Below are 72,089 nucleotides of genomic sequence, written 5' to 3'. Positions count from 1 at the left end.
CTGTGTTCGTCTTTCAAGTCCTCTTCTGTGTCTCCAAGTGCCCCACCTTTCCTTCCTCCACTGCTGAAACATCTGGGCGGCACCTTCTCTTCTCACAGTGCAGTATAAAAAGACAACAAAGGCTCTAAGTAACCACATAATATAAGCTCTAATTAAAATGCAGTGGAAAACAGAGCGAGAAACCACGGTATAATCTAAAGTGTTAAGATCCTTTAGGTCTAGACCAGAGCATATTCTCTGTTGCTCAACATGGGAACACTGAGCTAGTGCCTATCTGAAAGGGCAGAAGGCAGCTGGAACAGTGCAGTGTTGGAGAGCTGCATTCACTCCCCTCCCTTTCTTAGGAAGGCTGGGGAAATTAAACTAGATCCAAGAACTCTTTCTTCTCCATTAACACTCATGTGTCACCAGCTTTTTTGCAAGGCAGTCCCTCCCATCCTCCTTTCTGCCATCACTTGAGCCAGCAGTCAGGCTCTTCCAGGAAATCAGACAAGACAGGAGCAGAATCACTCATCTGCCAACCATCCGATCATACAGCAGGGGAAAGAGATTGTAAAAGGAAACTCATTTTTTAAAAAGAAGCTTTCTTCAGTTTCTTAGGATCTGGCTTCTGTGTAGAATGACACACAAAGAAACTCTTACAACACATACGCAGTGAGGAATTCAGATTAGGGAAGTACAAAGAGAAGCGGAGACCGCTATGAACCAAGCTTGAAAACTTGCAGCTCCTCAAATGCATGTTGTAAGATGAGAGCAACAGGCCTGTACTAGGAACTAGAAAAAAACAACCCACCTCTTTTAAAGGTTCCTATCTGAGGAGCTGCTGAACATTCAGTTTAAACTCTTTTTTTTGACATAGATAATCTCCATGATTTTAACACCTGAATTTGAGGTGGGAGAAGGAAGCAAATGACCACCAACATAGCAAAGCAACTCAGAACCACCAGGGACAATCTTGAGTAACTATCCAAGAATGAAAAAAAATGAACTCGTGTATTTTAAAGGGGTGAATTTAACTCAAAAATCTCAAAACCAAAAAGAGCCATAAATTTTTATGCCATTAATATCTCATAGACTTATTGTCAATACTTCTCATTCATATCGCACGCGTACGTAAAAAGAGCGGCAATGCACTTTTGTGATCTTAAATCTCAGAAGGGTTCAACAAGAACTGGTGGAAAAGTCTGTAACTATAACAGTCTGAGAAGCAGTATTGCTTTGTGGAGTGTTGGGAATGCTTATTCACAGGTTGCTCCCTGCAGCCAACCTAAAGAACTACTGATCAGGGATTACAACTCATAGGACTCAGAGAAAAACTTGCATTTGATTTACTGAGTGAAGCTTTTCAAAGCTGGTCATAAAGTTCCCCTTCATCTCCTCCTGGATCATACACAGCCAAATACAGCTACACCTGAGAGTGCCTTTGCCATCCTGTCCAGAGGCTTGGATTCAGCTCTTGAACTTTCAAAGGCTGCACAGTGTTCGTAAGTGCACAGGGGGCAAATATGCACTGACCTGAACTGCAGAGCTAGGAAGGATGAATAAAACAGAAAACACGGGACAGTTTACTAAAGGTTTGGTCCATGACTCAACAGTTTGTAAAGCCTGCCCAGGAAAGGCTGGCAACCTGAAACTGATGTAAAAATAGTGTCTTTTTTAACAAATCCGGGAGCCAATCAAAACCATGTAACAAATCCACTGAACTTCAGGTTGTTACCGCCTTGCGTTGCAACATTTTGGAACTTCCCAGAACAAAGCTTTCGTCCACAGGACAGAGCCATTTGCGCAAACCAGAAATATCTGTTGCTGTTAACACAGTGAATTCTACGTACATATACACAGCCGCAGAGATGAGACCCTTCCTCCTTCGCAGGCAGCAATGGTACTTACTCGAACATCTACACGTATGTGTGCAGCCACACACAAGCATAGCAAACTGCATGGGTATGTGTTTATTAAACTGTACCAGCAAAAGCTTCAGTAAGAGAAAGTTGTGGTCATGAAATCATAAAAGTAAAGAAACAAAACAAATATGCAGTGTAGTGCTTTGGGAAAGAGGCTATGGAGAACGGTGAGTCTGCAAGATTAGATTTTTCTGGGCTCTGATGACTTTATGGTAGAGACAGGTGAAGTGAAACCTGACTAGGGTAACTTTAGCCAGAGAGAGTGAGATAGAAATAAACAATATTATTCCTGGAAAGAAGGGGTAGTAGCTGTCCCTCTGCCAAAGTGCACTCCAGTCCAAAGCCTATTAGCTGCGGATTCCTTTCTGTGCTCCACCTCCCAGTGTCAGGGCAACGGTCCCAGGTCTTGACGTCAAAGCTGCCTTTTGTTTGCTGCACAGACTTTCCCCTTTTGCAGGTTTAGCAGACAGAGGCATGGAAGCAGCTGGGCAAAGGGCTCTATTCTGACCAGATCTGCAAACTTGACGCAAGCCTCCAAGGAAAGTCCTCTCCCCACATTACTAATTTCAACCTTTCCAGTGGGAAAAAAAAAAATTAGTTCAGTACGTCTAAATTGTCCTCTTGCTAACCTTTCCTTCGATTCATGCCCTGTGTTTTATCTGTTGCGGTTTTAACTTGCATTATTTAGATTGCAAGAGCTGCCAAGAAAGGACTCTTTCCATAAGCATAAGACAAGACTGTAAAACTACTCCTTTAACTATCAGACATATTCGGAGAAACTCCTGACAGAGATGGGGGATAAACTCTCAGTGTTCCAGGACAGAACTACTCAGGGACATCAGAGGGGGAAGGAAGAATGAAACCAGGTGCTATTATGAAACCCTTCCACCTCTCTGAACTTGGGATAGCTAGAGCCAAACTGGTTGTTTTCCAAAGTTAGCAGAGGAGCCTCTCCTCCACTAGTCACCATGGCTTGGGCACATACAAGCCATTCCTTGCCCATCATATCCACACAAGCCACCCTGTGGGAGTATAGGAGAAGAGGGGCCTGCAGTAGAACTAGCTGTGTTAGGTCAGGCTTCTCCTGCTAAAGAAGCCCTTTATGATACAGTTATAGCAGTCACAGTAGGATTGCATCACTCCTAATATAAATTCAACACTTTGTTATATCCTATGGCTTTTTTGTTTAAAGGCCAAAGATTGTAGGTCAATAAACAGAGAGCAAAAAGAAATGGAAAAATGCAGTCACACAACACACACAAAAATGGGCACAGTAATCAGCTCCTACATATTTCTGAGAGGAGATGCCAGTCTTCTCGCATGCTCAGAGGTAAGATCTGACTGCATTTGTAATCCCTCCTTTCGACAGCAATAAACCTGACACCCACTGGGATATTCCACAACAGGGTCCTCCTATTCCCCTGCTACTGAGACTCCCAAAACCACTTCCCTCTGCCCAAAGCAGAGGCCAATGCTCTTAGTCCTGTTCTCCAAACATAGCTGTGCTGCAGGCTCTCCTTTTTTCCCCTTCTGAAAGCTTAAAGCTGGGAAACCTTTGGTATCTTTCCTTCTTGTAAGACTCTCAAACTAGTACTTGACTTCGTGATTCTTGCATGAACTGTTGCTGGCTTTGTATACCTGTAACGGAGTGGAAAAACACGATTATTATATCCTGGCTAAGGCACAGGGCCATCACTGCTGGGATGCAGCATTCCTAGGCTATTAGCAGCTAACAAGAGGTATGCTCCTGCTAGTGAAAAGGAAAAAAAAAAAAAAAAAAAAAAAAAAAAAAGAAAAAAAGGAAAGAAAGAAAGAAGAAAAAAAGACCTTTCTCTCATCTCTGCTGTCAGAGTAACAGAAAACTATATGCTCAACCCAGGCCAAAATGTTTAATCCCTTGTACAGTGTTAATTTGCACAGCAGAATGCAAGTTGCCTGCATCTCAACGGAGCCTGGTCATCCCATGCCACCCTACTGACCTGTACAGAAAGCCAAACTTCCCAAAGAACTAACCCACGCCCAGTTCCCTGGGACAACTTATTCACTAACTAGTGTGAGTAAATCTTCATTCAACAACACACATCCTGGGTAGGAGGAAGGAGTCCCAAGTGGAGTCTCGTACAGTCACACTTCCCTCTCCTGTCTTTCAGCCAAACTATAAGCACACAAATAAACACAGGAACAAGGTGTCACATTTACTCTCTTTTAAGCTACTTCTAGTATTTTCAGAGAAGTGGTACTAAACAAAATGGAAAGGCCTGTTCATTTTTGCTTATTCTCTAACAGCAGGGAGACACAACCTAGCAAGTCAGTAGGATGACTTTATATTACTGACTTAAAAGCACACATGGGTGGTATTGGGGGCAGATGTCAAGTTCATCAGCCCCTACAGTCTGATCTAGAGCTCTGCATGGGAGTGCTGCACCAAACCAGGCTCTGACGTTCTATCAACGTGTCCTGGAAATGCACACTGCCAGCCGGGTCACTGTGGAGATAAGCAGGACTTTTTAGGCCTCAGTACAGATCCTTTCTCTAATATAAAGGCTTGATAAAATTAAGCCCTGGGGATGACTAGCAACTTGAACATAATTTATGTCACACAGCATGCTCTAAAACTAGGCCGTGATGCAGAGAGAAAGAAAGAATATTTCCAGGTATTGAAGAGACAGCTATTCCAGTAACTCAGCACTCCCCTCCCACTCCAGCGAAGGAGGTGAGCAAGTGACATGAGGCTTATTCCAAGCACTCTGAACCCAGGAGTCAGGTCTCAAGAAATCAATAGACTGTAATGCTAGTAGTAAGGGTGTCAGGGCGGAACGGTTGCATGTGGCTGGTTATTGGTCTTCAGATTGTTGACCCTTTAGAGAGTCATATTTTCCAAGTTCTCCCTGTCACTACAAGGGCTGAGAATCATCTTCTTTTTTTTTTTTTTTTAAAAAAAAAAAAGAAAAAAAATCATACACTATCTCATTATGAGAGAGAATCCAGAGCCAGAGGCTTGAAGAAAAACAGTAAGTATGCAGAAAGTGAACAACTACCAGAGCATGCCCCTGATGCTGAAGATAGTTTAGGCTGCTGCCCGCTCTCAAAGAGCCAGCAGCAAGGCAAGCCCACCATCAGTGCCTAGAAGATCTGCTTTTAGCAAGCAGCTGGCTCTGGGGGCAGGATTTGTGCCACAGCAGTTCTGCCCCCTCCCAGCTCCTACTCCTTCTCTCCATTCCAGACTCTCATGCTACAGGAACAAGCTGCCTATCACAGGAGGGTGATCACTGGTGTGCATTTAATTTGTAGATATACGATGGGATGTTTCTGAGTTAAAAATTACAAACCAGCTGCATAATTGAAAATGTTCAGCTAGGTCTTAGCTGTCTCAGCAAGCCAACTAAACTTTTACTGCCTCCCCAGCACCGAGCAGTGAGTGGCTCTTCTGTGCACTGCCTGCTGAGCAGCACTGGCTTCCCACCCAAAGTCAGAACAGACAAGGAGCACCGGGCAGGTGCTACCATGGCTTGGAAGCTATGGCTGCCTTGACTTCCCTGTCTCTGTCACATTGTTTTTTTGCTTGTGATGTTGGTGCAGAGACCTAAGGAAACAGAAGTCCTGGGAGGAAGTGAGTCAGGAAACCTGTACCGCATTGCAGGGGGAAGTGTGACTCGGAGCACACGGTGCTCGTCGCTCCCCAGCATCCTGGAGGAGGTGATAAGATTGCGTAATCCCCCAGATAACTTGCTGCACATCCTAATTCTGCTGATCCTCCCAGGGGAGGGGTGCCTCTGCTGAGTACTGTACATTAGCTGATTTCTTAGAATAAACTGTGACAGCTCCCTGTGAGCTCATCGTGTGGGAGGGGGGATGCTGGGCTCCCTGCCTGCACTGTCAGAACGAGAAGCTACAGAAGCACTGAATTTATCAAGAGCACAGCAAAGACCTGGCAAACTTCTTGTTTAGTCTATTTGTTCTTCTTTCACAGACAAAGAGTGTAGGGACACAAGTACTTGAAAGCCACAGAGGAACTAGCTATAAAGCAGAGGGAAAGATTTAAGAAAGAGAGAATTTGAGAAAGAAGAAGAGGACAAATGTGGTGGCAGTAAGAGGGGAAGAGACGGTCTGTGTGGTAAGGACTGGTGAGGGGACAGTCAGGGAGAGAGGTACATGAGATAGTGGGAGGAAAGAAGCCAAGAATGTAGGCGAAGCAAGGAAGGCAGAAAGGATGGAGAAAAGATTGCAGGGAGAGTCACTTAAGAGTGATGAGGAACATATAGTGAAAACAAAATACCCCTGGGATTGAGACAGCAAAGAAACATTACAGTTGAGGCCGCCATCCATTTCGAGTTCTCAATACATACCAGAGCCAGAGTTTGCATTTCTGAATCTCTGTTCGTCTGTGTAAGGGTCATTCCTGAAAAACAACCAGAGCCCTAATGCAGGGGGGTCGAACAAGACACAAAAAATCACCCTTTTTCAGCCATACAGGATTGTCCTTGTTTCCACACCATGAATGCGGGCACAAACAGCGTTAGTACTCACAAGCTCAGCCCTTTGCCTGTGTCAGTACGGCACCTGGTGCAAAAGGGTCTTGGGACACAAGTAGGCTTCTGGAAATTTCTGCTATACAAGTACAGCTCCCAAGCACCTCGGGGAGCTTGAAACGATTTGAAATTCCAAACTCCAACCCTGTGCTCCCCCGAGACAAACCCATGCCTACAAAATTGCTTTTGCAAACAAACTACTGAATATGAACAAAGAGAGAAGGAAGCACTCGCTGTCCCAGCGCAGACATGGCTGGTGTGCATGCACAGTGGAGCACACGATGCTGCTACGTGTGGGCCTTCACAAGAACTTGTCACAGAGCCAGAGAAGGCCTCGTCCTGTCCCAACTCACCAGTGTCAAGATCCACTAAACAATCATGAACACAGCACAAGTTAGGGAAATCCAGGGCTGGTTATACAGAAAATTCACTCTCAAGAAGTATCATTTTCAGAAGGGACTGTTCTGTGCTTCCCAGGAGAGCTTCATGCTCCAACATGCAGGTATGCTCTGAGGCTGCAGCTGCACAGATGCTCTGTCCATCTGAAGAAGATCTCAGTTGTACTTCAGACACTGTTTCAGAGTCCTAACCATGCACAACATGGCACTAAAAAGATACCACACGGTATTTCAACCGCAAATTTGTTTTGTCAATCCACACTGCTGGACAGTGTATGCCCGTAACATTAAATGCATCCCAGACTGCAAAATGCTGAATGGTTCTATAATGGAAATAATAATGAATACTTTAAGTTTCAAGCCTGGTATTTCTAGGACAAATGTCACAGCTCATATGACCTATGCCATTTATGTTTCAGTCAGGAGCCAGAAGTGATCAAACCATCAGTTTCAGAGACTTTCACCCCCAACTGAGGGGCAGCGAAGATGCTGGCTGAGACTCAGAAGACCTAAAGCCTATTTCCATTTCTGTCCTGACCTGTCAGCTATCCTGAGACAAACCACCATGCATTCTTGGGCTCCAGATCCCTTCTCTCCCTTTGTTTTCCCTGCTGATATCGAATGCAAGCTTCCTGGGCGTTGGCTGCTGGACAGTGTATGCCTGTAACATTAAATGCATCCCAGACTGCAAAATGCTGAATGGTTCTGTAATGGAAATAATAATGAGTACTTTAAGTTTCAAGCCTGGTATTTCTAGGACAAATGTCACAGCTCATATGACCTTACGTCCCAGGGCTAGCGAGCCTGGGAAAAAGAGCTGTGTATAGGAACTGTCCGCAGGGGAGCAGGCAACTGACCCTACCTCTTCTGGTAACAAAAAAGTAACAGTTTTTATCATAAAACCCAAATCAAAGGAAATTCTTATTCCTCACCCATGAAAATTCAAGGCTGCTGGAAAACCAATTTGTTGGAAATTTGCGATTGTTATCATGGGTTCAGTAAGATCCTATACTATAAATCCTTATTTCACTGTGATCAGTCTGTTACTCAGAAATAGGACAACTATATTTTGTTCCTCTAGGCGGTATCTGTGAGGCCACAGTGCAAGGACCAAAACTATTGGTAGCATGTTTTATAAGCATATGTTAGCTATTCTGGCCCCGGCAAACACTCACCCACCTTGTGGGCACAGTACAGGAATGAAGCTGTCTCCAGCTGAGCAGGTACTCATGGATTTTTGTTTAAATGATGTTTTGTGAGCCTGACTTAGTCGCTGACACCTCACCACCACACAGCATACCTGCATTCTTTTGCAACGGCTCTGTTTTTCCCTTTGAATCTGTGCTAATAGGAAAGCATCAGGTGGAAGAATTTATTTTTCTAGTTACTGTTTTTCAAGATGCTGCCTGGCCTAGATCAATTCCAAGAACTGAGGTAGTCAAACAAAGAAACTTTTGGAGGCTCAGCAGCAGCACGAACATCACTGCTCTGGCAACTTCCCACGCTGTAGCAAGAATCTGCACAAACCAAACTGAGACCACACACAACAGGAGGGCTAAGCGACGCGTGCAGGAACTGCCAGCAACAGCACCTTCAGCACCTCTGCAGAAAGCAGAGATGGTGGGCAGCCTGCAGCACCGTGCTGTTACACTTCCCCAGAATACGTGCTCGAGTAGAAAAATCTCCCCACCGCTGTTTATCCAGGCAACCAACCAAACCGCAGTGCTTCCATGGCAGTGGCGGGGGGAGGCAGGAGATAGGGTTGTTCATTCAGTTCCTTCCCAAGAGGCCATACTCTCAGACAGGATTCACACACCACAGCCTCTTCTCTGCCGTGCAATACTACAGGTTGCTGACTGAAGCCTGAAACTTGAACAGCCATAAATTTCTTTAGGGGACAGGATGGGACAAAGCAGAAACTCATAAGATCCCAGTGCTTCAGCCCTTCTTCCTTCACCGCCCATGCCAAAAAAAATAATCTGTAACTTCCATGAAGTGCACAGGCACAAAAATCATCTCAAAAAGTCATCTCATTACATGCAGCTACCAGTGCCAGCTTAGAAAGAGTGAATTTGACGTCGCAGGTTACCCCAACTCCTTCTCATTCTCTCCTTCTTTGCGTGTACTTCAACAGATGCCTACGCTAGCATTCATGGTGAGTTTTTCTTTGCTGGATTAATGCACTGAGGAGCTGAAATCAGGGGCCAGCCTTCATCACAGCTCGACTAAGAAAGTAAAGCCCCCAGGCTGCTCAAAATCAACCTGTGTCAAGTGAGAAGTCTAAGCCGGTTGTAGGCACAGAGGGAATGGAAGGGATTTTCTTTCTCCCCTGAATAAAGAAAGCCAAAAACATTGAAAGAGAAAAACCATTGGACTACTCGTCTTCGGCTAACTGCATCCAAGGAAATAGCAATAGAAATGCCTACATCTGCTACATTCTGATCACCTTAAGCTGTTTTCTAGACCTCATCAGATTCATCACAGCCATGAGACTCAGATAAATTTGGCATTGAGGCTATGGCTGTGACAGTCACAGCTGTGGAATAACAAGCTTTGAGTTAGCCTGAAGAAAGAAGCAAATGAGTCAGTGCATTTCCAGTGATCTCTCTGCCCGGTGGTTCCCACAGGCATTAGTAAACCCTCACGATCCCCAGCTGAACCACAGTATCAGTACATCCTATACCACACAGGGGTAACTGAGGCACTGGAGAACAGTGCTTGACTTCAATCATGTAGCAAGAAACAGCATCCAAATTATAAGATTACAAAGCACAAACTCCTCTTCCCTATCTGTAACACAAACACAGACCCTCATATAAGTAATTTCATTTAACTGACTGGAATTTACCCTTAGGATTGTATATTCTTTATATGGCTCTAAAAGCACATTATCAAACATTTTGTGCATCAGTATACAGCACCATGCTGTAATTACTCTCAAGGTGCACCTTAACCAGGAATATTTTGAGGGAATCTGTGGTTGAGAAGCTCTTTGCACTCCAAAAGGCATTTTCCTTACTGAAGTGCAGAGCCCAGTGAGGACACGGCCACTGGACCAATCTGCCTGGCTGAATAGCTGCTCGTGCTTCAAATCTGACAGGCAAGATAAAAAAATAAAAGGTGGTCCTAGCATAAATCTAGTGAACTTGAGTTACATCAAGGATACATTTGGCCGATGATGTGACATGGTATTTCAGAGTGACTTCTGGATATGTGGCCCCAGTGAATGAAGAAAGCCTTTGTCCCTTTCTAAAAGAACACATTTTGTAGCCTCTGTAGCTGCTCTTGGTGCAGTGAGAGTTAATCCAAGCTAGTGAACAAGAGGGATGAAGATCAGCTCATCTTTTCCATTCAAGCAGAGCCTGCTACAGAAAATACTGGTCTTTCAATGCTCAATGTCTCAGGGACTTCCAGGAACAGTGAGCTAAACTCAGCTGCTCTTCCCAGCATCAGCTGAGGGGGCAGCAGGGGATGGAACACAGCCCTGTTCTTGGAAGGCAGGAAAAAATAAGGTTCTGGCAGAGCTGTGCAAATTCTTCTCCCTCCCTCCTCCCCTCCCCAAAAGCCTCTTTCAGCATCTCCAGTTCCTCACAGTACAGCTGGGTTGGTTTTTCCTTTTATCAAATAAATATAAGAGCAATGCAAGAGAACTGCAGGCAATTCTCAAGCAGAGAGAGGTTAAGCTAATCAAATAAATAAATGATAAGCTCATCTCTGTGAGCTCCCACATGCCCCAAGATTTTGCTCAGTTTAGTGCATGACCTACTGTACTTCTTAACATTTTCCTGTTAGATAAACACAGAAAGCTATAGAATCATCCAGCTCATGGAAACTATTTTTGGCTGCTTTATCTTCATGCAATACGAATTCCAAGGGATGATTGGATATTTGGACTTCTCTCAGCGTGGCTGACTGTGAAGGGAGCAGACAGTAACCTCATTGCTATTCTTCTGTGGAAACAAACATCTTTTAGAGATGACAAGTATTTGGCTTGTAGGTACGGTAGAATGAGATTCAGAGAAACAGAGCAGTCACCAGCTGCGAGGAATGTGAGGATAGCCTCGAGGAACACAAAAAAGGAAAACAGGAATCAGACCGAGTCTGTTTCACAGTTCCCCACAAGCTGCCCTTGAAATACAGGGCGGCAGCCCTGAGCTGTGAATAGAGGGAGAAATGCCGCTGCTAAGTCTGCAGTCAGCAGCACAGCTGGATGAGAATTTGCACCGTCTTTTATACAGACTCAGGTCAGGCCCTGCAGAAAAATAAAAGAAAGCCTGTGACATCTGTGTTGGTAGGCCTCAACTGAGCACCCAGCAAACTGGCTCCCTTGTCAGAAGTCTTGGCCAACGGGCCTGAGAATGAATGAGCCATGCAGTGGCTCAGACTAACACCTGGTCACCCCAGGACAGGGCCATGGCATGCTGCCACAGAAGTGTTGCAGGAGAAGCTGTTCCCCGAGATATACAGTCTACAGGAGCTGTTCAGCAGATAAGACGTTTGCCTCCAGCGCAATCAGCCTCTCAGCTATCACAAGTGTTCCATGCACTGAAAATGCTGTGGTTTTCTGTTTATTGGGTGTTTTTTTCACCTGCTGGACAGAAGAAAAATGCAAATCTGCATAGATACACAGGACTCTGAAGTTCCCTGCAATGCCAAGGCCATACGCACATGTTTAGAAGACAAGCAGACTTCATCGTTATCTTCCATAGATTTCAGCGCTAAGTAAAAAAAACCCAACAAAACAGCAGGGAATAGCATAGAAAGCATCGGAGAGTCAGCAGCAAACTACAAGACCAGGTTGTTGAATGTTTTCCACTTGCTGATTTCTAGGTTTTCAGACACCAGCTAAGAGATTGAAGCACTCTGCTGTCCCTCTGGGACTTCTAAACTCCACCAGCATGATACATCATTTATCTCTGCTACCTTCAGTTAGAAAGAGTTGGGCACTAGGCTCATTTTTAGCTGTGTGAAATGGTGATGACCCAGCTACTTGCCTATAAATCAATGTAGATGTGCTGATTTACACTCTGTGAGAAATTGGTTCATTAGCTAGAATTAAACAGAGGCCCAAGTCACACCATTTCAATTTGAGCAGTGCTCTTGAACAGTCTGTTCAGTCCAGGAACTGGGATTTGCTTGGTGCCTTCCTATATTTAGCATACAGTAATGTAATTGAAGCAACAAAATTAGACCCGCAAATAGACTGGTTTCTCAGTACTTAATCAAGGACCTTTTCCTAGAACTGCAGAGGGCTGAAATTAAAAGAAAGGAATGTGTGGTAATCAGCCCCATGGAGGCAGGAGGAAACCACCATGAGTTTAAACTTCAAACACACATTCTGGCCAGCTGAATGTACTCTTGTTTAAATTAAATGTGGCCTCACAGTGACCCAGCCCAGGGACTGCATGAAAGACTTCAGAGTGCGCAGCCCACATACAAGGAATTACTGAGCAGATACAACTCTTATGGCCTGCAATTCACTGTATAATAAGAATGTCCTTGGACCCCTATCCTTAACAGATGAAGGAAACAAGGGATCTGAGGTACCTCTGCAATAATGCTAATCTGTTTCTGTCAGTGACTTTTGTGAACAGCCACAGGTACACAAAGGAGTGACTGAAAGACAAATCCAGTGCACAAACTGCAAAATGCATAAAATGGGCAGCAATCATACTGCAGCAGCACTTAACAACAAAGCAAGCAAAGAAGGCAGGAGCCCACGGCACTGAGCTCATTCAAATTCACTATTAATAGCTCTTACAAGACAAACTAGAAGACTCCATTTTCTGTCCTTTTCTTCTTAATCTTCTAAATTTTATTACATTTTTAAAATCTTTTTTCTGTCACCAGTTTTCATATTACTATTAGGAAAATCTCCGCTTTGCATTCTAACCTAACAACTGCCAGAAGAATAAGACAAAGAAATATTCTGTAAGCAGAAACATAGTCAAACATTTAAGAAGTGTTGAAATGCTTCAGAAACTGTCAAAACTTGTAGCTGACAGTGAACGAAGGGGAGCTTCATTTTTATGTATTTCTACAACATCAGCACCACAAGCCTCTCAGTGCCAGGTAGGACATGCAAAGACATTGATGCAGAGCTAAGTCGGAGGAAGGTCTTTTAAAATACACTTTGGAGCTGTATTTTCTAGCTTTGGCAATACCCTTGAAGAGGTCAGTTGTAGCTCCCCATCTCTGCTGCTCACACTGTCTGCGATTGTTCTGCAAACAGATGGAACTGCCTGTCATGCACAGAATATGCCCCTAGAAACATCCTCCAAACAGCTTTTGCCGAAGAAGTTTTAGGATTGAATTTACTTCCCACACATAGAAGCTACCAGCTTCTCTTGGCAAATTTTTCTGGCATAACATGGGATCTCTACTGGATTAAGACAGATGAGGCAGAAAGATTAAGTTTCCCCTCACTGGTTTCATATACTGTATACTCCCTGCTACTGCGGGAGGCAGAAGGTAAGGACAGAGCAGGGAAAGTGAGAAAGTAAGGAGAGAAGTAGGACATGGGAACCAGACAACAGTAGCATAAATTTAAATCAGCCATTGCATCTTTGATTCACCCTGAGGCAAGACAGATGAGAAGGAAGGGCCCAGCTAGCTCTCCTCCCTGCCATCACCTTGCAGTGGAAAAGCAGTGCTGGGCTCTAAAGCTGAATCTAAAAATCACTCACTTGAAGCTCCAGATATTAAGAATTGATTATGTAAAGCCACATCAGGGAAAGCATTTCCTGGATGGTGCAGATCTTTTTCAATGCAGGTCTACAAAACATTATAGCATAATTAAGCTTCCATAAATATTAATAATTCCATTTGTAGCTCCATTTCTAGTTCTGTTCCTTCCATTCATCTAATAATTAATAGTGCTTTCACATCATCATTAAAGATACCAGCTTGATAGTAGGAACAAAAGATTAGGCTGAGAATCTTACTCGTAATGAATGGTGACAAATATCAGGTGCAAATTGCAAAGCATGAGAGTGCAGAAACCGACTGCCCTAACCTCCGAGTTAACCTAACGACACAAAAGCCTCTCTGATATTCACAGATTAGGGGATATTCACAATTCAGAGAAACACATTCCAGTGTTTTAGGAAAAGCCAAATTACCTTCCTTCAAGGCAACATTAAGGAAAAAGAAGTGGAATTACCACCTCTGCCATTGTCGTGAACCCACTGAAGCTGAGCACAGCAGAGCTGTAATGGACGGTAAATGAGAAGCTGTGAAGCAAAGCTGATGGGGAAGTGGGGGACCATGCAGACGTATAGACAATAAATATCTTTTATCATACAATTCAAAGCAGAATCAGCATGTGAACTAGTTTAATGCTTCACCCTTAGCCTTACCTTCTTTTTCTCCCCAAAGGCATGCTGTTCCTTTGAACAGGCTTTTCCTTACTGCTGCATGCTTTTGCAGCGAGGAGCTCTAAGGCACTGGCTAGTAAGTGGCACTCTGGCATGTGCCTCCTGTATCTTTGAAGAGCTTCCTTGGGCAACATCTCACACTTCTGTGCTCCAATTTGTTACATAGGTGCAGTCTGGGCTTTTGCATCTCATCCAGGCCTTGAGCCCATAGCAGGCAAGCCCCTGTTAGTGCCCCGGTGGAACACAGCCAGCACGTAGAAAGACTTTCCTATAGTTAATCTTACAAATCCTTTTTTAGAGTGGGTGCAAAGGTGGGAAAATTCCCTCAGCACACAGGCATGCTCTCTACAGAGCATCTGAGCCCTGCAGCTGGACACTGTCATGGCAAGAACAAAAGCTCAACAGCGAGCATACCTGTTCTTTAGCAGGGAGGCTTGAAGCTGTACTGACTCCACGCTCCCTTCCCAGCCCATCAAAAGAGGAATTACCGTTTCAGCATCTGCATCATCATTCAGAACATTTCCAAAGAAAACTAATTCGTAAGTAAGCAGAAGCTTAACTCACTGGTGGACAGAACGTCCAAGAATAACCAGCATGCTACCACCTCCCACTGACAGTTAATCCAAAATTGATACTGCTTTGGGGGATGATGGCTTTGAATCTCAGTCAGCTCACTTCCCTCTCAAACCAGCAGCACTTTCTGTCCTTTTTTTTTTTTTTTTTTTTGATTCAATGGCTCTGAACGACCCATTCCTAAAGCAGCTGAAGTCTCACTCTGTCATGTAAGAGTCACTGGAGGCCTTAAATGCAGTAGGTACGCAAAGGGACCATCTCCTCCAGGGCTTGCCCCTAAGCCCACAGAGAAAGAAGGCGCCCAGGAAGAAGTGCTTCCCTCTAAACTCCCCATATGATTGTTTTGCTTGACTAATCCAGTTTCCCTTTTGGCGTATTGAAACCCCAGCCAAAAATCCAGTGTCCTGGGTTTTCCCACTATTAAAAACTGTCATCTGCAAACTACTCATCTTTCTAGCACCTCTGCTGGGGCTCTTGCCTGCAAGTTATCTCAACATGTACTTTCTAAAATGCTTATTACTAGTTAGTGTTTTATAATACTTTTTTCTTGAGGCCTATTAATTCAGAAATTAATTCATTATCTTCCTGTGATTCTAGCATATTATTCTGCTGTCATCCAAACACAGATCAGAAATACTTACTAAATGCTTCTACTTTTTTTCATCATCATTAACAATTGCACCATTTCTATTTCAAAGAGGTCTTACACAATTATTTTTGTTTCAAGCAGAATGTTTAAATTCTTTATCATCCTTGAAGATAGCAGCCAAGGATAATTTTACATTTTCCTTTTAATTTCCAGTTTTCTGCACTTCATTTCTAATTTACATTAACTGCGCCCCACTCTCCCTCCTCTTCCACATTGCTTTTACTTTTTTGTTCCTAATGCTGTCTTCACTACTGAACAATGACCAGCTTTTATGAAGATGCCTCTTTCCTGAGGGCAGAATCACAGTTCTTTGCCATATAATGCACCGTTCTTAAAGAATATCCAATTATAATTTTTTTTCCTATAAAACACTCCACAAGTTTAACTCAAAAAGTCCTTTAACTTTGGGTAAATTATACGTTACATTTTTAGTTGGGAAAGTCTTCTTTTTATTTAGATTTGTCTTTAACGAGGTCACAGTCATGCAGATATTACCAACTTCCAATCCAGCTCTGCAGCCCTTTGCTCCCACATGTGCTGGGACTGTTAAAACGCTGCTCAACAATTTCTTGAAGGCCACGCAGCACATAAATCCTTCCACTCTGAGAGGCTGTACTGCTGATTTGTGTAACCATCATGCACTTATCTTCTCTGGATGCACGTTCCTGGACTCCAGTTGCACAGTGAGTCAGTGTGGCAGCAGGAACTAACAGAAGCCTCCACCACCAATTGAGAACATTTCTGCTCTCCTTGGCATGCAGAGCATCCTGCCATTGCTTTGACTGGGTGCTGGGCTTAGACCTTGACCTTAAAAAAGTGCTCCCAAAATGTGTGTGAAAGAAAGGGAAGGAAAATAATCATGGCTGGAAAACAGCAGAGAGAGACAAAGTAAGAGCCTGAATTCTGCACAGTGCTGATCATGATGCAGGCCGGCAGCTGGGGATTGAGACCCCTCTGCCCCTGGGGAACTCCAGCAAGGACAAAAGGAAAGGCAAGGGAAGAGATCATCAGTGAAAGGAGCAGAAATATCTTATTGGGTCTCTCTTTTGGGGCAGAATCCTCTTAGGTGGAACCCAGAGGGGAAAAATAAGAACAGAAAAAAAGGGTCAGATGAACAACTGCATTTACTGAAAAGCTTTTAACTTCTAGGACCACAGGTACCTCACACCACCCAACAAGAAATTGTTGCTTTCAGCATTCGATTAAGTGTTTGGTCAAACTGCTCCCTCCTGGCACCTCCACTGAACTATCTTGTGCAAAGCCAAAGACAAAACCCCCTCTGAGTGACCAGTCCCAACTGCACAAGGTATCTCCAGCAGGTTGAAGTCAGGCCCATCAATCCTTCTGTCCAGGAAACTGGGGGTTTCACTAAATCTCACCGTGGGAACACTTCTGGCTCTAACCCAAACAGATACTTGTCTACTCCTCTTGCTAATATTCCTAGGTCAGAGCATGAAATGATTCTTCAAAGTTCTTCTTTGAAGAACTGCATTTTCTGTTCTTGGAGAAGGGTAGAGAGAGGTAGAAAAAAACCCGGGTTTGGAATCCACTGGACAAATTAGTGGTTTGATCTTAAAGAAGTCCAGCTACTTGGTGTGTTCAGAACTAACCACAAAAATCAAGGTAGCTTAAAGATTGTCCCCCAAAATTGCCAAACAGGATCAATGCTATGATCGAGCCAAATCCTTACCCACATCTGACAGTGCCCAAGACTTCAAAGGGAAGTAAAAAACAAACAAACAAAAATCCATTATGTAGAGTTAAGGAAGAGGTTCTGTTGAAAGCTTGTCTTGTGCTGGGACTTTGACTGTTCTGCATTCCCCAGCCCTCTCTCTCCTATCTTGTCATTTTTTGCACAAGAATTCCCAAAGACAGATCCTGAAGAATACAGCAAAGATCACAGGATACACTCATTTGTTGAAAACTACCATGGAGAAGATTCAGACTTAAAGGTAAAGACAGTTGTCAGCAGCTAAACAAAGGCTCTCGGCCTTCTCACTACACAACTAGCCACTAAGAAGCAAGTGCTGCAACCAGCACCAGAGTAATTCAGTATGTCTGTCATAATATAATTGAGGTTGGAACGGATCTCTGGCTTTCATCTAGTCCAAGTTAGCTCAAAGAAGGGATAACCTCCAAGTCAGACCAGGTTGCTCAGGACTTTGTCCATGAGTTCTGACACGCTGGGTCTGCAATCAGTTAGGCTGCAAAAGAGAAGACATACATGAATAGATCGAATGCTGGAATAAACTGCTGCATTTGCAAATAGCCTTTTCCCATTTGTAAAGTGAAAGTATTGCACCAAACCAGGACAACTGTTCAACTCCAATTCTTGAAAGCCAAACTGGTGTTTACTCTTGGATGTGGAGAGCAGCCTACCACCACAGAGAATAGCCAAGGGCTCCTTGATGACCTTCTAGTTTCCTAAAGTGGTTTCCAAATGGTACACTACACTCACAGGCAATCCATGCAATAATACAGTATCAAATAAAATTGAAAGCTTATCTTTTCAATGCTAGATACATTTGAGTTACAGAAACAGCACCAAGTCACTAAAGAATTATTTCATTAACATACTACACAATCACATTTCTTTTAAAATCTCTTCAGCTCCATCCTATACAAACCAGAATTGTTCTAAACTCTGAGTAAATCTGCTACCATCCTGGTACGTCTGGTTTTCAATAATTTTTTACTAAAGAACTAAGTGGACCAATGAACTCACGTTTGGTGACACTGTAGTCTGACTCTAAACTATCAAAACCATGGATGCTTTGGGATTTTAATTCCCTGCGCTAAGTACAGTATTAACTACAGCAGAAGATAAACCATCCAGTCCTCTCTACACACAGTTCACCCAAGTATGTTCTGTGGATGCTGTACACATTCACTCACATGCAAAGTACATCCTACAGTATGTATGCCCTGCAGTCATCATCTGTTAGCTTCCTACCAGTGCTTCAGTTCAAATCTTCAAGTTCTTATGATGTGTCATTTAGCCTCACAAGTTATTAGAATTTCACCTTTCTCTGGCTTGGTTGCCTACATTATCAAAGGTAACCTCAAAAGGACAAAAAAAGAAATTGGGGAAGAATATTGCACTACTCTACCTTTGGAAGCAAGGATCTACCAAGCATAGTACCCTAGAAGTAGCTTTATGAAGAGCAAATAAGGTTTACTTTACCACAAATGATCTGAGACATTCACCCTGTGGTATTTTGAAGCTGCAGGTGTTATTTTGAGGAGCTTGCTTTGCAATGCACGGTTCTTCACTCAAATACTGTCCCTGAGACTTTTCACCTATGAAGCAGGGGCTGTTAAGAGATCAGAGATCTGACAAGGATTGTCTAGAAAGATCTGGTCTTGCCCTGGGACAAGAGGGACGGACTTTCCTAGCTTATTTTCTGTAATTCTTTCACGCTTTAGTAAATATAACTGCTTGTCTCTATTTTATGAAGATACTTAAGTTGCCTTCACGACAATCTTCTTTAAATTAGTTGAACACAGGCAAACTCAAAAAGCTGTTAAGATCTTTGCATTAGAGCGTTAGTGCCTATCCACTGTTTTTATCTGAATTCTGTCCTGCAGTCAGCTCACCTGTATAGCCCTAATAAAGCTGTTAAAGAACAAAACAGCCCTAGAAAATCAGAAAAGGGCAATGTGGCTTGATTTATTTTGAAGATTTTTTAACTCACCACTGTCTTTTCCACTTACAAATTACATTTCACCCAAATTTACACTGTGTTGACATTTCAGCAATTCATTTAATTCATTACTAATGCAATGCAGTTTACAAGGGATACATTTCTGGCACTCAGTGGTTCGTTTCTCTCAGCAAGGGACTGGCCTCTAAGTTAATCTTATCTCAAGGGCTCTGTGTAAAACCCAGGGAAACATCTCTCAGCCGGATCCACCTGTTGCAGGGAAAGAAGTACGCTCCCAAAGCGAAGAGGTAAAGAGATCATCTCAGTATGTTTATGAACACATATGCCAGGGGTTCCTAAGCTGTGGTACTGGAATCACTGAAGGAGGAACTAGCCAGGGCAGACATCTCCATGAGCACAGTTAAAGCTGAGGGAGATGGGGTTTGGTAAATGAAAGGGTGTAGTGCAGGTCTTGACTCAGGACAGGGAGGATGGGTCCCTCTGGGAAGGAACATGGTAGCTTAAGGATTAGGAAAGTGTATGATGGGAGGGTGCAAACAGGAAACTAGAGGCACACCTTCCTATACACATGAAACAGTACATTTCCAGCAGCCACTGTCTCATGATCTGCCCTTGACTTCAGTACTGACAACGATGGCTGTTGCCAATACCTATGGTTGCTATTGCTGCTGCCTGTGAATCAGAGCTACACAAATCCGGGAACCCCTGCCACAGGTTACAACCACAGGCCGAATTCCTCTTCGATACCACTTAAGCCAATATGAGTTCTGAGAAACTGCTGCCACATGCTCTCTCCATGACGCACCGCTTAACAAGCGGCTCTTATTTTGTGCTGGCTTCAGTTTCAGAGTGATTTCAGTCCATGGTCCCACATTCAATGCTTTGCAGCGGAGTGACTTGGAGCTTGCTAACTGTGGCAATACCAGTGTCTATGAAGACAGCTACATGCTCTTCTAGCTACGTATGAATAGAAACAGTCTACTCAGGGCTGTTCCTATCTGTTGGAAACATTCACCTAGGCAAGAAAAACATTGTGAGGAACGCTTATGTCATTTGGGTGTCACTTAACCTCTCTAACCCAAGACAAGACAAGTCTGTCCCAAAGCCTTAAAAAAACCAACACCCCTCATCTCTGAGACTCTGAGAGTCTGGGTTTAGCAAGCAGCCACCAGTTAGGTCAGGTTAGCTGGCTGACACGTTACCTGTGATACATCCTTACTTGCAGCGCCGCCACTCCATGAGATGCGAATGGCTGTTTTCACCACTGTTTTCCCATCTCCAGGAATGAAACACTACTGGACAGTGATTAGGGGATTCTGTGCTGTTGCCTGGACTAAAAAGCAGTCTTTGTGGATAAGTTTTTTCTAGATCAGCACCCTGACCCTTCATCCAGGAGAAAGGCAATTAGTTTCAATGCTTTGTTAGGTTCCCTTCGGTGCAGAGGGAACTCAGAGGAGGAGGTGGTGTGAGAATGCTTGCCGTAATGGGAAACCTCTTTGATGAAACCAAAGAGCTTTTGTCCTTCTTTCTAGAGCCTGTCTTGCTCTGTTCTGACTAACTGGGTCTGATGAACTTTGAGATGTGCTGCATAGCCTCCTACTTACTTAAGCTTTCAGAAAGGAGAAGTCAGGGAAGACAAAGCTGTTTATGAGAAAAAATGGGTTTTGTGGGAGCTTACTGAGCTGCAGCATGGAGCCTTTAGGGTACATGACTATTTACTTCTACTCTAGCTGTACTTTTAGCTTTCAGCAATGACAGCCTGAGTCCTTTTTTTCCCTTAAAATTACTCACTGCTAACTGAAGTAAGTTTTAACTTGAAATGCTAACTGACTTCCAAGAGGAGGTAGATTATTTAAGTAGCATTCACTAACCAATCCTGAGAAGTCAGGCTAAAGCCAAAAAGCCCATTTCTTCAGCTTGTCACACATCGATCCATCCTGTTCACATGGAGCTCTGCAGTCTTGAGAGCTGCAGCTACTTCTAAATGTTCTCCTCATGAAGTTTTGTTCATAAGATATTTACATCACTGTTTACCAGATACCCAAGGGTATTACACAGCTTAAATATATAAACTTCAATCCTCAAATGAACATTATGCTTTCATTTTTTTGCCTATACATGTACCCACAGAATTTGTTAAAAATTAAGAGCTTTTTGAGAAACTAGGAGAGGAAACAGATTTACTAAATGTAAATTGATTTTTTTTCAGTCAAAAAAAATCCCAGCCAATCACATATAAGTGCTCTTAAATTTTTGTTTAAGAACAATTAGCCTTCAGTCAGATTGGCTTTTACCACTTGTTGCTAACTCCTGGCTCCCCAGTCAACTAAACACAACCAATAACTGCTGTTCAACTGACATTATAATATAGCACCAGTATCTTGTGGGTTTTGTGATGCTCTGCTGCTGCCTTGAATTCTCCTGTGCACAGAAATAGTGCTTTGGAAGGAATGTCTGTTTTTTATCCACATCTCTCTACTTCATTGTCATATTGACAGGAGAAAACTCTTAGGGAACAGTGTTCACTAAACCCATTACAAAAAACACAGACACCGAACAAAGCAAGAAACAACAGCCAAAGACAACTCCTCTGGCACACAGCATAAGGGGACAGGAGAGCCTTGGGCATCCCCCCATCTTTCCTTGCATGACATTCCCTTATTTTTAAGGCACTCAGAGGACTCCCCTTCCAGCAAGCCCCAACTCAGAGGGCAGCGTGTAGGGCAGGAGCTGTGTACCCATCGTGCATCACATTAAAAACAGTCCCAGCAATTCCCACCTGCCAGAGCTCGCTCCAAGCACTGTCTTTCATTTGGTTAGTACCCCAAGGTATCTTAGGCCTGCTGGGCTCATCAGAATAGAAAAGTCATAAAAAAGCATCATCCTCTCTCCCCAGCACTGCCGGTTTTACACTGTCACCACAGGGCACAAAGCACACCACCGATCACATAACAATCTTAAGGCAGGGGAGTGCCTTACCTTGAGTGAAATTCACAGCTGATAAGAGGATTCTGTCCAGACTTGTGCACCACTTTGGCTCCATTCATGCCATTGAAACTGATTTAAAGAAATCAAAAAATAGGTAATCTCACTCTTTGGGAATATCTACTTCCAGGAAAAACTGATTCACTAAACAACACATCAGACCTTTTTTATTAAAAAAAACCCAACTAATTCAGCACAAGACTAGTATAGGCCCCTTGCTGCCTATATTAACAGACATCTAACTGAAATTCTTAGAACAGGAGCTTCTTGAGGATCAATGGTGACAGAAACATACATCTCACCTGAATCTGACTTAGACTCATTTGTTAGTGCCCACTTGCTCTGCTAGAGGATATAGCATTTCTTAGGTTTGTAGGCTCATATTCTATGACTCTACCAAGTTTATTCTGCCGTCCCTTCAAGGATCAGAGGCAAAGGGCTTGATCTACCTGGCCTGTTAGTCAAATAATCTTTTTAGTTCTCTTTCTTCTCCTTTCTCCATGGCAGCTGAGCCCATTTTCACCAGCTCCTTGTTCAGTGCCTGCTTCTACATTTTCTAGAACTCATAAATCACCCTGGACTAGGAGGTAGGGGGGGACTTACACTGCAATTTGCTGTATGATATGGACAATGGCTACTGCACCATTCTGAAATCCAGCACACTTTTTTCTTGCTTCTTCCTCAAAGTGGAAAGACCAAAACACTTGTCCCTGGGTGAGGCAGCAGCTCCTGACCATGGAGGAACTCTGTGGGAATCAGGAACTGTTGCCACCCCAAAGGTGAGAACCTGCTGATGTGCTGTGAAGAAGGAGTTGCAATGCTTCTGGAACCATACCCCCAACTTTCCCTTCGCCTTCATTCTGTCCCTGCTGTGCCTGATGAAATCCAAAGAGGATAAACTGTACTTGGCAAGTTCCCAAGCAGCGTGAAGAACGGACTCCTCCCATTCAGCTGTGGTCTCTGCCCACTGGCACACTGAGACAAGCCGTACGGTTCACTGGCAGGTACAGTTAGTGCCTTCTGCGCTGCAGTGTCGCTAAATGCTGTGCATTTATGGCCACCACAAAGGCTTTTGTGCATGACACAGCTTCCTGAGTCAGCAGAGGGGCACTGCTCTCTACTGTTGTGGAAGCTGATCAGCCTCAAAAAAGACAGGAGAAGTTTTCCCCGCTTCTATGAGAGTCCTATAAGCCTCGCTGTGCAGGACTGCTGAGGTGCTTTGCCTTTCCTTGTTTCCCTGTTCAATCCATACCCTGCAAACATGGCTCTAATGCTCAAACAGAGCCACAGTTTATCTACAGATGCCTCTGGTGAGAAAATAACACAGAGAGCAGGTGCTGGTAGATATGGAAGAGGAAAGACAGGAAGGGCTCAGGCCACAGCTGGATCACTCGCTGGGGAAGAGTTTCACTAGTGTGCTTCAGGCACGAACACCACTGAATATATAGCAGCCTGCAGCACAAAGAGGCACTTTCTTGGGAAACAAATGTGATGTAAAGTCCTCCTGGTTTTACATCTCGGTGCCTCTTTGGAGCAACAAAATTGAAAACTCCACCAAACCATATGAGGACTATATACATTTTTGTGAGTGATCCAAAGTCCCGGCACTGCTCACGTACACAAGATTGAGCCTGCCCACGTTTATGGGGCCACAGTATTTAACCTGAACGAAGACAGGAAATAAGCAGCTCCAAGGTCCTCATTTTATCACACATCTGAGATATTATTTGAAACCTAGGACTACCCTTCTAAACAAAACACGCTCATCTGTTAAAACCCAACAACACTCTTCAAAGAAAAGAAATGGCTGTTTATACTGTCATGCCACTGCTCCAGAAGTGAAATTGGTAACTTTGTCATACAATCCTGGTAAGCATTTACTTTCTCCTACAGATACTTTTCCTTTCCTAAAGCCTTCAGTACAGCCCACTTTCATGCTCCACTGTAAACTGGATCACTGTGTACCTTGTACAATTTTTGTTATATAACAGCTGTACTGAGCGTATTATTATTTTACATGCTATTCTTTTTCTTCTGTATCTCTCATTAGATCATAAAGAATAAAGGCTTGATCTCAACTATCAAATGAACATAAATGCCTGCTGCAAGTCTGAACCAGGCTGAGGTACAGATAGGACATACAGATAAGCAGAGCTCTGAATGATCTAAGCTGCAATAACCATTTTATAGTTAAGTGGAATGCATAATGTGCTGTTCAAACCACAAATTAGCAATACTATGGAATCAATTCAAGTAAAAAAAAATAAATCAGAACTTTGCCTTAAAGAATGGCCTTTTTAGTCAAATCAAATGTTTTAAATTCTGTGAAAAATAATTTTCTCTCCCAGCATTTTTAAGGACTATGCTTATTTTTCCATTTCTTGTGCAGATCTACATAAAACCTTTTCTTTTTTACAAATATTAAACCCCAAACATTTCCGTTTTCAAAGGCTATCAGGGTTGGTCTGACTCTCCTTTCTGAAGAAGCAAGAACTATATTTAAGTCTCATCTTTCAGGCACATAAGTAAGGCTGGATTAGTTTCCTTTTAACACACATGGAACAGTGAGACAAAACAAAAATGACCTTGTACTGATACAGTTATCTTGGGAAGCCAGTGCTTTCACCCATGCTTAGTTTAACAGAGGGAGGAACACTAGGAAAGGGAATATATTAACTTTTCGGAAGACTCTACAATTAACTGCAACACTGAAAATTAATATTAAGCATAATTCTCCACTTCTTCCTTCCTTGCATGGAAACAAACAGTGCTAGCATTTGGAACAAACCAACACCAAGTAAATACAGCACCATTTTGTTAGCACACTGTTGCAGCCTCCTCACCACCATCATGCTGGCCAGACCTGATCAGTTTGCTTCATCCTCGTGTCACAATGCCTCTCTACTACTCTGTCAGTGAGGAAAGGAGGTCAAACAGATGAAAAATTAATTCATGCCTACTTTGAGGCGCCTTTACACTGCCAGAGAGGTATAAAGAAGCACTACTGCAAACCAGACCTGTGCCCAAGCTGCTCCATATGCTCTCTGCAGGAGACATACTCTTGATTTACACCTAGCACCTGCCTGGTTCTGAGTAACACCTGCATGAAGGGGAAGCATTTAGCAGCTCTCACCCGCCAGGCGAAAAGGCCATTTGTCACAGGTGTCCCCCAGTTACCAATCCAATCACTTAAATACTTCACAGAGGTCATCCATCCTCAACGAGGACCAAGCTCAGCACAGAGCAGTAGCAGAACCCAACAGACACAGGCTCAAGAACCACAATATTTTCAAATAATCTGGTCATTGTTTTTGTTGTCACTTCAAAAAGAATTAAAAAAACCCTCGCAAACTATTTGATGCTCCTCAACCTATGACACAATATGTTACATCCCAAATACAGCTCTTGGATATCCTTCTGCTACAGTCAGTGAAAAGCCCATGAGCTTGATGGGAGCTGTCAACTTCAAATCTTCAAATAAGGTATCTGCCAGCAGAGACAGGAGTTAGAAGACAAGCACCCACATGAGCTGGTATGATCAGAGCAAGTGATCCTCCAAACCCTCTTTGTAGAGATTTTATCAGAGCTGGGCAGGCAACAGGCAGGTCATGAGTCACTTGGCCTGAGTCACACTACCATTAACCTCTCCCAGCAGGATTAGGATTTAAGGTGGAAAATTACAGGGGTGTTGTAGACTTGGTTGTGTAACAGGTCAGTCTGCATGGTTGTATTTCAGATACTTCCAACAGGTGTCAATGTGAATGACTCAAGCATGGTGAAGGTATAAGTACTTTAGAAAAATGGTTAAAACAAGGAGCGCTACACCTTCATAGTAACAGGTTAGAAGAGAAGCACCTCACACAAATATCACTGTGATATGCCATGATATTTGCAGCTAAACTTAACTTTTACTAGATGATGTCCTGTCTCTATATGACATTCCTTACCCTGACCCAGTGAAATGAAAGGCAAATGCCTCATCACCTAGGCCAATGCAGGGACTGTTTAGCATCGCTCCTCCTGGTCAACAGCAGCACAGAAGAGTCAGACCAAAAGGCACAACACTGAGGCTAGTGCAGTTCCTGATTTGTATAGATTTTTCTCAGAGCCTTATGTCATGGTAGTTCACTTTCCCAAGTGATTTCCTCTCCGGAGTCTGGCACTGCTACCTTGAACACAGATTGCAGCATCACACAAACATCCCTTCCTCCTCCTCCCTGACTGTTCAGCTGCATTTAAATCTAACCTTTGGGCAGCAGGCTGCACAGAATGCAGACTCCCTGTCATTCAGATGTCAAAAAGAAGTAAAGAAGTGTCATTATCCATAATGCTAGATAGAGAAGTGGACATTAAAAACTACCTCCACCTCAGTAGCTGGACCGTACTTCTCAGCTAGGCATTGCGCTCTGTATTACAAAGACTGTAGAAGCCCACACCTAGCCAGGAAAAGGGAAAGATGGGGGTAATCCTCACTGCCTGCAGCCGCCTTCCTCATCTTATTAATCCATGTTCTAATGCCATCTGTCCCTTCTTTTGATCTCTTCATCCTCACAAAGAGACTGCAAGCAGTGATTGAACTGAGCATGGGAGGCCCTCCACATCCAAAATGACCAAGATTTCCCCCCTCAGATATTTCTGGACAAAGTGGTACAAAACATGATGCCGTAGCACTGGTTATAATGGACATATTTCAAGAACAGGCTCACATCACTTGAATCTGAATTAAGTCACAGGGATGCGCCGAGTTCCATCCTGCCACACTCCCTGCCCGCCATATGGAAGGGTATTTATAAATCCCCGATAGCTGGCTTGTCTTTCAGAGAAGGCAGCCAGGTCCAGTCCATCGGGTGTTGGAATTCTGCAAAGCAGAAGCAGCACAGGGCTCCTAATGCCTTACGGATGATGGCAGAGCTCATTTCAGTTCTTAACCTTTTACTTCACGGCAGCAAGAAACCATCTCAGCACGAGCAAACATGCTGCACTGGCACAAAGAACGATCACAGCTGACGAGGTAATTGTGGAGACAGGAACGGCTTGGTAGGAGGACAGGACAGGACCTGAGGTGTCCTTTGTATCAGAGTTGCGTTAATGTCTTAAGTGAGCCACAAGTGGGGAATGTAACTTCTAAGATAAAGACCTTTCATTATTCAGTGCAGGGATTTTATCCTTTTAATGGAAAAATCTTGACAATCATCAATAGGAGCATTCAGATTACAGAGAAACTGTGGCTGGGTTTTTCAATGCATCTTGTGCAACACACTCCAAACTCAACCAGTTTCTTCACTCTGAATTTATGAACACACTCTCTGTGATTCACGCACTCCACCCCTCATTACTTATTGTCAGACTGAAGCTAACGCAACAAGAGCTGAACAGGTTCAAGAGGAATCTCTTTGCAATGACCCTCATCGCTGGCACAAGTAAGTGGAAAGACTGAAATGCAGCTTGAGGGAGGTGCTGATCATGTCATGCTGGCAGGATAAGCAGGACTGCATTTGTGTGTGGAAAAGGGACTCCCTGATTAGAAAAAAAAGCCTTGAAATTTCTTTCAACCCAGCTATCTCCGCTAACTAGCAAATACCATTCAACTTTCCTTTCTTATTGGAGAAGTCTGCTTGGGTTGCTCCATGGATGCCTGCTTTTCTATCCAATTGAGGGTGGGGTTTGACATCCACTGTTTGCTTTTACAAGCTCTCAAGTCTGTAAGGCAGCCTTTGTGGTTGTGTAAACCTGTGGAAGAGTGGCTGAATGAGAAGGGACATAACCTGATTGCGATGAACAATCCAGCCCTTGCAATGGGCTGCGAATAAAAGCCTTAGCTGCAGGCCTGAAAGTGACCGTGAACTCTCCTTGAATCCCCTAAGAAGCAGAAGCAGCAGAAAAAAAGAAAAGAAAAGAGGAGCTATCTCTGTGAGCAGGGGAGGGAACAGTGTTACTTCATGGCGCGTGGACATGAGACGTGTACCAATTAAAAATAATCTGATACGCGTGGACATGAGACGTGTACCAATTAAAAATAACTCGATATGCATGGACATAAGTTGCAAACCAATCATAGATGTGTGGCTTAGTGCATGGCTTTCTGCTTGTCTATAAATATGCTGTAAAAACTTGAATAAAGGGAGAACGACCATACTCATATTGAAGCTACGTCGTTACTTGGGGCCCGACTCTCACTCCGACATAAACCAGCTAAAGATGATTTTGTGGCTAACTCATACAGGCAGCAGACAGGAGACGTAGCAGTGACACAAGGTAAAATGACATAGCAAACATTTTCCAAATATTTCCGTTATTCTGAGGGCACTGCCATTCTGGAATGTCCACAGCTGACAGAGATGCTCAATATGATTTACAGGAATACACAAACTCTTGGGGATCCACTATTCTAAGCTCAAAAACCTTGCAAAAATGAAAGTTTCAAAACTGAGCACACTCTCAGGGCAAAATTCGTAAGTTTACAACTACTCATTTTTCAGAATTCTTTCAGTCCTCTTTTACATCCACTGCTCCGGTTTGGAGTAAGCAAAACAAAAAGGGAAGGCAGATGAGATTTGAAGCCTTTATTTCTGTTATTGCTCTTTTGCTAGAACTAATATAATAAACACCAGCTCCTCAATGTGCAAAAGTTTCTTAAATGAACTAATAGAGTTACAAAGAAAAGGAATTAAAACAGTACAACACTTACCAAGCACCTTACTTGGTTTCATTTAAGCTGTGAGGGAAAGAAGAGAAAGAATGGAGTGGTAGAGGAAGAAAAGAAAACAAATGGAAAGAAATACAGAAATTTGTTTTGACTATCCCCTATACAGACTATCCTCTATGTTAAATCAACAGAAAGTACAAAAGAATTTGTGGAAGATCTCAGAAGGAGATAGATTCATCTTGGTTACGGTTTCTTGGGGCTTTCAGCTTCTTAGTGAGCGGCATGTGTTGTATTCATCTCTTCTATTTGTCAAGAGAGAAGACTGTGAGCCACTGAGCATGTAGGTAGGCTTCTTCCAAATGCCTCTATGTTGCTCAGGCAAACATCCTAAGACAGCTTGAACAGAGAAATTCTTGTCATATCTGAATAGGCATTGTTTGGACAACTGAGGATATTGCAGATATTGCAGAAACAGAAAAGCGAAAGAAAATCCCTTTTCCCTGCAGACTACAGATCTAGGTCTCACAAAATTCAAGCACAGCTTTTAACTTCGGGAAACCAGACAGAAATTCAGACTTACCACAATGGTATCTGGAATATTTAACACCCCAAATATTCAGAAGAGTGAGGTAATTGTAGGAATTAGTCCATTAACAAATTCAGATCATTTAATTTTGATACTTTCAGTTATCTATTTGCATTTTCCTCTCATTTTCTAGCCTGAAAAGTTCAGCTTGTCCTATAGGTGAGCATTCCTCAGTTCTGACCTGGGATAACACCGTAATTTTCAAAACACTTCCAAGAAATTACTTCATTTTTCTCTTAATCCAAAAATTTACCGACACAATTTCAAGCTTGTTGAAAACCAAGAAGCTGATTTGCAAAAGGATCCTAGCAGCTTTGCTAAACTTTGCTAGCCTTCCTTCTACAATTTCATGCCAAAAGGCTCTCTTGGAAAGTTTCCAGCAAAATTGGAGCCATTCTCAAAATATGTCCTAAAACATACCCTAATATTTTATGAACGAGGAATTAGGGGCACAGAGACAAAGCTACCCTACTACAGCCACAATGTAGATCTGTGCCAGAAGGAGCAGAAAATGGCAGCAACTAGGAAGTGGAAAGGGAAGGTTTAGCAGAGCCCTACTGTGGCAAGTTTCGGTTCTAAAACATACTGTGAAAAGGCTCTAATCTTAGTCAGTTTGGTGAAGTCTCTGTTCTTAAATTCTAGATACAGCCAAAGTTGGATATCTGCACAGCTCAGCTATCCCGAAACTCCCCATCTCCTGCAGCTGACTTGTAACTTGGCTATCAATTCTTAATTATGGCTGTTGACTGCTGCTTCCACCTTCTACTGCAACTTGCTCTCCTGCCTAGACTATTGCGTCAGGCTGTCTATAGCGTCAACATGCATAAAATAAAATGAGACTGTGTCAGAGATTTAATTTACTCTCCCTTTGCTACTGCAGGCTTCCCAGGTTTCTTTACAAAGCTCCATTGGTTTCCGTTTCTCCCTTTGAAAGACTGCTCCGGAATCTCACTCCTCTAGTGGCAAAAAATCTAATTTCCAGGCTAAATTTATTAATAGCAAATTTGTACCAATTTGTCCTTGTACCAGTATTGATCTTTATTATACAGACTTTTCCTTCCCCTCTAGTATTTATTATTTGCAATGAAGTGTTTACAGAGAGACATCACATTCCTCTCCTAGTCTTTGTTTTCCTAGGCAAAACAAACTCATCTCTTTTAGTTTTCTCTCATCTGCTAAGCTTTCTGTCCCTTACTCATCCTCCTAGCCCTGCTCCTGCACAAGTACATTTTTCTAACAGAACCACACACAATGTTCTTGGCACACTCTTGCATCTTGGTTTAAAACCTCCTTATTTGTAGCAAGACTGTCTCCTTGAAACCATCCTCCAACCGTATCAGCCCTGACAGTTTCTTTCACTGATACTATTAAGAAAAAGAAGGTCTTAAAATCAGTGGAGTGGGGTGAAGATGGCAGCTATGTCTTGCAGACCAGTTTCGGCAGCACACTGCCGACTCATGCTTCTCTGCTGGGATACTTTCACATCTTAAAACGACTGATGCCTGGATTGTATACCAACTCCCATGAAAATATCCTGCTTATAAATCCCATTGCCACTGCAGTCCTTTGCCATGCCATGGCCCAGATCTGCTTCTGCACTGTGGATTCTATTCCCAAATCGAATATGTTTGCTTAAAACAAACAAGCAAGCTGCTTCTACTGTATCAGTCAGTTTTCTTTTAACTATATGGTGTAATAGCTTAGAGGGATTTAATTTAAGATGGATAAACTCTTTATCTGTGTTGTGAGGCACACTGGAATTTGGTTCCCCAAACTGTGGCTTCCCATCAGTGTCTGCAGTGATGAATGCTGAAAGGTAACCACAGAAACACCTTCCTCCACAAGAGCAGCAAAGGCCCACCCACTAGTCATCAAATCTCAATGCAAAGGAAACTTTGGCTCTATTAATTCTGCAGCCTCCCAATCAAGCTCATCTTCCCTGCTCAGGCCATCCTGGGTTTTTTTTGGAACTCACTTGTGTTGCTTGCTTGGGCAGCACCTTGGAAAAGAGAAACAGGCACAACAACACTTGCCATTTCCTCCGCATGGAGGGAGGTCTCCATGAAAGAGGTCCAACAGTGAGAGCACACAGTCCTTTCCCCATGGAAAAGGCAGCGTGCTCCTGCCTCAGGACAAGGAGAATTATTTCACACCTGACATGATGGGTTACAAGCAGCACAAAAGCAGGGCAGGAGCCAGAGAAGAGCAGCTTGTGCAATGAAGGAATTTTTAGGACTTTCACTATGGAGACTTGGGTTTAGGTCCTAGTGAGAAACATCTAAATCTTCTCTACTCGTAACGCTAAGGGGCATAACAGAGTGCCTTTGCTGGGACAGAAAGACAGCTAGTAGAAAAGCACCATCAAAACATGTTCTTGGGAAGAACTTCTTAAAAGAACAGATTTTTTGTTTTGGTTTTTGAAAGAGCATTGATTTTGATAAAAGTTCCTTCTAAAGTTACTTGGAACAGCTTTGTTTCTGGCAGTTCAGAAGCTCTATTTCAGAACTTCCAAATTGTACATATTTTACCTTAGAGGTTTTTATCCCAAACACATCGTTATTTTCTTGCCCTAACAGACAGAAGTAGTGAAGTATCTTGTAACTCTTTAGATCATTAAGATGAATCACTACATAGTACAGAACGAAATGTTATCTGCTTTTTTTCATTCCTGCGTGTTGTAATGGCAGTGCCAGACTTTCATTACATTGCAAACAAGGGACTTCTTCTAGAGAGTAAGGTAAGATGCTCCAGTTATATTAAGTAGCAGCTGTTCTTATCAATTAAAAAAAATAAATGTAATTAACTGCTGTGTTTTCTTATATAATATACATACTGGGACCTACTCCTAGTCTTTACTTAGCAAATCAGCAGTAAGCATAAGCAGTACAACAACTTAAAATGGATATAATGCAAAACAAAAACTCAGAAATCCCAGAGCAAAACATTTCTAAAACTCAAAATCTGGGACACAGTGCCCTCATAGGAAATTTTAAAAATTAATTATTTAATTCTGATTAAAGAGGGGGGAAAAACAAACAAGTTCACAGTGTCAGAACTTCCCAGAAAACGGCAATACTGAGTCAGGCTAATGCGCATTAATTCTGAGAAGCCTGAGCAGGATTTTTTTGCTAGGGACAAAGTCAGGACAGAGGGAATTCTGCAGGGATCCACAGTGCAAACAGCGAGGTTACAGGAGGTCGGGCACAGCTGGGTGTGAGAGCGCTCCAGGCCTGAGCAGAACTTTGGTGGAGCAGCAAGGCACTGCCACATTAGAAGAGCAAGGAAAAAGGGGGCTGCCTTCACTCTTCTGCCCACTGTCTGCAGACAAGCAGCCGGTGAGACCTTGAGAGGGAGAAGTGTCATGCTCTTGCGTGGGACATAACCCCTACCTGTAAATGGATGCTCTGGGCTCTACTGACAAGTGCCCACCCCTTCTAGAGGGGTGCTCAGGAAAAGGCACACCATCAGCAGTGGGATGGTGCCTCCCTTCTTGCTTTTCCAGACTCTGCGTTAGCAGAGGACGGTGCCAGCAAGCACCAATCGCTGCAAAGATGAGATTTCACACAGTTATTTTGTGATCAGTACACCAACAGGCTACAGGGCATTCATTCAGATGCATTCATCTTTTAATTTTTGTGCTCATGACTCATGACCTTTCATGCTCATGACCTACCCTGGCCTTAATCCTGGCCCTATTTAGTAACAAAATTTCTTAATTACCAAATTAAATACTTGATTTATTTAATACTTGATTAATTTCATTAAATTATCCAGCTTTCACAAGCTACAAAGATCACCTCTCCAAAACCAAAATTTTCACTCTCGAAGTATTTATGCCCCTTTCCTTTCCCACATGGGCAATGATGGATGGAAAAGCCAAAATAAATTAATAACTACCTCCCTCCACACTCTGGGCTTTATTGCTGGTCAATAGGGCACACAATCAAGCCCTGAAGCAGAACAGGGGCTTATGGAACTTACCATGGAATTTACTGCAGAATTCAGGATCTGTATTGTGTGCGTGTGTGTGTGTGTGCGCGTGTGTTGCTGAGGTGGAAAAAGTTGTGATGCTGAACAAAGGGCTACTGTCTGCTGACATAAATGAGACAAAAAACTCACTGACCTGGAAGTGAAAGTACAAAATCTACTTTCAGCCTGAGTGCCCACTGCCCATACACATTAAATGAAGAAGCCTTGTTTGAGTGAGTTATGATCTTAATCTGCTCTTCTCAAGCAAAGAGAGCACACGCCAGCACCACGACTCCCACCCTGGCAAACCCCATCAGCAGCAAAATCACATGAAGGACAATACAAGACTAAACTGCCTTTTAGATCAGGATTTTTTCTGTCACAAGGTTACATCAAATTATCTAGCATAAAGAAATTTATCCTTGCAAGTCAACATTATTGGCAGGCAGAGAGTTACACAACAAGATACTGGCAGGTGAATAGAGTACTGAAAGCTTAGGGAGAGATGGAGCAACCTGTGAGAAAAGCTTCTAAGCACTATGGCAATACAAACACACCATGAACTGTAAAGGCTCACAGAAGGATGCCAGAGAAGCAGCAAACTCAAATTCAAAAGGTACGGCGAGAAGGTCATTTCGAGGTAAGTGGCAGAGCAATATGGAAAAGGAGAAAAGATTTATCAGCTTAACAGTCTCCAGTCCCTGGAAAGGCTTAAATCAATGACTGGACGTTTGCTTCACAGAATACAAATACCACATATCACCAGGTGAGGCAACTTCAACCCAACTGGAGTGACTGGGATGACGCTACTGAGGTCAACAGAGTTGTAGCCGCTTACTCTGCATTCACAGCTGGAACATGAAAGCACTATGCAAATCTAAGTAATTAATCATAACACAAATGCCAGGCCAAAAATTTTAAAATAATTCAAGGCTTTTTCAACAACCCAAGCAACTGTGTTCACATCCTAGGCAGTCTTGGATAAGTATTTCAGATAAACAGTGAGGATTTTCATGGCAGAAGCCACTCTTCTACCAGCATTGCTGGGTACTGCAGCTCTTGCAGGAGCTCAGGCTGCCAGGTAAGGACTCCCATGCAGTAGTCACTGTGCCACCAAGCTGATGGGCATGCCCCACTATGCGCATGCTAGAGCATATATACAAAACACAGAAGACAAGCTAACCATCAAGAAAGGAAGAAGCAGCAGGTAGGGAGCTAAAACTATATGCAGCAGCTAGCATAAAGTGGAAATCAAAATCTCCCACGTAAGAATTGCTGAAGACATCCCACTAGAAGGTGCAAGTGGTGTTTACGGAAACTCAGGCAAGTGGCATCTTTGTGACCCACTCTGAACAGTGCTCTGCGCTCAATCAACAAGGCTCCTCAGAGCCCTCTGCTCTGTCCAGTGTTGCCCATCGCCTGTGGTCCACCAGAAAGCCATCCACAGTGGAGAAGGGGCTCCATTCACTCTCTGAAGTACAGACACTAAACAAAGATGCTCAGAGTTTGCCTCCTATATACAACTTGTACCTTACGGAGGCCCAGCCCCATGCTTCTACTTATCATTTCAGAGTGGCAAAGCACGAATGTGGCAGCACAAGCTGTCCCTCCTAAAACCTCAGCTTCATTTTAACTCACCCTTTTTCAAGAATCTTGTCTTCTCTAGAAGAACTTCATGTAATTGTTTCTCCACCACTCCCTTCCCACTCCAACACATCTGTCATTTGCATAGGTCCAGGTCCTGCAGTGTTTAGTAATGGCTGTGTCAGTAACACAAACTGTGAAAATCAACCTCATGTCATATCTCAAGACTGAGGTTCTCAAAACTGAACATTTGTCTGCTCACACTCTCCCATCCTTTCTTCACGCAACAGGAAGGAATGACAATAACTACTTCCTACTTTCGAGGCACTATTATCCTCCCAAGTGACAGCTGGCATGGCTATGCTATTTAAAGAACCAGTAAAGGGAGAAACTAGTACAGCTAGAGAGAGGTTGCCAGAGCTGCCATTAAGAGCATTTGAGCTCCTCCTGTGACTCGGCCATGGCTCTTCCTTTGCTGTGCCTCAGTTTCTCACCACACCTGTTGGCCTCGGATATTTACATGGCAAAGTCTTCTTGGCCATGCTGCAAATTCCAGCTCGGGAGCTGAGAATCTCTGCAATGTCTCCTGATGCTCCCTGCCATGGACAGGATGATCTCAGAATATCCCGGCTGTCACAAAAACAAAGGATGAATCCTGAGACTACTTATGTAGCCCTTTGAAGCAAACTGAACCCAGAGCAAATATTTAATGAGGCAAGGCCCCTTCCTCCCCAGGCAGCAGTTTGTTCACATACAGTTTTTCTAAGGCCTTCTATCCTGTGGCAACCTTGCTCATGTAGCCATGGCTATCATCATCACACTGACGGGATAGCTGCAACTGGAATGACACCTTGGCGCCCACTCTGCCCAAAATGCTAGGATGAGCACGCAAGACACAGAAGAGTCACCATTCAGGTTTGCTGGTGAAGGGAGAAGATGAAGCAGATCTTTAGAGCTAGAAGCTGACACTTAAACAAAGCTACAGTTCTGACATTAACCACATAAAGGAGACAAACCATGGAGACCACAACACGTGGCAGCACTTCTCTCCATCCGCCTGCAATAGCAACATATTTGAAGCTCATGCACTGTAAAAGCACCAGTTGCTTTTGTGACCAGGATGCACTTTCTCAGCACTCTGCAGCAGGCTGGTTTGTTGTGCGTCATGCTCTCATCACTCTCCGAGATGAGCTTGCTGCAGAAAAACTAGTGCTAGTTCTTTGACTTACTCCCACATCCTTTGGTTTTGCACTGGCACTATTGGAAATCAGCAAAGCAAATCTGATTTATCATGCTGCAGCAAGGTGGTGCGCCCCGTCACCAAGAAGCAGATGAGATGGATTTCATAAAAGTTAGCTCATTCTTTGCTCTTTCTGGATGTAATTGAAGAAGAGGTTGCCATAGGACAGTCATAGTCCTTTCTGAAGTAACTGAGTATCCCACATCCTCTATATAAGGTACTCTTACAATGGTCTGCAAGACAGCAAAGGGATATTATTCCAGCTGTAACAGCAGGGAACCGAGTAAGTAATAATACGCCCAAGGTCAGGCCTGCAGTTTGTCGCACAGCAGGGATCTGAATCCAGATTTGGTGAATCCCAGTACAGGACAAACCACTGGCAAGTTTCCAGTAAATGCAGCATTGAACTTCCGCAAGGGAGCAAAGTGGAATGACAGCTTATTTGCCTCTGACCTAGCAACAGCAGATGGAGAAGAGAGTGCAAGTCACACCTGCTTTTGGGGACAGCTGGAACTACTCAGGCCTTGCTTGTGGGCAGGAACTGTTGCAAACAGGTTCCCCCTTCTTTGTCATCCCTACCCACTGTGTCCCCACCATGAAATCCACAGGCACGTGGATTGGATTTCCTTCCTCAGGCATGACAGAAAGAAATCTAAAGCAGTTTGCTCAAGAGCAAATCCCTTGAAAAACAGCTGATTTTGCAAAAACTCGAATGCATCTGCACACACCATATTCCCCAAAGGCCTGATCCCAGGATCCAGCCCAGAAGGAAAACCATCATGGTATTCAGTTCAGCACAGCACACATAGGTTAGCATGATCACGCCTCTTACTACTAGCATGTTCGCTGGTCTGCTCCATCCCTTCTACCCAGGGGGTAACATAACCCTTACGTACCCTCTCTGGAGGTGATCAAAAACCCCAAGTAACATGAGCAGGCAATTTAGTAAACCACTTGTGCTTTTATTCTACCCTCAGAAAGGCTGTTCTGCCAGACCCATTGCGACAGTGATGGGCAAGACCAAAGTGTCCAGGGGCAGAGAGGTCATATAGGTCAGCATCCTGCAACATACCACCTCCTGTTTGCAGGCACACTTACAAAAGACTACCCCAGGCCCGAGGGCAAATCTTGGGAACAGTTCAGATGCCGACTCTGAATCCCGGGCATGTCAGCCTAAGCCTGTCTGGCACAACCAAAGAGGTGACTGCAACGCAGGAGAAAGCTGGGTACAGGTTTAATTCTGCAACTGGGTCACATTTTAGAACATCCTCGAGGCTACTGTAATTCTGCTACCTGTCCCAGTTGCAACAGCTGAATGCAGAGCATGCTTTGGCCATGATCCCAGCGCTGCAGGATGGTGGCACATAAATAGGCTCCTGCATTCACTGCGGACTGGAGGGACCATGCTGAGATTTGCAAGCAGCTGCCAGGCAAAAGAAACAGAGAAGGACTGTGACGTGACCCTCCACAGGGAGGAAGATCTGAAACTTCTGACACTTAACTCAAAGCATATCAAAATATCTGTGGAAGAGGAAATTGGCTGGAGACTAGATAGTGTCTCTCTTGGTATCTCATCCTTCTTGACTGTGAGAGAGAAGCCTTCTCTCACTGGGTATTTGTCCCTGTGGATGCAACCTGGAGTAGAAATAGTAGTTTATTAAAACTTAAATACAGCTTCTGAAAACTTGCTCGGACAAACGAAACACTAATGCAAGTTTTGGCTTGGTCTTCACTGCTTGGGAAATGACTCCTCCCCTGTAATAAGACGAGCTGTAGCAGCTCAGTTATTCCAATCACCATAGACACAAGTATCACCTGCAACACATCTGAAGCATGCTACCCTTCAGCACTCCTGGTCCCCCTTTACATCTCACAAGCAGGGAGGAAATTATATGCAAGCAGCCTACAGAAACAACACAATGTTGGCATTCTTTCCCTCAGAAATGATGACTATGAGGAAACATGGGAACAGACCTACCACATGGAAGCTGCTCTAAGGAGAAAAGTCAGCTCTTTTCCATCTCAGGGCACAAGAAGAAGTACTCAGCTTTAATGGAAGCAAGGAAGACAAGGTCCAAAAGATAACTTTCTAGAAGACAGAACGACAAAGCACCAGAACAAATTGCATGCAAAAGTCCTTATCAGCATTGGAAACCTTTTAGATTAGGCTGGGCAAACATTTGTCAGGAATGATGTAAGCCAAGTCGATTCTTACTTGGACAGGGAAATTGGGCTAATGACTGTCAAGCTCTCTTCCAGCCCACTTTGAGCTGTGGCCCTGCATCAAGGAACTGAGTGCTGGCCAGTAATCCACGCACGTTCAGTCACCTGGGTCCCCAGAGATGTCCTGTGTCACCCCGGTGGAGTCACTGTGTCCATCAGTTCCTCACCCAGAAAGGACTCTCATCCCTACAAGACCACAGGCTCAGCTGAAAGCGCTACGAGCATAAACACATTTCTTTGACTCTCTAAGGTCCCTGAGAAAGTCCCTTTCACCCCACACCTTGGGTGGAAGACTGAAAACACAGGTAGTACTTGCACTTCAGGGTGCTCACATGGAAGTTACACCAGAATAATAATGGTACTCTGTCTCTGTCCTCCAGCATACTAGAGATTGTCCAAAACCACAGATTAATGCAGCCCTAAGGGGGCTTCAGGCCTCCTGTTAACAACATGAGGTCCAGCCACAGTCCTGTAACACAAGCCGTGAAGTCCCCCCTTCTACTCCCACCCCTACACCAGCCCCGCCCCGATGCTCTGTTTAACAGGCACAGGAATAGAGGCTAAAGCCCCACTTTGCAGCTGTGCCTACACAGAAGCCCCCCGTGGACCCCAGTTCTGTCACGGGGGGACTGCACCCTGCCCTGCTCCCCACAGCGCGGGAAGCCGGTGACAGGACCGCCCGCCACCACAGGCGGGCCCCCCCGCCACCACAGGCACGGCTACGCTGGGACCGCAGCGCCACCTGCAGGGCTCCGCCACACGCCAAGCTCCTACCCGCTCCTCCTCAGGGCAGGCCGGCGTTAGCCTCGTCCGTACCTCACACCTGGGCACTCCGAAACACCGACGTGAGCACGCACCCCCCACACCCACACCCTTCAGGGTCCTGGAAGAAAACAAAGCTCCTCTTTGAAAGCATCACTTCAGGGAACAAATCATCATTTTGACACTGTTCCATAAGACCCAATGAGTTCCCAGAAAATCAAATATATGTCAGATACTGAATTATGTGAAATGCTGACTGAGGCGTCAGCCGTCTGCGGCTTCAGGGAGCGGCCGTGCCTCTGCAGAGCGCTCACGTGCACGGCATATCGCTGGCACCAGCGGGGCCTCCCGCTCACACACAAGAAAGACGACACAGACACAGCCCAGTGCTTTAGCAAGGGCGCTGGGGCTGCCTGTGGTTCCTCAAAACCACCACCTCCAAAACGCTTCGCAGCGCTTCTCTACCAAAACGAGCCTGGGCCAACATGCGTAAAGCACTGAAGAACACATTGTACCACACCAGCACATTCCCTCAGCTGCGAGTCTGACAAATAAATCCAGACCCTTGGGAGGAAGAACAATTTTTCTCCATTCTTGTCTTTAGGAGAAGGTCAGCAGCACCATGTGATTTTCCAAGACATATAACCACTACGCAACACAAACCCACAAAAATGCAAGCATTTTTATTATTGCTTTAGCTATAAATATAGGAATTTAACACTTGTCCTACTGGATTAGACCAAGAGTCTGTCTCCCAGAGAAGCCTCCTGCTCAGAGCTCTGACAGGTGATTGATTGATGCTTCTGAGAAAAGGCCTGCTGCTTTCTGCAGCCCGGGCACCAGCGCTCAGAGGGACACCTAACGCTAGCCTGCTGCAGGGAATCAGCCTGCCCCTTGAAGAATGCAGTATGATGCCATTTAACGCTCTCATAAACCAGTAAACTATCCAGCTTTTAGAGTATCCTGCAGAAGCAAGCTCTGTGTGTTGCTCCATTTCATACATAAACACTGCTAACACCCACGTGAAACCTGTGAATTTGTTTCTTTAAATTGAATTTTCAAACAAGGTCTGACAACCTGAACTTAGAAACCCTAAACTACTGTTTAAAAAGAAAAACCCAGACAAAATAACACCTCTTTGACTACAATTTGTACTCACAGTTCTAGCAGGCAAAACTGCCAGAAATGAGCTGTGCTGGAACTTCCTTTCCAAACCTAGGATCAAGTGTACTTTAACTGAACTTTTTGAGTTCTCTCCTTCCCTAGATTTCCTCTACTGTGTTTAACCAGGGCAGGTACCACAGCCTAGACAAGGTTCATAACTTAAGTAAAGAGTGCATGGGACATGGCAAACTACTGGGGTGCAGAGAGGGTGGGGAGGATAAATGCAGCATGAGTGGTACAATGGGGTGAAAGGCCCGTCTGTGAATAGAGCTGTAAAAGCCCTGAGTGGGGAAAGGATCCAACCAGAGACCCAAGCACTGGTATGTCAGAAAGAGCTCTGGTATCTGTGGAAAAGCAGGGCCAATGTTCAAGAGTTGAAGAGCGAATAAAAGAGTGGGGAGTGTGAGTGTGGGAGAGGTAGAGGGGAAAGGGACTAGATGTATTAGTGCCCACGTAAAGCCCTCTGAATCTGCTGCAGCCTTTCAAACAGATGCAGTTTGCTGATACACCTCCTATCTAATGTTTCTGGCTACGCACTCCCAGCTCAGCTGGAACAGAGAGCCTGACAGCACCTCCCTGGCACACACAGACTGCAATGGGCACTGTCTGGACACTTCCACCCTTACTGAGCGCTCCCCTTCACTGGCCCAGCAACTGCTTCCATTCAGACTGATAGTCCAGATCCTTTCATTTGCTTTCTTTCCTTCCTTCCCTGGCTAGCCATGGTCAGAAAGGGAACTTGCAACACCAGAAACAGCAGCAACAACAAGCAGCAGCCTGAATTTAATCTTGCCATTATAAATAATGTCATGATGTTGACTGTCCATTTCAGGGACTTCTCTCAGTGTTGTTTCAGGCAGCTCTACTCTGAGTCATCCTTCCCAATGAAACAGACCTCAGCTATTCCCACAGCCGTCAAGAGACTGGCTTCTACTCCAAACTTAGCTTGGTGTCAAATATTGTACATGCCATTTCACCTCCCGTTTTTCAACTTCTCCATCTGCAAAAGTGGAGTAGTGATTCTGGCCTTCTTTGTAAAGTCTTGCATTTAAATGCCTTACGTGGAAGTTAGGCATTTCTATTACTGTCAGAAGCAATGTGCAGGTGCCAGATGTTTATTCAGGTCTGCTAGTATGTTTGAAAATGTAATTGCACAGCAGTTCTTGTAAGGACACTGATCTGAAGCAGTATCTTTATAACAATGTTTTGATTGTTTCTGGCAGCATCCACCAAGTGTCAGGTGCTGTAGATTCAGATGGTGTAATGTGCACTGATCCTTCAATGACATGTCACTCAGCAGGACTGGGAAACAAGGGCTGCTTTGCTGTTGGAGGAGATCTACTCCAGAGCATCAGGATCCTGGAACAGAACTGAATTTGAAGTGTGCAGGTCAGTCATATCCCATTATACCTGCAAATCCAAGTGACAATATAAGCCACAGTTTGGACCTATCATCCAGTCTGGTCACATTCTACATAAATTTAACTCAACACCAAAAAAAAAAGTTCTTTCTAGGTCAAATGGGTAATTTGACATGTTGAGAAGTTGTATTTTTAATGAAATATCTGGAGCTGTGAACTCTTCCCTATTGGGTCCTGAGATTGAGTCACTTTAGCAGAGTAAGCTAAAAAGTTGTATGTAGTTCCATGAGGAAGGTGAAACACTTCTACATGCTCTGCTGAACTTCTGCATCTCTGGATGAAGTCTGGATCAGAAAACAAGAAGGTCTGCTACTGCACAGAGAGCTCAATGCACTGGGGAATAAAGTGGAGATTCCTTTGGCCATGCAGAGTTTTCAACAAGCTGTTTAGCAGGGCTCACAAGCAAAAAGCATACTGCAAGAAGAGTTATTTCTGGTACAGTTGTCATCTGCTTTGTTTTTGGATGTGCAGAAACCTAGGCCTGTGGGACAAAGAACAACCAGAGCTTTAAGTCTTGTTAGGGAGAACATGCTCCTACCTCCATCCTAAAAAAGCAGCAATTCTCCAATGGCAATAGTCTCACCAGAGCTAGTCACCCCATCAGAAATGCTTACCTGTGTCAGAATTTCTGACTCAGAAACACTTGCCAGGCTATCCCAGGATACGAGAAGGTTGAGATACTTGAAGGGAGCCCCTGTTTTGTTAAAGATTCGCTTCAGCTGTCGACTTTCTCTGTCAGAGTTCATTCAATACATCAGGGTGCAGGGATGTAATCTACAAAGGACATAGACCTATACCCAAAGCAAAAATCTGAAGGTAAAAAAAGACTTACTTGCCACAGAAGTCCTTGTGAATGGCATGGAGGACGAGTAGTAAGTTGGGGTGTGCCTGTAGCCAGTTCTCCACCATATTTGGGTGTCTGGGATCAACTTCCAGAAACACACTCCTGAAAGGACACATTTGGGAGTAGAAAGTGGGCAGTTGCATACATTTAGGTTGCTAAACTGATAAAAATTAACGTCTCTCTCTCTGGATGACTCCTTCCAGTGCAGGAAATGAGAAGATCAGCAAACACACCGCAATCCAATAATCCTAAACCAGAGCATACATGTTCATTTAAGATGCAGATTTCAGCTGCCTCCTTCAGGGGAAGAAAGTGTTGGTCTTGGGGGGAATTCTCACAGTACTCCTCTGTGTGAGCAGTTAAACCTTTGTATCGAGATGTAAGGATCCCTTTTGAACCCCATGCAAAGACACCATCAGTTCTTCTGATTCTTTTTCGGAAGCCCCCCAAGATTTAAGGCCAGAATGATGCAAATGCATTAACACTGAGCAATGGACTGGCAGCATGAAGTTCCTCTTTGGATAAGCAGGGTGGCATTAAGTCCCAGTAGCGAGAGTCATAAAGTACAAGTTGGTATACACATTTTCCTACAGTAAAAGCCTCCATAAATCAGTTATGAAAACACCACCAGCATTCAGATGTACATAGAGGGCTGTACAAAGGAAAGTGCAGCAGTGATAAGGGAACTAATCAGACAACCTCAACTAGCGCACCAGGACTAGGCCTGGACACTGCAGGGCTACTTCCATCTCTGCTGCAGCTGGGCTTTACAACACCGGCCCATTTCTGAGTCTCCACTCCTACAACAAGGCAGAACCACCCTAACTTACAGGCACATGAAGACAATGGCACTGGTTACAGCCTGTGACAGCACCACAAGACACAAGTTTAACAGGCAAAGAACTGAGGCCAAGCCCCAATCATACACTCTCCCGAGAATTCCTAAAGTATCCCACACTGAATATTCCCTATAAATTCACCAAACTAACTACAAGCTGGGTGTGGATCTCATTTCTGACCTTAAAAAACTTCCACTCCTCAATGCGAGCTCCACCTTATAAAACAAGCAAAAAGGGAAGGAAAAAAAAGTCCTAACAAACAACCCCACGGGACCAATTCCGTTGCTGGGAGGTTCTGAGGAGCATCTTCTGGTCTTGTGGTCACGCAAAGCACAAGGAATTCATTCTTCTGCATGCAGTATGCCTCTCAATATCCCTGTTCCTCTTCTCAAAACAGCAGATTTTCAACGACCGCCCTTATGCTGGTAAAATACCAGGAATTTTCAACAGGATATACGAATGCCCTGGCACAACAAACTTTTGGGTATCAGCATGTTGATCTTTAAGCACAAAATGGTTCCCACATGACACAGAATAGGAACCACCAGTCTTGAGTATTAACCATGGAGAAATTTAACACTTAAGAAACTATCCCTGGCTGATCCTCTTTCTCCTGGGATATTCAGCATTGTATCCTGGCACAATAAACAAGTTTCCCCTAATTAAAGGGTGGAAAGGAAGTAGAGATCTACATACATTCTCAGAGTTCTATATTGCTTCTCCTTCAATCAGTTATCCTGCTTAGAAAGCTTCCTTTTTTTTCCCCCTGCACTCTCTCTGCTGCTCTCTTTCATGTTCTTTTTGTTGCTGCTTTGACCTTTAAAGATTTTCACTTCACTAATGACTATGAAACACCACCACTGGTCAAGAAAGGCTCATATCCCTTTATTAACCAATTTCAACCTAATTTTGCCTATACACATGACATCTTTTGAACAGCTATTATTAGATGGGGGGGAGACATTTTTGCAACTATTTTCCCTCTGTATCTTCCTGTATGAAAATAAAACAGACGTTATAGAAGTGAATGGACAAAAGACATGAAATTCAGAGAACAGTGCTTACCCAGAATCCTTCAGAAGAGAAGGAGCCAGAGATAAAATTGCTTTGATGACTCTCATCCCATCATCTCCCCCATCCAGTGCACCAAGGTCCTCATAGCTGGAGTGCAGGATTAAGAAGATATTAACAGCAATTCACATGGCATGAGCCATGTCCCTGGGGATGCATTGCCCCACACATCACGGAGAAAGGTGCACCTAACACACCTGAACTGCAGTCCTCCTATAGCAGGTGACAGCACTCATAGCTTTTACGCAAAATACAGGGAGTAAGAAGGCAGCTACTGGAAGGCTGAGAAACTCCATGTTGAGCACAAGCAGAAAACATCCCCTGAACTCTTCTGAAAATTACGAGGCAACTGCAGGCAGGGTCACACAGTTCCAACACGTGGATCTGTGCTCTCTGTGCTAGTTGGACAGGGAGAGAGTGGGTTGTACAGCAAGGGATCACTTGCTTTATTTCAGCCATGCCAATGACCAGGTTGGACTGCCTTCTGATCTAGCAGAGTGAATTAGGATGTAGAAAGCTCAGCTTTGAGAATCTGCTCTGGTGCACATCTTGTAGAGAGGTGGGTGCAGGACTTTGTCCTGACATGCACGACAATCAGTTCTGAGGAAGAACCAGCACACACAAAGTAGTTCCACATCCCAAAAGAGCTTACTCATGTTTGTGAGCAAGCGCTCAAGACAAGTATTGGGATGAGAATGGGTCACAGCATTTCCATCCAATTTTTTTTCCCACCACAAAAAGCTGCTCAGATTACTTTCACTTTCTTTCCTAAACTCACACTAATTATTGAAAAAAAAAAAAAGATTCAACAGGAAAAATGTTCTGAAAACAGTTTTAAACTGGGAACCTGTTAGTTTCAAAGTATGTGCTTTTTCTGTTTTTATAAATATTTAAAATACTTTGTTTCAGATCTGTAAGCAGTATGGAAGTAACACTGTATTATTATATACCATCTAAACACACCTACACTATGTACGCATATACTACATTTGCATGTTTTGTGTGCAACTGTGTGTAGTATAAGGAAACAGACAGAAAACCTTGCTTCAAGGAACAGGAGAAGAAAAATCTATTTGTCTGATTACCGGAGGATTTCCGCGTCCAAGGAAGCCATGTCTTCATGGAAGACATATGGAGGGTTACTGACTATGAAGTCTATGGGGCCCCAGAGTTGCAGCTGCTTGGCAGAACCTAGAAAAGAAAAAGAATCACAACCAGCTCTCAACCATAGCAGTCTTCTAAGCTCAATGTCAAAATCCTACCCAGGAAACTGTGTCTCCAGACACATGCCCATGTGTGTTGGCTCTGCTTTTCTCTAATAAAATTTTATCCTGTTTTGTTTTGGGATAGCCTGGCCTGCTCACTCTCCAACCTTGAATGCAAGAGTGATACAAAGCTAAGCACAGGCAACGTATCATTTCTTCCTATCAACAGCCCCACTTAGCAGAACATGTTACAAAGCAAAGGACCTTGACGCTCTGGAACTCCATGCCCATCAGGATCTAAAGCAACAACTGGAACTTGAGAGCCCCCACAAAGACCTAAGCGGGATGTTAGACTAGCAGTCAGGATGCACATCTTTCCTCTTATCAGAGCTGCAGAAGGACCTCTAACGAGCAAAAGAGCCACAGCCTCTCAGCAGTACCAACCATCACATGGTTTGCTCTTCTGCAGACAAGGTTCAGCTTGCTATGCTCATGCAACTGTCTGCAGTCACGTCATGTGAGTGTGGCACTGTCCTCATGTCAGCCTCTTAGCACAGTGCTTACCCATGCATGTGCAATGCCAACACAGGTACATCGTTTTTGGACTGGCGCTGGCTGGCTTACTGCTGTTTGGAGTATGGGCAGCACACACTCAGATTTGCAGACAAAGACTGTGCAGACATACCTCTAAGAGGTGGCACAGGGTCAAAACCAATAGTGTCAGAAAGGTGCGCTAGTGAATCTACAATGTCAGAGGAGCTCCTGGCTAAGGAATAGCTGAGCACATATCTACCTAACTGGATAAGCCTCACTAAATGGCAGTTTTAACTGGTTTCAGCTGGGTCTGGGGAAGACAACAGGTATCCTTCCCTGGTTCAGCTCACCTAATTTCAGATGAATAAGGCTAGGCATTTAATCTAAGCTAAATATCTGGGCTCCCTCTAACATGAATGGAGAGACAGGCACACACATGTTTATCTAAAGCATCCATGTCAGCATGGAGTGAATTCCACTCTGTATATATTTGCCTCTCCCCAGGAACACTAGAGAGCTTCTGGACTACCTTTGGACACCTAAAACCAGGAGCAATTCACCTTCTGATGTAGGCAGGGACTTCTCTCAGCTCTCTCAGCTGATCATCTGGCCTGGAAATGTCTGAAGGGAAAAGCTTCACTGGCTCACTTACTGACCTTTTTCTCTATTAACTTCAACACCCTTCTGACACCTGCATCCCAACACAGTCCCTTGCCTGTCACTCATGCCTGCCCCCCCCCCAAAGTAAAAAGAGAGAAAGACAAAGGGGATTATAACAGTGAAAAGAGTTACTGTATGAAACATCATGGTGGAGGACGTGGATCCTCTCCTGGAGTTGCAGCCTGTAAAATTCCAGATGTAAGAACAGAAAGAAGAAGAGGCATGTTTGTGTGGATTCATGAACAGCACATTCTATAAAAAGTTCATTAAATATCACATCTCTTATCTGATACACATATATCCTACCCCACTGACCGCAGCTGGATTCCTCTCAAGCCGCAAGGGACATTTAGGATCTGCTCTTTGCCCGAGGAACAAAATTCAAAGCAAAGAGCACACCGTGCCCCCATGGTGATTCCACGGTGCGGCTCCTGTGCGCTCAAAACCTTTGTGTATCACTCCTTGCCATACATACAGCAGTATTTCCCCACCCCTGAAAAAAAACAAAACCCAAAACCAAAAAACCCCACAACAAAATCACATGCTTTAAATATGTAAACCTGCTATTCTAAGCGGAGACAACATGCTCACGTTTGCCAAATTCTTTCTCCAGCTTCCTTGATAATCTAGATCTTAACAGCGTTCTGCCACCTGAGCGTATTTTCAAGGCATCTTTGGATGCCATCTCACATGCCAGTGTTAAGGTGATGAGGTGTTACTGCACACTACTGGGAGGCCAGCACATGCCATGCAGCAGAACCCCTGTGCCAGACAGCACATGTACAGACTGTACAGTGTAACATGTTTAAAATATACACTAGGATCTCTCAGGTACTAGTTTCTAACTCATGATCTTTCTTGCCCCTGACATCTCTGCACACATTAATTGGGAAACACATGTTATGGTCAGTGCATTTCATTTGCAGTCAGACATCCCCAGGGTGCTCACACTAGAAGACACAAACACCTCTCCTTTACCTGTGGTAAATCTGCACTGTCCCCCAACTCCTGTTCTCAGTGCAGTCAATGTCTAGAGAAAACAAAACTGTCCAGCTCTTCCCACCATGTTCTCTCCTCCCACCACAGTGGCAGAGTTTTCCTCCCAGTTCTTCAGCGTAACACCTCAGGGTTACCCAACGGGGTTCACAGAGCATGCTGTGGCAAAGGCCTTATACCCCAGCCCCACTTGCTTTTGCTGAGGGCCTGCGGTACTGCCCTGTCAGCATACACAGGCATCAAGAAAGGGAGGGATTCCTGCATCTGTCTGCAGCATGCCCAGATGGGCTTTCTGGCACGGGGATTGATTTAGTGACAGCAAGACTCACCTAAGCATCTAGAGAACACAGCTGTGATAAGGGAGCTCTGAAAAGAAGGCAGGAACCAAGCTGGCTTCAGTCAAGCAGTAACACAGCTTATCCTACTGGCTTCTCTCCCAAGAGCTACAGGGCACCATGCCATGGACAAGATCACAAGGACGCAATGAAAATATCCATGGAGAAATAAAAAGTTCTCTGGCACAGCATTTACACTGCCTTATCTGCTCTTGAGCCAACAAGCAACGTTAATAAGCAAGACGATTTTTCCCAGATGCCAGAGCAATAATCTACCAAGGAGGCAAAGATCTGGCCAGCTTTTATTACATCTATGAAAAATTGCAACAGAACTTGGTTTGACACTGACACATCAGAAGAAAATCTCTGCTCCCCTTTCTCTGTAACTGGACTAGGAGGCAAAAGGCTAACAGTGAGGTGCAAGTTTGGGAAGGGCTTGTTCCTACACATCACTTCAGACTCACAAAAGAGCTGGGACCAGGTTGCAGGAAGTGAAGAGATGCAGTTCAGTGCAGCCAGAAACAGAAGTAACCTGTCTCTGTAGCCCCAACGCTGGCAGCAGCTTGGGAAAAAAGGGTACGTGGGCCCTGTGGACAGATCCATCGGTTAGTGAGCACGACTTAAAGACTCACAGCTGTACTAGCCTCCATAAGAGGTAGCAATAGGAATCCTTTCTGAGACTGCTCTAATTAATGCCTAGGGCCCAGCAGTTACCAAGGATATGAACACATTCTAGAGCTCTGTACCTTTTACAATTACAGAGACTGGGATCCTGGACTCAAAAGCCTACTGAGGTTCTAGCTCTGGGGCTCACTGTCTTAGTGACAGTCCAGAATAACCCAAGTTAAGGAGAGCCAGCTGAGGTAGCAGAGCCACTAGGAAGAACAAGGTCAACCTGATACAGATCTCTCCTGACTGCAGGCACAAGATGTTTGATTCAGCAGCTCTGAACATCCAGCCACAGCACAGGTGTTGTCCGAACAGCACAGGACCCAGCAGCACCATTCTGACCAAACCCAAGACTGCAAGGAGGATGCTGAGGGATATCACACTAGCACATCAGAGTTAAAGGGCTACTTGAGTGTGCAAGCTTCTATCTAGAGGAGCAATGACAGAAACAAGCACGGCAATAATGATATAGGGAGCCAGAGAGAGAAAGGCTTAGACTATACTTGACCTTAACCTCCTCAGTGACATATACATTCTTACTGCCTGCTGCCTTGAGTTTCCCAAGTTCACAGAAAGGGATAAGAGTAGTTACATTTTGAAAATCCTTGGAAGACAGACAGCATGTAAGTACTATTGCTTTATTTAGGCTGCTGTCTTTGCAAAGCACATTCACAAGTCAAAGAAAAAAATACTCTGGTAAATACAAGCACTTTTTTTTCTGAATTTTTACGCGCTTTAGGAGCTTAACCATCTAAACATTCTCTGGTTTGCAGTGGTGATAAACATGCACCACATGTCCAAATGTTGAGGACTCTTTTCTTTCTCAAACAATTTACAACAAATGAGTAATATGAGGGCTTGTACCTATGTGCATTCTCCCTGGTGAGATCCACAGCAGCCTCCTTTTTATCCACGGCTATCACCCGGCTCTGGGACAGAAAAAAAACAACCACCAAACAAGTATTAAAACATCAAGGCTCCTGAGCAGATACGCTCTGCCAAAAAGGACATGCAAGATGAAAACTGACAATTGACTGTTCACTCTCAGCTCCTAAAAGGAACAGTTCATGAAGAACGCATCTCAGAGCACTGATGGGATCAGGAGTCACTTCCAGTAAGGCCACTAACATGACAGAAGGCACTCTGCAACACTGCCAGCAGCCTACCAAAATAGACAGGCTTCTGGCCAAACCAACTCAGCTGACAACAACGAAGTTGCACAGACTCACATCACCTGATACGTTCACAGCTCCTAGCAGTGCAAGACTCTACACACTGGGTAGTCTGGGGTAGACACAGGTAAAAGGAAGATCATGTCATAGGCTTCTCCTCTCTATTGCGGACAGAATCCCTCCCAGCATTAACACAACCACTTGGACAGAGGTTCTGGCATTTTCCATCTGTTACGTAGACACCTTTCGCCTAGTTACTCCACTGCAGTCCTTACAGCATGTTCACTGTGTGTATTGACTGCATGTATTTGACTGTGTGTCAAGTATTTGAGAGTCCTCCAGCATAACACCAACAGATAGTACTACACAGTTAGAGATTTGTTTGACCTTCCACTCCTCCTTGGGAAAAGTGCAGGCAAAGGCTTGACTTGTTTTTGCTTTGCTTAATGTTTTTTAAACACAGATGTTGGTAAGTATTTACATAGAGAAAGCATGATTTAAAGAAACTACTTTGCATTCGGAGATGATGGCGCGATTAGCCATCATTCCTAGGGGGATTAATTTCACAGCCTGAGACTAGCACCCATACACATAAAGCTGACCCTTAAGTTGAAGGACACAGCTGAGTCTGTAAGTGAAAAGTTGCTGTTGTTTTCTCAGTAACCTAGTGCCAAATTCTGCCTCAAACACTAAAGAGATTACCATGGACTTTAAACTCCACTTAGCTGTCAGTGTGGCTACCACTAACTCTAATCAGTCAAGGCTCCTTATTTCTCTGGGCACAGCAGCTTGTGTTAGCCAGCTAGGTAGGGACTGTTGTCCGTTACAGGGACAGACTGACACAGTTCTTTGACTTAACAGGCAAGGAAAAGAACATGAAGTACAGCTCAGGAAATCAGAGTAATTATACTTTGAAGTCATGAAGCTCAAGTATTAACCTTATCAGGTCACTGGGTGGAGGAACACAGGCATCAACCTCAAATCCTTACACACCAAGTCTTATACTTCTACAAGAGGAGGGGCTGGCCACAAAAATTCTTGTTCACAAGAGGAAACGGGCTGGTCTGCACTTCTGAGGAAAGGGGAATAGTTTTCCTTTAACCACATGCGATTAGATCTTGGATTCATTTCTCTCCCTCTTTACCAGCAGTATCTCCATAATGTTATGTGTCACAATAATCAGGGGCAAGAAGGGCTTTGGTCACCCAGATCTCAGTCCCCTTCTGGCTCTTTTCACCCTGTTCGAAAGGTGTGGGTTGTCATTAGGGAACAAAAGACTTCAAAAAAGTGGTTTGGCAGCTGTGGCAGTGTGACACACACTTGTCATATTGATTCCAAGTACTGACACTTCTGTGGTAATCCCTTCCCTGTATTCATTGAGTCTTCAGTCTCCTAGAGACAAGATCTTTTGATTCACAGCAAGGTGACTTTTAGAGATGACTGCTCCATAAATTCAACTAAAAGTGTGTGTGTCCATGCCTCAGTCCCTCTTGTCCACAGCCCAGGATATTAGCTTAAATCAACGCCCACCAGTGCTTCAAGCTAAGGTGACTAATAGTGAGCTGTGACAGCCGAATGAGCACATTTGCTTCTTTCATTCTGACTATGTCTCCACTACTCCTGCAGGCAGCTGGGGAGAGCAATTCCTAAATATCCCTCTTCTACCTAGCATGAACTTCCAGTGCCTGACTGTCAGAAACCTTAGCTGCTGAAGTCCCATCAAAGCAAAGAAGTTTGCCTGTGAAGTCTCAACGAAGACTAGCAGACTGGGATTGCCCTGCAGCACAGGCATCTATTGTACCATGAGCACTGAAAAAAGCTCACCTGTGGCAGTTTGCACAACAGACTCAGAGCAATTGCTCCAGAGCCACAGCCGATCTCCAGGATCACAGGATGAGGGACAGGAACTGCGAAGCAAAGGCCTGAATTCTTCTCACATGTCTGAGATTCCTCCTCCACAATTAAAGAGATGAGATCCTAACAAAACAAATAAACAAAAATTTCTAAGGGAGTTCTTTTGACTCACATCTTTGTGGTCTGAGGACTGGAGTTTAAATTTCTTGACTCTGTAGCCCAATGAAATGTATTTTGTTGCTAATTTTTAAAAAACACAGATGGCAGCAATGGAACCGACATGCCAGAAGTCACTTCAGCTCCATCTCCCCGACAGGGTGCTTTGATTAGTAACCAAATCCTCAGGATACAATTTCCCACAGATTCTCTGAAATCTTCTAGCACTGTTGGGAAAAACAATAACCAAACAGCTGGAGCACATTATCTTTTGCAACACCATTTTATTTACCCCAAAACTCCAGTTTTCAGAATTTGTAAGCTTCAAAATTTAAGATTTCTACATTGTCTCAGTATGGTATGTAATCTGGAGGCAGAGGTACAGTTCCTAACAGCATCTAAACCAATAACACAACCTGCAGATGAAAAGCAAAGGCAATGAATTACTAAATGATCCAAATGAGCAGCTCTCTGCATGGATCTCAGATTGTGGACTCCTACTACATTTTGTTGGTATATAGTCACATGGAAAAGATTTTCATGCATGCTCCTGAATCCATATGCACCTCTGCCATCACTGCCTCCTCCCTCCCACCACTCTCCCCTTTTTAAAATCCCTTTGCAATTTCATATAAAATCCAACACAGCAGAAGAGGTCTCAAAGATATACAGTTCTAAGGTTTGTGAGAATGAGTGACTAGCTACAAAGAAAGCACACACGTGCCTCCCTCAGACTGCAGCATAAACTTCCCTTGCTATTCACTGGAGAAAACCATAAGACAGAAACCTTATAAACACTTTGAGTGCATCAGCAGCTTCACCAGGTGCTCAGAACTCCCTGCAATCCTTGTGCTTTCATGGCACAACAGTACAGAAACAAGGCCTTGCTGCCCAAGGCGCTCCCACAATGGCTAGGTTAGTTCACTTGAGAGGTCTGCTCTTGGATCTCTCCTGTAAATCCAGAAATTTAACAAAATTTACGAAGAATAATTGGCCTGATTTTGCCAACAGGTAAAAAGTAAAGACATTACCAGGAAAATTACCAGCCTTCCATTTTTACAAGGAAGCTTGCATGTTCCTGGCATAAGCAGGAATATTTAAAAGAAACACATACTGGCAGGCAGGTCAGCTTCTCTTTAGTAAGGCAACGGCTTTTTTCAGGAGCCTAAACTGGGAAGGCTTCTACATAAGGGCATAAGCCCTTCCTTGGCTGTATCGCCCTAACTGGGGTGCAGTGTAATAGATGCCTTGTGCAAAGCTGTAGTTTTTATGAAGATATTTGTTGCCACTGGTCATCCTTCACGCTACGTCGATTTGCATCTGCACTACGTAGGGAGGGAGGATGCAGACAGGTATAAAAATAAAGTGTTAGGGTAGATAAGCATCAATGAAACATCCCCAGCAGCAGAGCACCTGAGACACTGGCTGTTTTGTCAAACTGCATTTTCTGAGGTTTCCCATGAGACGTGAACTGCTTTTAAACATATTAAAGTACTGTGCCCCTGCATGCAAGCACACACCCACGGCTTAGAGAACAGAAATGAAGCTTGCACTACTTCACAGTCTCGGATGGAAAACCAGGCATATTTCAACATTGTCTGGGCCTTGCAAAGCCAGGCAGCTTCAAACCACTCCATTTTAATAGAACCCTTTGCCTGTCTGAAAGAGCCTGAAAGCATAAATAAATAGATGTGGTTCATTTGAAGGTGTAAACACTCTGTGTTTCTTCTAGTAACGTTACTACTTCTTCAGATCTGCTTTTCTGAGCCTTTGCCATTTTCAACTCAGTTGTGTTAAGCTTTGCTGCTTTTCCAGTAGCCTGGCTCTGCTAACAACAGCCTTCTGGGAGCCACTGGCTCCTCAACTTTCTTTAGGCTCCTTTCCAGAGCCACAGCCTTTTGGGGCCTTCAGGGGCTTTTTAGCAACAAGCACCTTTGTCTGTTTTCATTGTTTTCTCTCAAATCTTCTCCAGTTGTTGAGCTGGAAAGAGCCAGAGATGCCCGTGCCTTTACTCACCAGAGACTCAATGACAACAGCCTTCGTGCTTCTCCAGGCTGTACCCGCTGCCTTCCACAGCTTTCACTGCTTCCCGGCGATGAGCTCTGCTGTGCTCACTCCCAAAAGCCCAAGCGGGAACGAGAAGCAGCCCACAGGCTGGAGGGCACTGTTCTGAGAGGCTTCTCTCAGAGATGTGTCTTCACTGCAAAGTGAAGTTTGGTGACTGATACCTAAGCTAGCCTCAGCCAGGTATGAGGAGCCACACTGCAATGCCCTGCCCTGGTTACCTTGGCGTTACTGGCACCGCACTCATAAAGGAGTTTTGCTAACGGCCTCCAAAATCACATATTCCGTGTTGCTGCTCTGGGATTCCTCTCCTAGACAATTATGGAGGAAAACATTCTTACAGGCTCCCAACAGGACTGTGAGAAACCATTAGAGGACTACCAGCACTCAGATAACAACTGGGAGAAATAAACACCTTATGTACCCACTTTCGTGCAAAAACGGTTTTTGCCTTTCAGCTGATGGCTCCAGATGAATCACTCTGAAAACACTTCTGCAATGGAGACAGCCAGAGATTGTAACCACAGCTGGTTTGGGGACGCAGATGTTGATGATTCCAAGACCACAAAAGAAGAGCCACTCAAAAAATTCTGCTCAGCCATTAAATCACTCTTTTAAATATCAGCCATTTCTGGTCACTTACAAATATTTCCAGGAAATCTCTACAGTAACTCAGAAGAACCATCTGTCTCCAGGGCTGATCAGAGTAGCACAAGTTACTGATTACAAATGTAACTTCTATACAGTAGAATTACTGTCACCATTTATTAACTTCCTTAAGGTTTATCATCAGTAATTTCAAGCGTGGAGTTTTTAAATGGAACTTCTACTTTACACATTCCACCGTGAAAGTATTTTTAGAGTGCTTGCCAAAGCTCCTATTTAAATATGACTGATTTCAGCTTTTACCACATGTATATTAAAAAAAAAGGAAGTTGCTAGTACTTAGGCTTAGTATCCTACTTCCTGACTCCCTTGCCTTGTCTTGGTTATTTCGTATATTTCTCACTGAGGTAAAGGCTAGTTCTCTCATAATATACATGCTTATCATAATAGCTCAAAATTAAAAGATACTAAAACCAATGTGACAACCTAAAGAAACCACATCCTTTTCCAGATGTTAGTATCTCACTATAATCAGAAAGTTCAATAACTATGAAAATAAATTCTTTTATGAAATAAATTTGATTGGCAAGCAAAACAGAAGGTGTATTCTAACTGGAAAATTAGCAAAAAAATTACTAGTACAGATTATTCGATGTTGAATTAAATTTGCAATTATGTATGTATTAAAAGCAAGAAATAAAGGCAAAACAGAATGCACTGGAATAAGACATTTTGTAATTCTGCATTAACTGGCTGTGATACCGTGGCCCTTTTCTTCACCTACAGTTTTCACATGAAAGCCACGTTTCCCCAGCATCTGCAATAGAATCAGGAAAATCCAGCAATGACGATATAGAGTATGTCCAGTTAGCGCACTGCCTTTGCCACTAGGTTTCCTTTTCAGATATCATGAATGATTAAATTATCCAAACTTTGAAACAGTATTCTTCAGATTCTTCTCAGTATTTTTCATCTTTTAGCAAGCAATCCAGCCAAAATCTATGCTTCTCCAAGCACACCATCATCTCCAAGATGTCACCACTGGAATTTGATAAATTACAGCACTTTGCAGAACATACCAGAACCACTTTCAAATCTCATCTTGGGAGATGAAGTATTTCTGGCCACGCATTACAGCGCTGATATAAAGACTACAAAATACCCTGCAAGACAGATATTTCCTACCTCTGTACTGGGATCTGACTAGAGCCACAGCTGGGGAAGAGCAACAAAGAGGTAGAGGTACTAAAAAGAGATGCTGGTCCTGGATACGGAGAAACTGGGACAACAGATGGCCAAAGGCTGTGGTCTTTTATGTGTAGGATACCCCACATCTTCTCAGACTGAACAGATTCCAAGCATGAACACCTGCTAATATAATGCCATCATTGCTAAAAGCCATCTTAACCATCACTTTGATCACCAGCTCTAAAGGTTGAGAGATGAAATTACAAAAACTCCACTGGGAAAGAAGAGAAACACTTTGGCAGCCTAGGTAATTAACCTTTGGAATATATTAGGTAAATTCTCCACAATCTGGCACTCTAAACTGAAATGGCATCATAGAGACAAACATCCCTCACTACAGAAAAATGCTATTTTGGATAAAACAAAGACTTGACAATCAGTGTGTCTTTATAGTCTCCAAAAACAGGAAAATGAGTTAGCTTGCTCAGGTGCCTTGTCCCTGCAACATGCTGAGCACTTCAGTACCTTTAACTCATTTATCCTCACAACTCCCATTTTCCAGATAAGCAACTGTAAAACAGTGACTATCCCAAACTCACAAAGGAAGACTATGGCAGAGCAGAGCGTTGAACCCAGTGCTCCAGAAGTCTCATCTGCACCTTTAGATTGTGGAAACAGGTTCCCCTAAACTCCAGTTTGGTACAGGCGGGTCTACAGCTGTGTGAGGGCAACTGACCTCCTGTAGAAAAGCAGAACTCACAAAGATCAGAACCAGATTCCCAGCTTGGCTGCTCTTGAATTGTTTGTTTTTACTGTTGTAGATAAAAACTGTAAATAAAAAAAAAAATCCAAAGTGCCGTATTAAGGAGCAAGTAAAATCATAAATTAAAAAAAAAGTACTTAGAAATGTGACCCAGTTCTGTATTTGCCCACAGTATGCTAGCCACTGGATAGGATGAATGCTCAACTGTGGAGTTACTAAAATTTTAATTATCGCTTACAGCATGCATCATTGTCAGTAACAAAACAGCCTACACTAAAAATCCTGCTAACCAGTGCTACCGGTACTGGCAGAACTACTTTTATCCTGGAGCCTGGCATACACATCCGTGCATCTAAGTGTGATATTTGTGTCAGAGTGGGGAAATGGAACATTTTTAAGACCTTTTCTCTCCTAGTCTGTGCAGGAAGCTCCTTCCCCCAGCAAAACCCGGTTTTGGAAGGAGTGGAGAGATTAAATGGCAAACAGACAAAACCAGAGAGAAACCAAAATCCTCTTTGCTTTTGCTAGCAATAGCATCAAGGTGGAAGGGAAGGAGGGTCCTGGACATGGCTCGGGCAGCCCCCACAACTCGGAGCTGCTGACATTTGCATGCAGGGGCAGATTGCACATTTCATTCAATAGATCGGTGTACGTTGATGTTCAAGCAGCCAAGAGGAAGGCTAGAAGTCACGTGGAAAGGTGAGCTCAGAGCCACTGCTGTCCCTTGGAGCAAATCTTACGTATGGCTAAAACTGTCCTCTCCCCCACAGCTTGCAGGATTGCCACATGCCTTTCCAGGGCACACCAGCAATGCCAGTGTGCTCCAGGGGCTTTTTGTCACCTGTTACAGGCTGACAGCGCAACAGTTAGGGCAACAGGATAGGCTTAGGAACGAGGCCAGCTTACAGGTCTGCAGGGTTACTAGCGTGACTAAATCCTAATCTCTCTGCCTGTTGCAGAGATAATCAATGAACTTCTCCTTCTCCCCCATTTTACAGTATTTTCTGCAAATAAATATTCAAGAGGATGCCAAGAGCACCAGCCACCTCTGAAACCTGTGCATTCCTGACAGTAGTAAGCTAGGTGCAAAGCAAAGTATCTGGAAGGGTTTTTACATTGCATTGGGCTGGGGGTGATGCAGGCATCAAATGATGGGTTTTCAAGGACCTGCATTCTGTTGCCTAGCACAAAATGGAGTGGGGAGAAGGTATCTAGACCCTCTGTGTCTTTGCCAGAAGTGAATTTAAAAATCTACATGGAAAAATGCAGGACATCCTTGGGAGGGAGAAGGATATCTGGTCCTGACTAGCTAAGGAAGAGTTTGTAAGGACTAGAAGAGACCAATTACCTGCCATTCCATATACAGGGGACACAAATATTTGCTTCCCATGCTACTTAATTTCCAGCACTCAGAGGTTCCCAAGCTTTTGTCTCTTAGCCAAGCCACTCACAGCCTGCTCTCACCTTGCCATTCCAGGAAGTCTTGCTTCAGTGCCAGATTTGCCCTAAGTTCATACTGTCATTTATTTGTTGGGTTCCCTCCCCGCCCCATCTTCTCTGTTGAGTGAAACAAATGCAAAGACTGGCGAACACCTCCAGCTTCCCATGAGCCTCTGCCTCACCCTTCCACCCACAAGTCCCGTTCCCCAACCCCCCCGGCCCAGCACACACTCATGTTCTGACAGGTTCTTGGTATTACCTCCCCCTCCCTGCGGCCAGGTCTCTAGTTCACTGTATTTCTTGGAACCACAGCTGCACAATGAAAGCATGAGGACAGCGTCTGCCAGCACCCAAACCACAAGCTCCACAGCTGCACAGCTCCAACCAGCAGACAGCGCAAGGTCAGGCAGCTTTCAGCACCAAGACAGGCAGGAGGAAACAGCAGAGATTCTCGCTGCTCAACGGTGGCTACAGAGCTGTGCGGAAATCCAGAGTTGAGGCAATCATGTGCTACAGTCCAAAAACAGCGAATGACCCGTCTGATGTTTCTGTGATTAATAGTACAAGGCTAAGAAAAACAAGAGGAGGGGAGGAATGGGAAAGGCAAGGGTGGAGGTCACAAATTCACACTGTGTTCCCTAGAAGCACCCTTTTTTCGTGCCCCGCATGCTCTGGGGAAAGTGGGGAAGACAAGGTTCCAGAGGTATGAGCCAGGGTGGCAAAAGGCTCTAACTTCCCAGGTTAGCAAACAGGACAAGGAAAGCAAAAGACACATGAAAACCTGGGTAACCTTCTCTCTGCTCTCGCACACTTCCTGGGAATGTTTTACTTATTTGTGTGCTTTCCAGAAACTTCTGTTCTCAGAATCCAGGACTTTCCATAGAGCCTGATCTGATATTAACCAAATCACCCCTCCCCTCCTGTTTGTCCACTTGGCTGCCAATCAGCACATGACAAAACACCAGGAAGCCAAGCTGGAAACCTAACGCCATGGCCATGGCCCTAGAAGATCACTGCCACGTACCCTCCTTCCAAAACCAAGCCACCAAGCCAGCCCAGTGCTTAGTCCTGGGCTCTCCGGCCTGGCACCGCAGTAGGAAAGAGAAAATGTTGCACAAAGCTCAGGAAACTCCCCCTATACTCATATAGAAAGCAAAACACCTGAGTAACTCCAGAAGGAGCCACTGATCCTGAAAGAAAAGGTGGCTTTTGGCAGAAGCAACAACAGTCAAACAGGTAAAGGCACCCCTGATACAGAGGAAGGGGTTTGGCTTTTCTGTCACACAACAGAAGCAGCTCCGCATGTGTCAGGGCACATGCCAAGTGTTGTTTCATCTGCTGGAGGAGAGGCTATGACAGCACCCAGAAATGACTTTACCAAAAGGGAACAACTTTTGCAACCCATATGTGCTAGTGCTCACGAGAAATAACCACACTTGTCACATCTAAACTTAGCCATGCCCCAGAGGGGCAAGAAGAGTGGATCAAAGTCACTGTAAAATGGTTGTACCTCGGATCTCTGCCCAAACCATTGTCTAGGCACATCTCTCTAGAAGCAAGGCATTTTCTTTCTCTGCAGATACTGGTATTGACCATTGCCATATACAGCATCTAGACAGATGCACTGGTCCAGCTCACTAATCCCTAACTCCAAAATTCCCATTACTTGGATGTCTGAAAGAAGCTGGCGGGTAAGAAATGGATTTTTTTTCCCCTGTTCATGTGGGAATCCCCTTGAGTCCCATCCCTCCTGTTACAGCCATTCTATAGTTTGTTTTTCTCCAGTTCTAGTCCTAAATCCTGCTTTAACTGCTGATGAGCTAAGCTACTCAGCTGAAACTTAGAGAAATAGAGATCCTCTTTCAAACAGAAAAGGGAGTTTAAAAAGCTAAAGACTTCATTGATTTCTTCTAGGGCCAAAAAAATAAAGGCATTAACAACACGGAGATCTGTGAGAACATATTAGGGAAGTCTATAAAAGTTAACCTGGGGAACAGGTTTGTGCATGACTTAAAAGAACAGGTGTTGCTTTCCCTGCCTTCAGCACAGATTTTAGCTTTAAATTTACATTTTTGAGTCTGTCCTGGAAATCATCAACTTTGAAGTAATCCTCCGCACTAGCACAGCCTTTTTTTCTTGCATAGCAAGCCAGGATAAACTACTGCCATAGTTCAGCTTGGCCAGTTAGCCAGGAACAATCCTGTTTCTTCCTCCATTTCCTTCTGAACAAGAAACCTATCCTGGGAAAACATCCTGTCCTGATTTTAAAGTGGCTAGCAAGAGAGTCCTGCTAAGCTGTTTCAGTAATTAATTACACTCTCTGTTAAAGACGTGCACCTTTTCTTCTGGCCTGTATTTATAGTGCTTGTTATACATTTTTGTCTATGAAACAAAAGAGACTTTGTTATCAAATTTCTGCTCCCTGTGCTAGGTAATTAACCCGTGAACTTGTCTTTCATGAGCTAAACAGTCTTTCACAACAAGGCAGATTTTTCCAGCTGTTAATCTATCTACTGGTTCTTCTCCAAACCTAGTTTTCCATTTCTTTCTCAACTAGTCAGTAACATAACTGGACATAGTATTTTTGCAACTATTCCACTGCTACACTTCACAGATTATTTAATCCTGCTACTCGTACTTGGCAATGCCCTGTTAATACACACAATGACCACATTAGCCTGCTGGGCAGCCCACTGAAAATGGGTGCTCATGGTCAGCCAATACCTGTAAGAGCCCCAAATCTTTCTTTAAGCTCTTCTGGCAGCAGAAGCCCCTTGGCCACAGGCTGCATTATTTGTCTCTGCATATATGATCCTGTTAAACACTTGTGCCTAGCTCAAAGGGCAATTTCAATTGTTCTGCAGCAACAACAGGGTCCCTTCATAATTCCCATTCCCCAGCCTTTGTGCCCCAGCCCACTTTCAGAACATACTGTTCTCCTCCAACATACTGATAAAATATTGCCTATCATATGGGCAAAAATCTGATCTGCACGAGTCCACAACAGCAATGCTCCGACTTCAGCACATTCGTTGACAGCTACATTTTGGCAGATTGCAGTTAATTTTTGATCTATTAAATAACGCTCTATTGCATTTATGTTCCATATACCTTATAGGAGTCTATATGTATTTCAAGAAAGGACCTTAAGGTATGTACAAAACAGAGCTCCATTATCCTTTTTATTTCCCAAATTGGGAAGCCAGTGACACAAAAAGCAGAAGGAGCCTTCCTTTGAAGAGAACACTGGTCAAAGGCAAAACCGTTAAAAAAAAGGCCAATCTCCCCACTCCTGACCAATGGCCATACTCGCTAGATAGTGTGACCTTTTGACCTTTCTAAAAAGTAACACCTGAGGCAATGAAATTAGGGAAATGAAAGGCCATTCTGCATCAAAAGCTTCCTTTTAGCACTGATTAAAACAGAAAACGTATACACTGCTTTGACATAAAGCACTGGAGAAAGCCCCCACCTCGCAATCTATGTATTTGCATAGTACATGTCAGGAAGCAAGAATCCTCCCTTCTCTGTGTGCTTGACCTTCTTGAAAAGTTAATGATCATGTTTAGCTAGAAGTAAGGTTAAACTTCATGAAAGGTTTCTCGAGCAAAGTTTTTACTAAAGTGCTTTTACAGAACACTCCAGCACAATGACTGCCATTCAGCTGACAGATGCAAGTAAACAGCAACCATTTTGGTGTATTGAGCATGTTATCATTGGAAAGAAACAATCTGTCTTGGGAAACAAGTCAAAAGCTTAAAAATCATAGGTGGAAAAAGAATTGATCAGACAGCAACAGGACTAAAAATCACAAATGCTATAGAGAGCGTGAATAGTTTATGTGTTATGCAGTAAGAAGTAAGGGCTTTCCTGTTAAATGAGCAGGCAGCACCAGAAGCAAAGAAAATACTTTTCCCACTTACAATACAAAATTAGAAAGATTCACTGTCAGATGATGTCATGGAGGCTAGACACAGATAGACTCAAAAGAGGATTAAAAAAATTAATGGAGGACAGATCCATTAGTGATTATGAAGCAGGATAGCCCCAAATCCAGCTTTGGCTAAGAACAGTCCTTAACTGCTGACTGTCAAAAGAAGGCAGGATCCTTCCAGACCTATCTTTTCCCTTGTAATTTTGCCCCCACCATCTGCTATGAGCCCCGATCAGACACAGCACAGTGAACTAGATAGACCAATGTAGTCTGACCCACTAAGTCTTTTTTTTCTTGCTCTCACAGGAGATTGCAGCCACAATCTTTCTTGCAGGACTACTAAAAAACATTCAGCATGGCACAGACTTGTAATTTCTTTCCTTAAGATGTCTCCCAGGCTAAACACGCATCCTTACCCTACAGTGTCGCCCCCTTACAGGACAATGGACTGTTCTCATGACACAGGCACCACAACAAAGCTAAGACAGAAAAAAAAAAAAATACATATGGTCTGAGTTCATGCTGAGATCACAACAGGTCAAGGAGGTGTCACCAGGAGACTCCTGGGTGGTCTGAGGGTCAGAGGGGATGGTGGGACTGTGACAAATCCTCCCAAGCAGCACTGGAGCTTTCCTCCCAGCAGCAACAAAAACTCGATGTCCAAGAACCTGACTCTACCAACAGAGTAGTTGCAAGGGATAAAATATGACCATTTTTGTTTCCACTGAACAAATAAGCCTTCATTTGCTTTAAAACACAGAATCTGAGAGAGGAGGGGATCAGAAACACCAGAAATCCTGTAACAATGGGAAACAGGACCACCAGGATCTCTGTGAGCCTAAGCCTGGAGTGCCCTCTAGGGGTAAAGGACTGGCGAGCCGCATACCCCAAACTAGGTCCTTCGGACAAGTCCTGGACCGAACCAAACCTTTCCTTCATGAAGTCATGGTGAGGCTTCCTTTAGCCTGTATCTACCTCGACTAAAAAGGAATTATATATCCACGGTTGGCTGAGTTCTCCTCCTCTTTGTCTTGTTTTTCCTCTGATCCATAAGGCTGCTGCCCAAGTTTTAGGTGGCTTTGCTTTGGGAAAAGGACTTTCTTCTCCATTAACACAGTGACTGAGCAATGTTGAGACAGGGATTTCTTGACATTACAATAATAATCGCACAACAAAGACAATTCATGAGACCGAGCACAGCCCGAAACTGTGGCCCAAATACCTCCCCAGTGCAGAAGCCTGGCTCTGGCGGTCACACAAGGAAAGCAGGCAGGATGCCGAGTTCCACGAGCCCTTGCAAACCCACTCAGCGCTTGCAGCAGCGAGTCCAAAGTTTTGCTCACAGAGGGCCAGGTAAATGGATGACGGTGAGATGGCGGACTGCTTAAAAAAACCTCTCCTCCAATGCAGTATGTCTGTGCTCACAGAAGTATCTATCAACCCTGCATGCTAAGAAGTTACGACTGAATGCAATCAGCTTTGTTATCCTGCTCTCGGAGCTTAAATAGGACGTGTTAGTTTCCTAACCTTGACTACCTCCCCACTCAGATTCCCACAGAACAGAATGAAGCCACATGTGCTGAAAAAAATATTCCTGGAGGGAGCAAATGGATGATGGCTCAGCTACCAGAGAGAACTAAATAGACTACAAAGGGACCAATTTCACATGGGGCAAAATTAAGCAGACAACTGAGCTTCTCTTTTTGCATGTGTCTCTGTCCCCAAGACCAAAACAATGCTGGTGGTCTACGTCATACTGTGTTTACCTTCATGCCATTACCAACACATCTGGGAGCAAGAGTCATAACCCTTCTGTTGTAACCACAGAATAAAACATGCATCATAAAGACGGCTCCTCTTCTTTTCAGACTTTGAATCAACAAGCAGGAGCATTTGCAGAAGCTACATAACTCTAATTAGGAAGCCAAATTTGCAGCTGCTTGTGTATCTGCACTAACAAGTCAATTTAGGGAGTCACATCTACTCAGCCAAGGACAAGACATGCCATGTGGCTTGTGTGTGCATCACAGATAAGCAACTTGAACCTGGGATATCAATGTTGACAATGAACTGCTTCCTGAAGAACAAGGATTATTTATAGATATTATCTGCTGAAAAGTTTCAGTACTGTTGGTTTTAAGAATGCTGTAGAGAAATCCTAAACAAAAAGAGCGCAACGGATGCAACTAACGTCAATATTTTTGAAAGGAGATATTTCCACTGCAGTTCTAAAGTCCAGTGAAGTCTGGAAAAATTACTCTGATGAAACAAAACGCAGACAAACTCCAACCCAAACACACAGCACAAAGCTTCCTAGCAGAAGGAAAGCACCTGGACAGCAGCTCACTTTGTGCAACAGGTTACACACAGTACACAGCTTCTGGAAGCAGCACCTGCCTAAAGCAGCATCCTGCCAGTTGCTGCTAAATAGCTGGATCTTGTCCCCATGCTCTTCCTGTCCAAGTAACCTCCCCAGCATCATGTCACAAGAAAACTCTCAGTTGCCAACGGAGCTCCTTTCCTGAGCTATCATCATAAACTTCCGGCCTTCCATAACAGATGTGCTAAAAATGTGCCTTCATAGGAAGTACTGTGACACATCAAAGTTTTCCCAGAGAGACAAGGTTTGGGTTAAGCTGTTTATGTTACATTTTTGCACCAGGGTATGTTAAGTGGTTTCAAACACAGCATGTTACACAGCACTGTATTTCAGTTTGGGCCAATCGAGATGCTTTTACCAAAATCACTCATGTGGGTGCAATTAAAAATGTTCTCAGGCACCCTGGCTTCCACTCCACACAATAGGCCTTTGTCTGAAGCCTGGCACTGCATGGAGAGAACTAGAGCACAGCATCACATCAAGCCTTCCCAGCAGATGTTTTGACTTGCAGAACATGCAAGTTCTCCCCGGTTAATGCTCACATTGCATCCATGAATTAATGGGGAGTTGGAGGTTGGAAATACTCTCTTGAATCAAGTGGAGCAGAAGTACTGTTGACAATAACAAAGCTAACCATCACTGGGCTCCAACTGGCAAAACTATTCCTTAGAGCCCTACCTCCAAACTTAATCACCACAGAGCGATCAAACCCAGACACAACAAAAAGCTCGCACCTTCTCTGGACACAAGTGACATCACTATGACTTAGTGCCCAGCAGGTTCTCAATGAGACACTGCTGATGTCCCACACCAAATCAAGACTCTGGTTCTGAATACTCTTCTACAGGTCAAGAGGAGAGGATGTCTAAGCAGTAGTTGTGCTGATTTCTATTAAATTGTCTGGAACCCTCTCATCATGGATTTCAGTAGCACCCTCTTCCTCAAAGGGCACAACGGAAGCACTGGCTGTCTTTGCCTTTTAACTTTTGTGTCAGATGAAGGATTCTGCAGACTGCATCCTCTCTTTAGTGAGCTGCTGCTTTCTTCATACATTCCCAATACTATCCCTTCCCCAGAAAAAGGAAAGGTGGTCTTCCCATTTCCAAAGCCCACTCAGTCCTTGGCATCTCTTCTGACATTTTCAGTAGGGAACACTCTATTGGAATGAGCCTTTTCATTCTTTTTACAGCATGGGCCCCTACTTACAGAAACCTGAGCAGAGTGCTGCCAGCATATTACAACAGTCACATGATTGAAAAAACAACAGACTGAAACAGGTTTAAGCTTCTAGAACTCCTAAATGGACAAGCTATGGAGACCACTTCATCTCCAAAAGTTAACACAGGCTCAAAATGAAAACAAATTCTCAGAAGGAAAAAACAAAAACAACCACCACCACCACCACCGCCCCCCCCCAACTAAAAAAAGAACCCACTCAAAACAAACAAACAAAAACCCTCACAAAACCTAAAACCTTCTGAGGACTAGTCAACAGAAAGAATTCCTTGCTAGGATGGTCCATGAGCTGAAAGCTACGCTACTGTCAGGGAAAGTGTCACCATGTAGTTCACAGGCTTTTCTCTAGCAGCAGGAGCACTGGGGAAAATGGAGTTTTAACATGATCATGTATGGCTGTCCTTTACATTCTTATGAATGACATTCATATTTCATTCCAGCCCAGGTCTGAACTTACCATTCAGTTTCCAGTGTTTGCCCAGAAACTACTGGGGAGCCACCAGACAGGTGGTAGGTACCACTTCCTACCAGCCTGCACTCTTTTAGTCTGCACATGGACAAACAAGCTCTCTGGAGACCATTACCATTTTCCAGTAGCAGCTTTCCCCTACTGCAGGATTTTGCTAATAACCTACGGACAACTTCAAGATTCTTATCCTTGTATCAAAGTACTAAGCCACTGGGATATAGCAGTACAGGTTTTGAACCTCTAGGAGTCATTACTATAGCAGAAGTAAGGAAAGAAAGCCAAGTCCTTCCATCAATGGAAACGGATCTCTGTGCAGTTAAGCGATAGGCTAGCTTGCAACATCTCTTGCTCTGAGCCAGGAGGCAAAGTTCACCAGCATCAGTTCCAGATCACAAGCTTAGAATCCCGCTCTGTTCTAAAAGACGTGATCTGACCTCCTCATCACTACAACTTTACAATATACAGGGTGCCTTCATAGCAGTGTATCGTATTGTATGATGTGATTCACAGATTCAAGCCCGCCCCTGCGATGTTCCCCACATTCATACCTCTGTTTCAGGCCGAGGAATAAATACTGGGGGTCTCATCTTCAGAGTCAGGTCCTGAAAGTCCCACTCACCAAGCACATACTGCACCGGCATTCTGTGGCAGGCAAAAGCAAGCGTGAACACTTTAGGACTCCACTCCGTAACACAGAAAAGCTCTCAATACCATCCTTACCTCGTTACTAATGACCTAACTCTTCTGAGGGTGAGCACTTAGACACCCCTGAGACTCTCAACTCTCTCATTCTAAGGGAGCTGTGGGAGCTCCATTCCCACAAAAGAGTTTGTTATCAAGCGCTGGACCTGGGGAACTACAGGCCAGTCAGCCTCACCTCGATACTGGGGAAGTGATGGAACAAGTAGTCCTAGAGATTGCTTCCAAACATAGTAAGTACATAATAAGAAGGTGACCAGGAATAGCCAGCATGGATTTACAAAGGGGAAATCATTCCCAAGTGACCTGACAGCCACCCATGACACAATAACTAGCTCAGTGCATGAGGTGAGAGTAATCAATACTGTTTATCTTGACTTTCCTAGGGTTTTGATACTGTCTCCCATAAAATCCTCATATACAAGCTGATCAATATGGTCTAGATAAATGAGGTGGACTGAAACTTGACTGAACGGGCAAGCTCAGAGGGCTGTGTTCAGCGGCACAAAGTCCAGCCGAAGGCCGATCACTAGCAGAGTACCCTTGGGGTCAACAGCGGGGCCAATATATCATAGTATCTTTATTAATGATCAGGATGAATGGACAGAGAGCACCCTTGACATGTCTACAGATGACAGAAAATTGCGAGGAGTGGTTAGTAGACCAGATGGGTTTGCTCCTTTTCAGAGGGACCTCAGAAGGCTGGAGAAATGGGCTGACAGGAACCTCATGCAAATCAGCCAACATTAATGTGAAATCCTGTAAACTGGGGAGGAATAACGCCAGGCACCAGCACAGGCTGGGGGCCAACCAGCTGGACAGTGTCTTGCAGAAAAGGCCCTGGGGATGGAGTGGACAAGTTGACCATGAGCCAGCAATGTGCCCTGGCAGTAAAGGAAGCCAATGGCTTCCTGGGCTGCATTAGGTAGAGTGTTGCCAGAAGGTTGAGGGAGGGGATCCTTCCCCTCTATTCAGCAATGGTAGGAAACATTTGGGCTTCCAGTACAGGAAAAACACAGACATATGGGAGTAAGTCCAGCAAATGGCCACTAAAGATATTAAAGGATTGCAGCATCTGAAACACAAAGAGAGAGAGAGAGCTGGGACAGTTTAGACTTGAGAAGGGAAGGCTCAGGCTGGGGACAGGCAGGAGAGGGAAATCTCATCAATAACCATATGTATCTGGTGAGATGGAGCAAAGAAGTCGGAGCCTGACTCTTTTCAGTGGTATCCAGTGAAAAGACAGGCAAAGGGCACAGACTGAAATACAAAAAATTCCATTTAAATCTAAGAACACTCACCTTTTTTTTTTCTTTTTTTAAACACTGTGAGGTGGTCAAACAATGGAAGAGGCTGTCCAGACAGGCTATATAGTATCTATCTTTGGATATATTAAAAACCAAATTGGGCATGGCTCTGAGCAACTTGCTCTAGTTGATCCTATTCTGAGCAGGGGGAGTGGACTAGATTTCCAGAGGTGCCTATAAACTTCCATGATTCTATGAATTTTGGGGCCATGTTTTCAGCTGCTGTGAGGCACCATACCTCACTTCTTCATGTGGAACAGCAGGTATTTGTTGCAACCTTAACAGCACTTAAGACAGAACAACTTGCAAGTCAGACAGCTCTGGGAATTTTGCATTTCTGCTCCTAACACAAGATTCAAGAGCAGCAGGAAAATTTCAGGGAAGACACTCAGATCCTACAAACAGCAACCACTGCTAACACACTGACTCCCTGAGAAACCCTCACATCCTATTCTGAGCAAGTCATGGCAGGATTAATCTGCACAGCAAAATGAGGATCCACATCATAACCACTCATGCAAACAAGCAGGAGGGTGCTATCTCCAAACAGACTCCCAAGCATCTCCCACCCTTCTCAATGATCCAAGTTTCTGAATATTTCTTCTCCCCACACACTACTTTCCAGGCCTAGTCTGATTCCAGGTAGCTCCTTCACACCAAACCCATTTAATTTTTGCACTAAGAGAGCAAGCAAGCAAATGGAGGCCAAATGGAGACCAAAGCTACAGCAGCCACGGATACCTCTAAACAGCAGAGAAATCCCTCCACAGACAAAGCCTAGAATGGAGAGTGCAGCAACACCATAGACCAGTATAGGACTGGCAGCTGAAGAGAGTGCTGAATCAGACAGAAGAGGCCAAGCATAAATTTTGTAAGCACAGAAGGGCTTAATAAAAATGTACTAAACTTAGAGTCGGTATTGCCAGTTTCCTGCACCTCTGCAGCACCCCTTAAACCCTCCTTGCTCCGAGACAGGACAGACAGGTGATTTGCTACCTGACAACAACAGCAAATGCCCATCGCTTGAATCACCATGAGAGACTGAAGGCACTGTTACTTGACATGTCAGCTGCTAACGGTCCTCTGCCTTCTCTCTGCTACCATTCTTCTGGCTGCATTAAGACTGAAGGAAAACCCTCCAAAGGAACAACTGTAAGAGGATGCTCCTACCTTTCTAGTCGCTTGTTGCTCAGTTGCTGGATTTGCTCCTGCTGCACTGCTGTAAGTGGAGTGCGGAGGCTTTTGGAATTCAAGCTCTGAAACTGAAGACAAAGTCACTTTAAAACCTGCCCACTTGTGCCACTTCGGTGTCCTCTGCACCCTCCAGGGAGACCCAGCATGCTGACAAACAGATACGGCTGGGACTGTTGGAAACCACAAATGATTAGAATCTATCTGCATGTTTAAAAACAAACCTGTACAACTGTTCTTCTGCTACTTTTCACAGCTCAGAAGAATAAGTAAAATTAAGAGTCATTCCACCAAGCAAGTCAGGGTACAGTGTGGATGTATATTCATGAGTTACATTTCAGTCTCTGAAAAAGAAGGCATTTAAGAGACCCCAAGTGTTCTATTGGCATTAATAAACTACACCTCACCCTCTCTGCCATCTAAGGAAGGAAAAGTTGTTCTACTTCCTATAAGTGAGATAAAAAAAAAAGTTAAGGTATGTACCCAAAATGATAAAGTGAAGAGGCACACACAGACCTTATTCTTTTCCTATTACTTAACTGTTTTTGCTCCCAGGACAAATGACACGATATATTCACTGGATTCTCGTGCTTCAGGGATCCCATTTGTCTCAAACACCTTCTGCCAGTAGTTGACCATATCAGTGGCAGTCAGGAGCCCAGGTCTTGCACTGCAGCTGTGCCTCAGAGATGACCACTCTGGACTGAGGATAGGACCTTTCCTTTGACTCAATCCCCCCAGCACGCACTGAGGTGAGAAAGGCAACAACCTCCTAAGCAGGAGGCGGGTGAGGCAACTCATTCTTGTGAAATCAGTTCCTGGCTTCCACATGTGTTCCTCATTGCCATCAGCTGATCTAGTCAGTTCTGAGACTCACAGGACACTTGGTGCTACCACAAGCCAGTGTGGCTAAGCACCAGCTGACTTCAGTTAGTGGATTCTCCTCAGGGTAGCATGAAAATGGCAGTGGTTTGCAGCTCTTCTGGTCTAGAAAAGGAGGGAAGAGTACAGCCTGCATCCCTCAGGCTAGCAAATCACAGGCTCTCCTCTGACAGAACACAGACTGCTTGCCCTAATCCCAGCCCACAGGTACAAAACCAATTACTCACACCCCAAGAGTAACAAAGGATTACCCCAAGAAAAGGTTCAGGTGACAGCTAACCAGCTCTGCCACTGCAATCCATTTCTTTGCAGAGCTGCCCATCTCCACAGGCCAGAGCTACTGGGTAGCCAGTCCGTGCCCATGGCAGGGCAGAAGCGAGCGTGCCTACACACAGGTACAGCACTCCTGCCTGTCCTTGGTCCCAGAAAGCCACAGACACACCAACCTTCAGCTCCAACCTTTGCCTCTCCACCCCATGGGTGGCTCACCCTCGTTCCCTGCAGGAAGACCTTCAGTCTCTCCTAGATTCTTTCTTTTATTCCTCTCTCTGTTCATAAACCACAAGTCCTAGGTGGGTGGGTGTGCTCACAGAAGACATTGACTCCATGGGTCACGGGTCTTCCACACCGTCACCATCCCCAGAGAGCAGACAAGGGGCCACAGAGCCAGGGCTGAACTGCTAAGAGCAGAGGAAGGAGAAAAGCTCACAAGCTACAGCTAGGGGGAAGAGAAACACTTGAAAGATGCGAAGGCCAGAAAAGGCAAAGCCTGCCAGAAGGAAGTCAGTCTCTTAAATGAGAGAACAAGCAGAGCCAGAGTCATCAACAAGATGACTGCAGGAAACAAAGGAGCTGAAACTTTACAAAACAGCTGCTGCATATCACACTTGGAACTGTGTGAGACAAACAGAACAACAACCCCACTTTCCCGCTGTGATCCAGCAGAAACAAGGGCCCCCCTTCCTTCTGACTCAGTCCCTGGAGCCACTGTGGGTTTCCCTGAGCACCCATTCCCATTCCTCTATTGATGGCTGCTTTTCATCATTGTCTCGGAGAGGCCACAACCTCCCCTCCTCCAATTCCTCCAGAAAACCACCACACAAACAACTGAATACCTCTCCTGAGCAGCCAGCAGCATCCAGGGTGGGTGGCTCTCAGCCCTGTAGGAGTGCTGCTGCAGGGAGATCTGGGGAGGCTGGGTCAGCTCCCACCTGGGCAGATGCTGGCACTGAACCCCTGCAGCAGCCCAGGACTCTGCTGCATGGGGCACCCGCGCAGGTAGCAGTGTGAGGCTTGCCCTGCTCTTGCTGCACAGTGAAAGTGTGGGAAGAGTCAGGCCTCCACTGCCCTCCTTTGCAAAACCAAACCAAAGACAGCCCAAGGAAGCAGCAGAGGGAATACCCTGCAGCAAAGATCTCAAGATTGGCTTACCTGCTACCTCCTGGCAAAGAGGTGGGCACTCTAAGAGCCCAAGGATCCCCTTCTTACCATCTTCGCTACCTCGAGCAGAAGGACAAGCAGCCCTTATGAAAACTTGCCTTTATGTTATGCGTAAGCAGTCCGACAGCTACAGTCTTTACCCAAGCAGCTCCCCACTCCAAGGCCCTGTTTTGGGGGGTACTGCCACAAGAGGAATACTAAAGAAATAAAATATTAACCATTAGTGTTGTTAGGGAGGCAGATAAGACTTTAGTTGGCCATGGCTAGAATAATGCTGCTACTACTGTCATTATTAATAAAGGAGACCAGCTACTGATGCGAAGCCCCTGGCAAGAACACTCCTTGTATGCTGCTTCTCGAGGCAAATACTTGTTTGCACGCAGGTAGGGAACAGATTTATTTTCCCCCTGCAGTTCCGTGGTTTGGTCCATTCAACCTCCAGTTCCCCACTCAGTGCAGTCCCACGCATACACTGGCGGCC

General features: G+C 44.3%; 1 protein-coding gene across 1 annotated transcript; it reads right to left on the bottom strand.

The window, feature by feature from the left end:
* Positions 1–42,118: 42,118 nt before the first annotated feature.
* Positions 42,119–70,117, bottom strand: HEMK1 (HemK methyltransferase family member 1). Its single transcript, XM_009697855.1, has 10 exons — positions 69,827–70,117; positions 69,266–69,357; positions 66,638–66,731; positions 51,824–51,976; positions 49,692–49,756; positions 46,960–47,009; positions 45,514–45,619; positions 44,423–44,518; positions 42,507–42,620; positions 42,119–42,155 (listed from the first exon to the last, which is right to left on the bottom strand). Exons 1-10 carry the CDS (start codon positions 70,115–70,117, stop codon positions 42,119–42,121), a joined length of 1,098 nt encoding a protein of 365 aa, XP_009696157.1.
* Positions 70,118–72,089: the final 1,972 nt, after the last annotated feature.

The sequence above is a fragment of the Cariama cristata genome, unplaced genomic scaffold (genome assembly GCF_000690535.1).
Source record: "Cariama cristata isolate BGI_N322 unplaced genomic scaffold, ASM69053v1 scaffold17053, whole genome shotgun sequence".
Taxonomy (NCBI): Eukaryota; Metazoa; Chordata; class Aves; order Cariamiformes; family Cariamidae; genus Cariama; species Cariama cristata.
The sequence above is the reverse complement of the archived record's forward strand: the minus strand, read 5'-3'. Positions and strand labels throughout refer to the sequence as shown.

Coding starts and splice junctions, on each gene's coding strand:
- HEMK1 (XM_009697855.1), bottom strand. CDS start 70,117: ATGTGGAAGCCAGGAACTGATTTCACAAGAATGAGTTGCCTCACCCGC. Junction 69,358..69,826: donor TTGTCCTGGGAGCAAAAACA/GTTAAGTAATAG, acceptor CTTTGTCTTCAG/TTTCAGAGCTTGAATTCCAA. Junction 47,010..49,691: donor ACCAGGGAGAATGCACATAG/GTACAAGCCCTC, acceptor GGAATTTTACAG/GCTGCAACTCCAGGAGAGGA.